At 37.0% G+C, this 72,089-nt stretch overlaps 1 protein-coding gene across 1 annotated transcript; it reads right to left on the bottom strand.

Annotated features, from left to right (window-relative positions):
* Window positions 1-26,505: 26,505 nt before the first annotated feature.
* PTH2R (parathyroid hormone 2 receptor) lies at window positions 26,506-70,387 on the bottom strand. The gene is made up of 11 exons (XM_057503920.1): window positions 70,157-70,387; window positions 67,342-67,444; window positions 59,557-59,667; window positions 59,306-59,427; window positions 57,938-58,025; window positions 52,571-52,631; window positions 45,978-46,044; window positions 37,809-37,903; window positions 30,430-30,568; window positions 28,898-28,939; window positions 26,506-27,684 (listed from the first exon to the last, which is right to left on the bottom strand). Exons 1-11 carry the CDS (start codon window positions 70,385-70,387, stop codon window positions 27,289-27,291), a joined length of 1,455 nt encoding a protein of 484 aa, XP_057359903.1. The 3' UTR covers window positions 26,506-27,288.
* Between the last annotated feature and the right edge of the window lie 1,702 nt (window positions 70,388-72,089).

The following is a 72,089-nucleotide window of genomic DNA, read 5'->3' as shown; positions in this document are numbered from 1 at the left end:
ATTCTGTATAGGTTATATCCACTGTTGAGTTGGTTTTAAGTGTTAAACTTTTAAGTTTAAAACTTCTAATGAACAGTTATTCTTTTGGAAGATACTTCTGAAAGGAAAAAAAATCTGCTTTTCTTAAACCAATTTTCCCCTTGAGACGACTCTTAAATGAGGGTGATTGTATAGCAGTCTAGACTTGGCTAAGTCTATCAACATCTTAAGCAAAGAATAGTTTTCCTAAAACTCCTTGATTAACTGAGTCATCCAACTCTTTGGTATCATAATAATCTTATTTACATAATAAATATTTTTTACAAAATATTTTTTTACAAAAAATTTACAAAATAAATATTTCACAGAAACATTTTGTAATTTTACTTTGTCTTGAGAGAGAACACAGTAAGCAAAATACACACACATACACACACATACATACATGTACACACATACAATTTGAAATGGTAATGCTTGATTTGGGGGAAATAATAAAAAACTTAGTTCTGAAAAGACAAATTTCCATTAAGTATAGAAAATAAGAGGACTATAGAAACAATCTAGTCACCTAAATTTTACCTTTGTTGATGCAACTTCCCCAGAAGAAAATAATTAGTTTATGAAATTTAATGCTAATTACACCAAACAAGTTTTATATCACCTGCCAGTTCATTTAGTGCCCATGTGTTTTGCACCTACTACGCATCACCCTATTTTGTGTTTTAGGAACAAAGTTGAGCACAACTCTTTCTACAGGGTATTTGTAATCCTTTGAGGGAATGAATCCAGATGAGCATGCAATAAATAAAAGGAAGATAACTTGATTTAAAAAAGAATTTGGAAGCCTAAATGCAATAAAGATATAACAACAACTGCAAATGAAGAATAGAAGACGGTGTGCAAATGGAAGCTTGTCAGAAGGCATTTTGAGCCATAACCTTGAATACCTGTGACATTTCACTATGCAATTCACATAACTCCAAGGAAATTATTTGGAAATATTATTGTTAATTTGGCTTATAGAGTTGATCCTTGAACAATGTGGGAGTTAGGGGTGCTGACCCACTGTGTAATCAAGAACCTGCATATAACTTTTGACTCTCCACGAACTTAACTACTAACAGCCAACTGTTGACTGGAAGCCTTACCAAAAAATATAAACAGCTGATTAACACATATTTTGCATATCTTTTATATACTGTATTCTTACAGTAAAGTTAGAAAGAAGAAAAGTGTTTTTCAAATTGTCACATATCTCCAAAAATATTTTCCAAAATATTTCTTTTTAAAAATCTGCCTAGACACATGCAGTTAAAACCCATGTTGTTTAAGCGTCAGCTGTACAGAAATTCAGGCTGTCCAACAGGAGAAAAAATAAACACCTTGGGTTCAAACTATTTTCATTTGTTGACTTTGAACAATGATATTCTCAGATCTTCATACTACTCAGTGCCATGGAAACTCCCTAAAATATGTGCTTAACACAATAAACCTAGAATTTATATTTACTCAGATATTTATTTTAAGGAGAAAAATTTTTTCCTTCTGCTTTAATGATAAAAGGCATACTCAAAGCTTCAGTTCTCACACTTTTTGGATTCAGAATCCCTTTACACACTTAAAAATGGAGAATCCAAAGGAGTTTTTATGTCACTTAGAGCCATCAATGTTTACCATGTTAGAAATTAATGCTGTGGCATTTTAAAATGTTCATAAAGTCATTGTAAAATAAAAATATTATGTATGTTATACATAATATGCATAACAGTAAACATTTCTATGAAAAATGACTATATTTTCTCATTCAGATGACTACATATTTTCAGTAAAAAATAATGAGAATAGCATTTTATCTCTAATTTTTGTAAAATCTCATGTTTCATTTAAAGGAAAACATAGGTTTTCATGCTTGCTTTTGCATCCAATTTATGATGTGCTGTTTTAGGTTGAAATATATGAGGAAAATCCAGCTGTGTGGTTGGGAAAAGAAGAACCTCATGGGCCCTGAGAAAATGTTTTGGGGATGCGCGGGTGGTGCTCCTGGGAACACATCTTGAACACAGCTGCTCGAAAGCAGGCCGGCTGCAAGGGAGGAGTTACCCCAATTACACAAAATAAGGGAGTGTTTTCTGAACCTGTAGTTCTGACTAACCATTTAATTTAAATTCTTGCTTGAAGGGCATATTACTGCAAAATTAGAAGATCCTGTATTTGCCATGTTACAGTGTTAGTTGGGAGCAAATTTTTTTGCATTATTCTTATCATTTTAAAGTAAAATGTCTGCTGAAAGAATGGATAACTAACCAAAACATGCACTCTGCAGTTTCATTAACTTTTACAGGAATGGGAAGCAATGTTGTTGCACCTGTAGGAAGAGAAATTGGAGAGTAGAAAAGTGTGCAGAAACAAAACAACCCACAGAAAAGGAAAATGTAATCTATCATTGGAGTTATTGGGCGATTTTACTTGTTAGGGAAAGTGCATTTAGGAGCATGATATAATATCATATGTAGTAGGTGTATGCTGAAACATAGGTAGCTATTTCCAGTTGTCATAACTGTCATAACATCACAATTTCCTCTTTGCAATGCAATTCCTGCTGAGAGTGATAAAATGAACACCACCATCCTTAAGAGCTCTTTAGCTGATTCATAGTAAGAAAAAATTAAAGTATTGACATTTGCTTAGAAAAATGAGCATTAAATGCCTACGTTCACATGACCTAATTTCATGAGAGGCTTTCCATTTTCCCTTACACTTTAAAATCACTCTTCCTTGATTTAACAAACATTTAAAATATCTATTTCATTTGAAAATGTTAGGCTTTTAAAAGATGGAGAACACATTTAGTCTTCCTTCATTTTCATATACAGATGGCTTTATTTATAATAGAGAACATGTATAATAATGCACACATGTAACTTGGTCTTTTAATCCTTCCACACAATAAAGTGCTGATTTGGGGTATTATTCAAATTGACAACAAAGATAAGAGAAACCAAGCTTATCTTCACCACCTTGCACCTAATATTAAACATGACCACTTTGCTTCAAAATGGAATCCTGGTGGCCCCATATTCTAGGAAATGGTGTCACAAGTGTTGTCTGTGAGTTTTCCAAAGGGAATAATTTTTCTACACATGGTTTCAAAAGAATAGATTCACTGCTTCAACAGAAAATATATCAATTATATGTACTAATAATACCACATTTGTACCTTAAAAATTATTGATCTTTTTATTAAGAAATGTTCTAATTAAATTTGTATTTTATTAATTCTGATTTCAGGCAACCAACCATTTCTCATCAAATGTTTAATTATTACTCGTCTACGGAGTACTGGGATAATCTAAAAACTAGAAAAATGACTACATGGGAGCAAACCAAATATTTGAAACCTCTTTTGGGATAACCCACTGCCTGGAAGAGCCCAGGTGCCCTTGTGTGCTCCCCAGGGGTGCACCAGCCTGTGCTTCATGGGGAGTCTTGCTCTGAGCTCCTGGGGGACCCTCACTCCACCCAGTAGTCCCCCCTTAGGTAACAGGGAGTTAAAGTAAAGGGACAAGGAATGGAAGCAGTCACCCACAAGTCATGACATACATGATAATAAAGCTTACTTTAAAAATACACTGCGAAGTTTAACATTTTCTTAAACTTTTTTCCAAACAGATAAGTATTCTCCAGAGACAATATTTTTAGACATGAATATTTCACATAGAATGTTTGAATATTGGCCTACCTGTTTTAAAATAGAATACTTTACAAGCTTATGGGGGTTACATGGCTGGCTTGGTGCAAGGCTGAATTAGAATAAGTCCTGTGCAAACTAATAAAGGGAAATTTCACTTAAATGGAATGGGAGGCTAGAAGGGGAGCCATACCTCTCCACATTAACTACAGGAAGAACTGTAATTACAAATCCAACAGAAGAACTGTCAACAGGAAAGAATGATCAATTATAGCCCCCTCACCACCACCCACCACACACACACACAGGGAAAGATGTACACGGCATCTCCCACAAGAAATCAGCTACTCCTGCAACTCAGCCAATGAGAAACCATCTTCATCCTGACCTCTTGCTTTTCTCCAATGAACTTTCATTCAAAACAAACCCTCCCAACTTCCTCCTTCTCCATAAAAATAACACTCCTTTCTTAACTGATAATGAAATCATCCTTTAGTTTTAATGCATGATGTACCTACTCTAATATAAATTATATATTGTTTGCACATGTATTATATATCCATGTTCATCCTCAAATTCTGAATGCATCAGTATGAAGTTCAATTCTTCAGTGTAGCTCAGAACACCTTCTAACTTACTACTAATCAATTACTCTGACAGTATATTTGAAGAAAAAAGGAAAACATGTCTTACCTTGCCCACTTCGTTCAGATGAACCAGTTATGTTATATTTTCTTGAGTTACAATTCCGTGCCTCACTACATTCAAGTCCTCTCTTCAACTAATTTTCATTTAGATGTTTTTAAAGGGATATTTTATTGGTTACATAGCTATTTTTGCTACTTTCTTTTCAGGAAAATTGTACTTTTAAAACGGTTACCATGGTGTCACATAAATCAGCAGCCATACTTTTTAAAAATTTACTATAAATAAAATAACAGTGGGACTGAAATTTACAGAGTGGATGGATCTTTACATCTTAGAATTTTCAGGAAATGAATGTTTCTGTACAAAATGGTTATAACTGCTTACTGCTTTATTCCTATTCTACAATGACTATCTTAAGTCCTACTTCTTTCAGAAAGTTCTTCCCAATTTCTAGAAACCTAACATACCTCTCCCTGGACCCCTCTTTGAAATTTTTTCTGTCCATAACTTATTAAAATATGAGACACTGAACTATCTTCTTAAGAAGCATCTGGAATGATTGCTAAGAATGCCAATTCCTAGATTTCACCATAAGCCTTATCAGACAGAATCTCTGCTGTGGAATATGGTAATCAAAATATTTAACAAACATCCAGAAAATTAATGTGCACACTATGGTTTAAAAAAACATATCGGGTGTGTGGGAAGATGGCGGCGTGAGTAGAGCAGCGGAAATCTCCTCCCAAAACAACATATATCTATGAAAATATAACAAAGACAACCCTTCCTAGAATAAAGACCAGAGGACACAGGACAATATCCAGACCACATCCGCAACTGAGAGAACCCAGGAACTCGCAAAGGGGGTAAGATACAAGCCCCGGCCCCGCGGGAGCCGAGCGCCCCTCCCCCCAACTCCCGGCCGGAGAAGAATAGTCAGAGCGGGAGGGAGACGGAGCGCAGGAAGCCGAACACCCAGACCCAGCCATCCGGGCCAGAGTGCAGGGCCCTCGATACTAGGAAAACAGGGCAGCAAGAACAGTGAGCGGACACCAGAGGCCGGGTGTCGGAGGACATAAGAAAAGCGTGCGACCATTTTCTTTTTTTTTGCTTTTTTGCTGTTTTGATTTGGCGAGCGCTTATTGGAAGTCTTAAAGGGATAGGGACCCCAATACTAGGCAAACAGGGCAACAAGACCGGTGAGCACAGGCCCAAGGCTGGCACTGGAGAATAAAGAAAAACGAGTGATCACCTTTTTTTTTTTTTAATTAAAAAAAAAAATATTTTTTTTTAATTTAAAAATTTTTTTCTTTTTTTTTTTTTTGGTGTTCGTTGTTTTGTTTTGGCGGGTGCTTTTTGGAAGTCTTAAAGGGGCAGGGCGGGACACTTAATCCAGAGGTAGGGAATCCGGGATCTCTGGGCACCCTAATCCCCTGGGCTGCAGGGAGCAGGGAGGCCCCTTACGGAGATAAATAGCCTCCCAGCCGCTCCTGCTCCAACGCGACTCCACCATTTTGGAGTAGCTGCCCGAGCCAGGCCACGCCCACAGCAACAGCGGAGATTAACTCCATAGCAGCTGGGCAGGAAGCACAAAACCTGTCTGCATGCAGCTGCGCAGCACAAGCCACTAGAGGTCGCTGTTCTCCCAGGAGAGGAGGGCCACAAACCAACAAGAAAGGAAGTCCTTCCAGCCGTCACTCGTCCCAGCTCTGCAAACTATTCCTATCACCATGAAAAGGCAAAGCTACAGGCAGACAAAGATCACAGAGACAACACCAGAGAAGGAGACAGACCTAACCAGTCTTCCTGAAAAAGAATTCAAAATAAGAATCATAAACATGCTGACAGAGATGCAGAGAAATACGCAAGAGAAATGGGATGGAGTCCGGAGGGAGATCACAGATGCCAGAAAGGAGATCGCAGAAATGAAACAAACTCTGGAAGGGTTTATAAGCAGAATGGATAGAAGGCAAGAGGCCATTGATGGAATTGAAATCAGAGAACAGGAACGCATAGAAGCTGACATAGAGAGAGACAAAAGGAATTCCAGGAATCAAACAATATTAAGAGAACTGTGTGACCAATCCAAAAGGAACAATATCCGTATTATAGGGGTCCCAGAAGAAGAAGAGAGAGGAAAAGAGATGGAAAGTATCTTAGAAGAAATAATTGCTGAAAACTTCCCCAAACTGGGGGAGGAAATAATCGAACAGACCACGGAAATACACAGAAACCCCAACAGAAAGGATCCAAGAAGGACAACACCAAGACACATAATAATTAAAATGGCAAAGATCAAGGACAAGGAAAGAGTGTTAAAGGCAGCTAGAGAGAAAAAGGTCACCTATAAGGGGAAACCCAACAGGCTAACATCAGATTTCTCAACAGAAACCCTACAGGCAAGAAGAGAATGGCATGATATATTTAATACAATGAAACGGAAGGGCCGTGAACCAAGGAAACTGTATCTAGCACGACTATCATTCAAATATGACGGTGAGATTAAACAATTCCCAGACAAACAAAAGCTGAGGGAATTTGCTTTCCACAAACCACCTCTACAGAACATCTTACAGGGACTGCTCTAGATGGGAGCACTCCTAGAAAGAGCACAGCACAAAACACCCAACATATGAAGAATCGAGGAGGAGGAACAAGAAGGGAGAGAAGAAAAGAATCTCCAGACAGTGTATATAACAGCTCAATAAGCTAGCTAAGTTAGGCAGTAAGATACTAAAGAGGCTAACCTTGAACCTTTGGTAACCACGAATTTAAAGCCTGCAATGGCAATAAGTACATATCTTTCAATAGTCACCCTAAATGTTAATGGGTTGAATGCACCAATCAAAAGACACAGAGTAACAGAATGGATTAAAAAGCAAGACCCATCTATATGCTGCTTACAAGAAACTCACCTCAAACCCAAAGACATGTACAGACTAAAAGTCAAGGGATGGAAAAACATATTTCAAGCAAACAACAGTGAGAAGAAAGCAGGTGTTGCAGTACTAATATCAGACAAAATAGACTTCAAAACAAAGAAAGTAACAAGAGATAGAGAAGGACACTACATAATGATAAAGGGCTCAGTCAAACAAGAGGATATAACCATTCTAAATATATATGCACCCAACACAGGAGCACCAGCATATGTGAAACAAATACTAACAGAACAAAGGGGGATATAGACTGCAATGCATTCATTCTAGGAGACTTCAACACACCACTCACCCCAAAGGATAGATCCACCGGGCAGAAAATAAGTAAGGACACGGAAGCACTGAACAACACAGTAGAGCAGATGGACCTAATAGACATCTATAGAACTCTACATCCAAAAGCAACAGGATATACATTCTTCTCAAGTGCACATGGAACATTCTCCAGAATAGACCACATACTAGGCCACAAAAAGAGCCTCAGAAAATTCCAAAAGATTGAAATCCTACCAACCAACTTTTCAGACCACAAAGGCATAAAACTAGAAATAAACTGTACAAAGGAAGCAAAGAGGCTCACAAACACATGGAGGCTTAACAACACGCTCCTAAATAATCAATGGATCAATGACCAAATCAAAATGGAGATCCAGCAATATATGGAAACAAATGACAACAACAACACTAAGCCCCAACTTCTGTGGGACACAGCAAAAGCAGTCTTAAGAGGAAAGTATATAGCAATCCAAGCATATTTAAAAAAGGAAGAACAATCCCAAATGAATGGTCTAATGTCACAATTATCGAAATTGGAAAAAGAAGAACAAATGAGGCCTAAGGTCAGCAGAAGGAGGGACATAATAAAGATCAGAGAAGAAATAAATAAAATTGAGAAGAATAAAACGATAGCAAAAATCAATGAAACCAAGAGCTGGTTCTTCGAGAAAATAAACAAAATACATAAGCCTCTAGCCAGACTTATTAAGAAGAAAAGAGAGTCAACACAAATCAACAGTATCAGAAATGAAAAAGGAAAAATCACGATGGACCCCACAAAAATACAAAGAATTATTAGAGAATACTATGAAAACCTATATGCTAACAAGCTGGGAAACCTAGGAGAAATGGACAACTTCCTAGAAAAATACAACCTTCCAAGACTGAACCAGAAAGAAACAGAAAATCTAAACAGACCAATTACCAGCAATGAAATTGAAGCGATAATAAAAAAACTACCAAAGAACAAAACCCCCGGGCCAGATGGATTTACCTCAGAATTTTATCAGACATACAGGGAAGACATAATACCCAATCTCCTTAAAGTTTTCCAAAAAATAGAGTAGGAGGGGATACTCCCAAACTCATTCTATGAAGCTAACATCACCCTAATAGCAAAACCAGGCAAAGACCCCACCAAAAAAGAAAACTACAGACCAATATCCCTGATGAACGTAGACGCAAAAATACTCAACAAAATTTTAGCAAATCGAATTCAAAAATACATCAAAAGGATCATACACCATGACCAAGTGGGATTCATCCCAGGGATGCAAGGATGGCACAACATTCGAAAGTCCATCAATATCATCCACCAAATCAACAAAAAGAAAGACAAAAACCACATGATCATCTCCATAGATGCTGAAAAAGCATTTGACAAAATTCAACATCCATTCATGATAAAAACTCTCAGCAAAATGGGAATAGAGGGCAAGTACCTCAACATAATAAAGGCCATCTATGATAAACCCACAGCCAACATTATATTGAACAGCGAGAAGCTGAAAGCATTTCCTCTGAGATCGGGAACTAGACAGGGATGCCCACTCTCTCCACTGTTATTTAACATAGTACTGGAGGTCCTAGCCACGGCAATCAGACAAAACAAAGAAATACAAGGAATCCAGATTGGTAAAGAAGAAGTTAAACTGTCACTATTTGCAGATGACATGACACTGTACATAAAAAACCCTAAAGACTCCACCCCAAAACTACTAGAACTGATATCGGAATACAGCAAAGTTGCAGGATACAAAATCAACACACAGAAATCTGTGGCTTTCCTATATACTAACAATGAACCAACAGAAAGAGAAATCAGGAAAACAACTCCATTCACAATTGCATCAAAAAAAATAAAATACCTAGGAATAAACCTAACCAAGGAAGTGAAAGACTTATACTCTGAAAACTACAAGTCACTCTTAAGATAAATTAAAGGGGACACTAACAGATGGAAACTCATCCCATGCTCGTGGCTAGGAAGAATTAATATCGTCAAAATGGCCATCCTGCCCAAAGCAATATACAGATTTGATGCAATCCCTATGAAACTACCAGCAACATTCTTCAATGAACTGGAACAATTAATTCAAAAATTCATATGGAAACACCAAAGACCCCGAATAGCCAAAGCAATCCTGAGAAAGAAGAATAAAGTAGGGGGCATCTCACTCCCCAACTTCAAGCTCTACTATAAAGCCATAGTAATCAAGACAATTTGTTACTGGCACAAGAACAGAGCCACAGACCAATGGAACAGACTAGACAATCCAGACATTAATCCAGACATATATGGTCAATTAATATTGGACAAAGGAGCCATAGACATACAATGGCGAAATGACAGTCTCTTCAAAAGGTGGTGCTGGCAAAACTGGACAGCTACATGTAGGAGAATGAAACTGGACCATTGTCTAACCCCATATACAAAAGTAAACTCAAAATGGATCAAAGACCTGAATGTAAGTCATGAAACCATTAAACTCTTGGAAGAAAACATAGGCAAAAACCTCTTAGACATAAACGTGAGTGACCGCTTCTTGAACATATCTCCCCGGGTAAGGAAAACAACAGCAAAAATGAGTAAGTGGGAATATATTGAGCTGAAAAGCTTCTGTACAGCAAAAGACACCATCAATAGAACAAAAAGGATCCCTACAGTATGGGAGAATATATTTGAAAATGACACATCCGATAAAGGCTTGACATCCAGAATATATAAAGAGCTCACACACCTCAACAAACAAAAAACAAATAGCCCAATTAAAAAATGGGCAGAGGAACTGAAGAGACAGTTCTCCAAAAGAAATACAGATGGCCAACAGACACATGAAAAGATTCTCCACATCGCTAATTATCAGAGAAATGCAAATTAAAACTACAATGAGGTATCACCTCACACCAGTAAGGATGGCTGCCATCCAAAAGACAAACAACAACAAATGTTGGCGAGGCTGTGGAGAAAGGGGAACCCTCCTACACTGCTGGTGGGAATGTAAGTTAGTTCAACCATTGTGGAAAGCAGTATGGAAGTACATCAAAATGCTCAAAACAGACTTACCATTTGACCCAGGAATTGCACTCCTAGGAATTTACCCTAAGAATGCAGCAATCAAGTATGAGAAAGATCAGTGCACCCCTATGTTTATTGCAGCACTATTTACAATAGCCAAGAATTGGAAGCAACCTAAATGTCCATCGATAGATGAATGGATAAAGAAGAAGTGGTACATATACACAATGGAATACTACTCAGCCATAAGAAAAGGGCAAATCCAATCATTTGCAGCAACATGGATGGAGCTGGAGGGTATTATGCTCAGTGAAACAAGCCAAGCGGAGAAAGAGAAATACCAAATGATTTCACTTATCTGTGGAATATAAGAACAAAGGAAAAACTGAAGGAACAAAACAGCACCAGAATCACAGAACTCAAGAATGGACTAACAGGTACCAAAGGGAAAGGGACTGGGGAGGATGGGTGGGTAGGGAGGGATAAGGGGGGGAGAAGTAGGGGGGTATTAAGATTAACATGCTTGGGGGGGTAGGAGAAATGGGAGGGCTGTACAACACAGAGAAGGCAAGTAGTGATTCTACAACATTTTGCTATGCTGATGGACAGTGACTGTAAAGTGGTTTATAGGGGAGACCTGGTATAGGGGAGAGCCTAGTAAACATAATATTCGTCATGTAAGTGTAGATTAGTGATACCAAAAACAAAACAAAACAAAACAAAAAAAAGGGCAGTTCCTGTGTGGTAACCTCCAATGAGTTCTACACAAGGGTATAAAGGGCATATAAAAGTGTAGGCAAAGGGTCTGTTTGCGTTTATACAGAAGATCAAAGCCTAATTCGGCTACCCAGAAAATGAACTAAGATACGATATGAAAAAGAACTTCCAACATCAGCACTCTCTGGAAGACTCATGCCAGAAGATGATCATCAAAAAACCCCAGTAAAGATCCACGCACTGCTACAGCTGTAGATGCACTCATCCCACCAGCTCCTGGACTTGCCATGGGAATGAAGGAGATATCTAAGCTGGCCTGTGCATACAGTAAAACAACAAATTTGACTGGATCTATACTGTTGGAACTCAACCAAGAATTAGGAGAAGTGCAAATTGTAGCGCTCCAAAATCTTACAACTACAGACTATTTACTGTTAAAAGAACATAAGGGATGTGAACATTCCCCAGGAATGGGTTGTTTTAATTTGTCTGATTTCTCTCAGACTGTTCAAGTTCAGTTGGACAATATCCACCATATCATAGATAAGTTTTCACAAATGCCTAAGGTGCCTTAATGGTTTTCTTGGTTTCACTGGAGATGGCTGGTAATTACAGATATGCTTTGGTTATGTAACTATACTCCTATTATGTTAATGTGTGTGCACAATTTAAGTAGTAGCTTAAAACCTATACATGCTGAAGTTACTCTACAAGAAGATAGGTCAAAGAAATAATCAATCTTCCCATGTTTTCTTCCGCCTGCTACTTCTATAGCTTTTCTTCTTCCTTCCTAATTACAACCCTTAAATAGAATTCGTGCCTCATATCAAATTTACCGAGTATCATAATTCTTCCAAGTGGTAAAGATACCTCAAGAGAAATGCTGGGCATAGAAGCTACAGGGCATAAATATGCAAAGAAATAAAAAGCTAACAATTTCAAACAATAAGGCTTCTCTCTCACTTACCAACTTTACATTTCCCTGTATGGCCCCGGAAGATGACTGGTTAGCCAGAGACGGGTAAGATTCCTCAAGGGAGGATCAACCTAAGACAGGCACAGTCGCAGGGGGGCCATCAGGTGAGAAATTGGGGATCAACAGAGGTGAGGCTTAGAACCTCACCCCCCCGTTCTGAGAGAAATCTTCTGCATATGTGGATGTTTTATTGCCCTTGTCTAGCTTGGATTAACACATAGTCTACAGGCACACACCTGATCATCTACATTTGCTCTCTTACAACACTAAACTATGTTTCCTACCTTTATCTTGTATCTACCTACCACTTCAGCATTTTATTAAAAATAATAATAATAAAGAGAGAAATGTGGTATCCACATATAAATCAAGTATAAAAAACAAATGAGTATTCATATTTGAACTGACTGTTTATAGTTCATAATGCATGAGCAAAACCGAAAGTTTCTGTGATGACTGCCCTTGTACTGTTCACTATGTAACTTATTCATTATGTAAGAATTTGTTCTTCATGTAAGAACTTGTTTGTTATGCCTCAGAAGATTGGAGACTGACGAAAATTAGGCTTGGGGTGGATTAATGATTGTGCATTGAGCATTGACTCCCCTATACAGAATTTTATTGTCGTTAACAACCATTTGATCAATAAATATGAGAGATGCCCTCACAAAAAAAAAAAGAAAAAAGAAAAAAAGGACAGACTTCCAATGGTAAAATAAATAAGTAACCGGGATGTAATGTATAGCATAAGGAATATAGTCAAGATATTGTAACAGCTTGGTAGGGTGATAGCTGGAACCTAGAATTATGTATATAAATGTTTTATCACTGCGTTGTACACTTAAAACTAATGTAATGCGATACTGTGCGTCAACTACCCTTCAATAAAAAATAATTATCTAAAGAAATATATATATATCATTTTTGTAGTTATTTTCTGAAGTAAAATTATACAAATATAATAAATCTAACAATATATTATTTTTTTCTTTCAACAGCCGAGTATGTTTTAAAGAAATTTCATATGAACAATGTTAACAAATATACACACCTGTGTAAACTTTACCCTTGTCATGAACTAAAACATTTCCACTTTCTCAGAAAATTCCCTCATATCTATTCGCTGTCAATCTCTCCTCCCCGAGAACACTGGTCTGGTTCTGGCTTTTTAAAAACACATTTTATGTTGTTTATATTGTTGTATATGCCACTTGAAATTGTTTCTCTTCTTGATGTATAAGATAAAGGCCATTCTCACAATTTTCAAGTATATGGCTCCAGCTTTTCCATGGCTGGTAGGAAATACTGTTCTAAGTTGAAATAAAAATTTAAGTGAGGACTAAATCATTTGTAGCAGCTGTAGTAGGTACGGGTTTAAATTGAGTGTGACTGTACTGTGCCTCAAAAATCTACCACACCTGTTTCCTTAATGATTTCCAGATGAAAATCTCATGGACTATATTAGTTAAGGGAATGGTGTGCCCTAAGGTTAAACACACTTCCTGTGAGATCCCCAAACCCCCTATCAAGGGTGTTAAAAATGTGTGCCTCAATGACTAATATTACAATATTCTATGACTAACCATACACATGTTGATGTAATAACTCTACATTAACTATAATGAAGTATTTAACAATAGCAGAATAACTCTTTTCAAGTGTTAATGTGAAAATTAGCAAAATAATTTTCACAAAATAACAAAATAAGCCATATAATGTTCCATAAAATAAGTTAATAAATTTAAAAGGATAGAAGTAGTTCTGCATATGTTCACTGATCACAATGCAATTAAATCAGAAAATAATAACAAATACATCCAAAAAATCCATCAAATATTTGGAAATCAAACAGCACCCTTCTAAGTAATCCATTTGTCAAAGGAGAAATCACAAGAGAAAATGGAAAATACGTTGAGAATAATAAACTCATTCTCTGAGGCCAGCAACACTTTAAAGCTGAAACTAGACAAAGGCATTATTAAAAACAAAACAAAACAAGACAAAACTATAGGGCATTATGTCTTATGAATATAAATGCAAAAATCCTCAACAAAATATTAGCAAATTGAATCCGACAATGTGTAAAGTAATTACATATCATGACCAAGTGGGATTTATCTCAGGTATTCAAGGCCAGTTCAACATACCAAAATTGATTTATGTATCCATCACATCCACACGCTAAAGAAAAAAAACTCACATGATCATATCAATCAATGCAGAAAAAACATTTGACAAAATCCAACACTTATTCATGAAAAAATTCTCAATAAACTAGGAATAGAGGGGAACTTCCCCATCTTATAAACAATATCTATGAAAAAAAACTAAAACTAATAGCATCATCAATGGTGAGAAACTAGAAGCTTTTCCATTAAGATGAGGGAAAGACAATGATGCCCCTGTGTTGTCACTCCATTTCAACGTCATTTTGGAAATCCCAGCTAAGCCTTGTCCCTCCATTTCAATGTCATTTTGGAAATCCCAGCTAATACCATAAAATAATTGATTGGGAAGGAAAACATAAAACTGTCTTTGTTCACATATGACATGATTATCTATATAGAAAACCTAAAAGAATGGACAAAAAACACTCCCTGAACTAAAAAGCAATTCAACAAGGTTGTAGGATATAGGGTTAATATACAAAAGTCAACTAGAAGGCAAGCCATAGGCTGGGAGTAAATATTTGCCAAAGATGTATTTGGTAAAAGACTGTTCTCCAAAGTATACAAAGAACTCTTAAACACAAAAATAAGAAAACAAACAATCTAATTTTTAAAATGGGCCAAAAACCTTAGCAGACACCTCACCAAAGATACACAGATTGCAAACAAGCATATCAGAAGATGCTCCACATTTGTCATCAGTACAACACAAATTAAAACAAGATACCACTATACACCTATTAGAATGGCCAAAACCCTCACCCCATACACAAACGTGAACTCAAAATGGAACATAATTCTCACCATAAATCCTAACGCTATCAGAAAAAAAAGCAAAGGGGAAAATCCTTGTGACTTTGGAGTGGAGTTCTTAGGCCACAAAAACCATGAATCATCAAAAAAAAAAAACCTGACAAATTGTACTTCATCAAAACTGAAAACTCCTGCTCTTCAAAAGACAACACTTAGAAAATAAAAAGGCAAGCACAGACTAACAGAAAATACTTCCAAAACCACAAAGCTTATATCTAAAAATGAGTTGTATACAATTCATTTTATACAGAATACTTTAAGAACACTTACAACAATTAAAAGACAAATAACTAATAAAATGATAAATAATAGATGAACAGCTACTTCATAAGATGTACGAATAGCCAGTAAATATAAGAAAATGTACTCAATATCACTGGTTTTCATGGAAATTTTAATTAAAACTACATTGAGATATTACCATATATCCATTAGAATTAAAATTTTTCACATATGGCCAGTGTGAATGCAAAATAATACAACCAAATGTGGAACACAGTTTAGTAGTTTCTTATAAAGTTAAACATTTAATACAACACCTAGAATTCTGCAAGCTTTTACCTGAGAGAAATAGCACATGTTCACCCAAAGACTTATTTACATATGTTAATAGCAGCTTTATTCATAACAGTCAAGAACAGGAAACAACCCATGTCCATCAATAGGTGAACTAATTTTTAAAAGTTTTGTGTATCTATGTAATGGAATACTACTCAACAATAAATGAAACAAACTACTGATACCTCAGCAACATGGATGAATCTCAAAAAGCATTATGCTGAATAAAAGAAATCAGCATGGTATATGATTATGTTTATATGAAAAACTAGAAAGGCAAATCTAATCTATAGTGACAGAAAGGAGATCAGTGCTTTTCTGGTTCCAGGAGTGATGGAGGATTGGCTGGCAAGGGCCACAAGTAATTCTTGAAGTGATGAAAATCTTTGTGAGTGGGGTAATAGTACAGAGGTACATACTCACTGCACAGTACACTTAAAATAGCTACATTTTATTTAACACAAAAAACAGGGTTTTTTTGAGGAAATGGAGTCACTGGGAAACAGCATGAAATGTGAATTTTCATGTTTCTTCTGTAAGAGTATCTGCTTTTGTTTACAGTAGTATGGAGACAGACGCTTTTAAAAAAATGTAGTTCTAATCATAGTGGTATCATTTGGTGAAAATAATAATTTGATCACAAAGTAAATAGACTGTGGTGGCCCATGAGTAGTGTGTGTATTGATGGGGGAGAGGCTCAGATCACACATTTCTTCCCTCATCCCCTTAGCATCTCTCTCCATCCCACTACCAACTGAGTCAAGGCACAGAAGATGAGGCGGTAGAAGCATGTGACTGTACAGGCACAGCCACATATGTGAGGCAGTATTACTGATAGGTCATGCCAAGAGATGGCGCATCTTTGTCTTCATTTTTTTCTTTCAATCGTGACACCCATTTCTGATGTTTACACAAACTCAGTATCATCAAACTTTTGCTTATGTTTCACCATTTACATAATTTTCAATTTATATGCTTTATTTCATGCTTAATCGCCTTTTGGAGAGTTACATGTTGTTTATTTCTTTTGAACATCACCATTTTTCATTGTGATGTGCCTGTAAGTGATGTGCGCCTCAGTTTTTCATGCCTGAGAGGAGGTGGCATTTAAATAAAAGAACGATTCATTAAAGACATTTATCTACATACACATGAAATTCATAGTTATATGTCTATATGCATACTGCTGCTTGATGACATTTTCTTAGAAATCTGAGGTAAATTAAATAATAGATGAGGAAAAGTGATGCAAATTTAATTAAACTTATATTCATTTTCCCAGTTGGACAATGGCTAGGAGTGGTGTGAAATACTTTTCTCAGCATTCCAAATGACATAAATGAAGAAATTTGGTATGTATAAGCCTTCAAACTTTTTCAGTATTTGGATCTGTCTCATGATTTCTCATTATTTTGCCTTTAAATATTATTTTCATAATTATGAAATTATGCTTGTTGGATAGTCCAGTGTCAATCTTACTTCAGTGCTTTGCATAAAATAACTATTGATAAGTATTTGCCACTGAAAATGATTTTGTTTGCCTTTATCATGGCTTTTTTAGTATTCTCTGTGATAATATATGAAACATCTTCCAGCAGACTGATAATTTAAGGCTACTTCTTCTGGGTCTCCTAATTTCGATGGCAGCTTTATGTGTGTGAACAAATTCTTCTAATTATTTTTTATAATCTATTTGCCAGTCTGACCTTCAGTTTCATAAGAAAATTTGTAGAAAAATCTCATAAACATATAATCTTCATTAACATCATTAGAATAGTCTTAGATTCTATACAGAATTCCTGGATTTGTTACAAATGAGGCAACCTTTAAAAGATATACATATAAAAAATTATATTAACAAGCACACATGTGCCAAGACCACCAGAAATTATGACAAATTATATGCTGTATTTTATGATATTTGTGCTATTTGATACCACATAAAGGTTTGCATTAGAAAATGCTTACAACCTGGAAAGTGGGAAGCTCAACTGTAAGGAAAGAGTTTGAGGTCTGAGAAAGGCCCATGAGACATGTGATGGGGGGTGCGGAGCAGGAATGACAGCAGTAGGTCGAACTGGTGAGGAACATGAGGACGCAGACTTCAAGCTTAGAACACTGAGGTGCCATACAAAACCGGGGAGGTGCACGAGATTCTAGAGTTTGTGGGTGAAAAGAACACAAAGACTGAGATCCTCTGGAATAGGAATCCTGCGTTAGTCATCCTTTATTTGCTATATCTCTCTAGAGCCTGGCACATAAAAGGCCTAAGTATTAGTTATGAATAATATGGGGATCAAGTGGAAATCCATCTGGATTAAAACAGAGAGTAGGATTTGTCCATGGGAGAGGTACACCAAGCTCACCTTTCCAGTCATCTCTCTCTCTCTCTCTTGCTCACTACTTTCAAACAATACTATTTCCGTTATGATTTTAGAATACTCAGACTCTTCTCTTGCTGAAGAATTTTGCCCTGGCTGTGCCATCTGCCCCAAACATAATAGCAGGCTTTTTTGTCTCAACTCCGAGGACATAGCCTCCGGAAAAGGCCTTCCCTGACCTACTGTATCCTAAGCAGCTCCCCCATTACCATCACATCACCTGTGATTCTCTTCACAGCAGTTAACTCAGTCTGAAATGATCTCAGCAATACAAGACTTTGTTTACTGTCTGGGCTATATTTTCCCAAAGAATAAAATCATCTCGAGAATAAGAAGTCTATTTTGTTCACTGCTTTAACCCCAGCTGCTTGAACACAACTTGGCACATACTAAATATTTGTTGAATGAAGAAAATAAACTTCTAAATAAAATGTGACTTTTTTGTGACAAAATACTTTGGGTTGAAAATGGCAGACAAACCTCAACTGGCAGAAAATAAGTAATTTATGGGTTTCATCACTTAAGAGTTTATATTTAAGGTAAAGAGATTCCTACCTCAGACTATGACACCAGGATGCCAGCATCGACTTTGCCTCATCAGGACGGGCTTCATTGTCATGCGGACGGATTCAAACTGGCATCTTAACAATCAGCCCAGCAGGGGCGAAAGCCGCTTTTCCCCAGGAGCCCAATCTATTTCTCCTCAACCCAACACCCAGCCAGAAGGAAGAAGTAGGCTGCTTGCTTTACTGAAGCCTAGCAGATCCCAGCTGGGAGTTACAAGTGGAGTCAGTCCCGCCCAAATCAAATCTCGCCTGAGAATGGGGGTCCGGTGTATTCCCAAAGGAATTTTTGGAGCATTATTACCAGAAGGAAAGAAAACATACACTGGGCAGCAACACCAATAGTCCTCTACAGGTCTTTCTTCTAATCCTTGAATTGCCATCATACTTAACTTGATTTAAACCTATGCTTTTGTTTGAATGTTATTTAGCCTTACAGAGTTCTACTATTTCTGACCGGAATAAGGAAAACAGAAATGAGTGTAGAGGCTTTTATTTAATACTTCTTTAATTGTTCATGAATATCTCTACAGCTCCTAAGAGCCAGTTGCTCCTCTGCCCCAAAATGCCTCCAAAGGGAGGGGGATCACCACCCCCATCAAGGCTCATTCCTTCTTTAGCAGTCTTATATTATTACACTGTGACTCTTTTTGAGCTGAAACCTGATAGATAATTCTCAGGAAAGTCTCAGTGGTATAGCCAGCTGAGCTCTGGAGGAATGGCTGTTCAGCCATCGTGGAGGTAGACTACTGCCGTCATGGGGGTATAGCCGTAACAGAGTCATTTCTTTGCTGTAGAGGTGATTTCCTGTCTTTCCTTCTGCTCCCAACTTCAAGTTACCTTGATTTAAAGAACTCTCGAATTAAGCATGCCCGACACAGGAATCACCAGCCTCGCTCATCAGTACTTCTGCCTGCCTTCTCCCTTCTGTTCACATTTCCACCGGCCCTTGTCATAGTTTAGGTTCATGCTGTATCTCCCCTATGTCATTTCAAATACCTCCTAACTGCTTTCTTTGCACCTTTTTAAACTTTTCTAGTTGGTTCTCCCCCAATTTAAGAGTTATTTTAAAACTACACACCTACTCCTCTCCTGCTTGCTTCTGTCAGGAATTCCTGACTCCCTTTTGAGATAAAAGCCCTTCCCGGGGTTTTTCCTGCCTCTCTCTCCAGCCACATCTCTTAACATCTCCTCCTTCCCAGCTCACACTTTATGGTGAAACCCTGGGAGTTCCCCACCAAGACCCTCATTCTCCCACACTTTGGTATCTTTCCAGCTACAGTTCAACTGCCTGGAACACCTTCCCTTCTCTGCGGGCTCACTTCTCCTTTTCTTTAGAGATTCTGCTTACGTCCGCTGGGAAGCCTTCTTTTTACTCCGTGTCCCAACTAAGTGCCTCCCCTTTGTGCTCCCATAACTATCTTCTCTCGTAACAGTCTTTATATCCAACTGTAAGTTTCTTGAGAATAGGGATAGAGTGCATTGAATCTGTATCTTAAACTTACAGTTTTTAATCAGGGTTCAATAGATATAGGTTCAACAAAGGAATGGAAATATCACTATGGCTCAGTGGGAAACTTCCAAGATTGTAAGGGCACAGCGTAAAACTCTACAAAGAAGAAACTCTACACATTATTCAACTCCAAATGTAATCAATGAATGTATATATGTGTATGAAAATTATGATAAAAGGAAAACAATGGAATTATTCTTACAATTTCATTACAAAAATGTAATCTACATTACATTACAGAAACTGGTACCTTTACAGAAGGGAAACTGTCAAATAGGAAACATGCAAAAGAGTACACGTGTACGCTTGATGACATTACCTCAGGATTCGAGCTCCAGAGCTGATCTTTTTCCAACTCTCTTCGGTGTATCATAAATTCAACTAGAATAAAAAAAGCATTCAAAAGATGGGAGGAGGCCTTACCAGAGAGGTGACGAAACAGTAACAAAATAACAACTGTAAAAGCTAAGGCCTCTAGATGACACTTTCAGCATTTACTTTTTTGTTGTCCCAAGGGTCTCAGAATCCTGAAGTTTAAATTACAACTAGAAATTTGTATTGTAATTACTAAATGTGAAAGAAGTAGAAGGTTTGCTATGGGAATAGGTAAAAATGAATATTTAGCGTTTTCAGATAAATGCATTTAGTAATTACTAATTATTCTCAAAAGTGGGATTAATAGATATAACTACAAGCCAAAGGATCCTGGTGTGTGGTATTTGTTTTATGTCAATTCAATCATATAAAATATTTGACATGGAAAAACTCAGGTGGAGTTAGATTATAATATCCATACTGATGTCCTAAATTTTTCCTAATTTGTTAAAATGAGATTTTGAGACTTTATTTAGGAAAACTTTTATATTTAGTACTTTTATATTATTATATAGTTGCAAAAAATATTATACATTATATTTTTATTATGTATATTTTATATTTATGTATACTTTGTTTATGTATATGATATGCTACATATATACATATATATGATATAAATATATGTACATAATAATGTAGTTGCAAGAAAACTTGCAAAGATAGTACAAAAGACCCATACACCCCTCACCTAACAACGGATTTCCCCTTTGTTAGTGTTCTATGTTACAACTACACATTTGTCAAGCCTCAGAAACTAACACTGGCACATTTAGTATTACCTAAACTATAAACTTTACTTACCAGTTTTTATACTAATCTCCTCTTTCTGTTCCATAATCCCATTCAGGGTGACACACTGACACACTGCATTTAGTTGTCATGCGTCTCCAGTCTGCTCTGATGGTAACAGTTTCTCAAGCTATCCTTTTTTCATGACCTTGACAGTATTAAGGTGCACTGGCCAAGTGTAAAATGTCCCCAGTGTAGGTGTCTCTGTTGTTTTTCTCATGATTAAACTGAGAAAAAATGAGATTCTTCAGCAAAATAGCACTTGCTTAAGTAGTCCTATTTCATGAGTCACTTCCTTTGTGTGCAAAAAAAAGCCTATGAAAACCTTCTTGGTTTATTCTGCCCATTATCAGACCCCAAAGCAAGAGCCGGCAAGATTAAATCATTCATTGCTACTTTTGATGAATAAGCAGATTTTAAAGGGTTCTTATGAGTTACTGAGGCATTCTTTCCAAGTTACAGTAACTTTTAAAATGTTAGCTGCTCTGTTAGCCACTGGAATGGAATTGGGAAGGAGTGCCTCCAGGTGACCCTCAAATTAGGCTGAATTGGGAATACCTGCCTTTTGCCTGATCAGGTTGGCATTTTTCTGAGGCATAGATCTCTGTTGACGTGTTCCAGGAAGGTCAAGGGGGACAGACTTTGAAAATGTCTTTGGTTAGTAAGGATCTGCTGTACGTCCTAAAAATGTGAAAAAAATGTTACAGAAACTCACAGCTTCATATGCTAAATTTGTTTTCCTATTTAGCCATTTAAATCATTAATCAAATGAGCCACATAAGCTTCCAAAGTGAAATGTGGTTTTGGAAGAGATTGGGGTCTAAGTAGGAGTTGAACTTAAATGCTAATAGCATTAAACTAAGAGTCAGTAAGGAAAAGGACGTTTACCATTTTGCCTGGCTTCTGTTCCATTTATAGATACTTCCATTGCTCTGAGTGGAGTGGTTTTTATAATAGTGAATAAGTGGAAACCTACATAAAAGCTATCTTTAAATGTCATAAAGATGAGTAATCTAAAGATGAAGTTGTTCAAAGTCATTTTCGTAACAATGCACAGGAAAACTTTGAATCATGAGGCAGCTTAAGAACAGGATTTAGATCTTTGTATCTTGTAGGTGGATATTTAGGGTGAAAGAAGAGCTTAGATTCAAAAGCTATTTTTTATTCAAATTGTCATGAATACCAGGAGATAAAAATACTTTTACAGAACTAAAGTCATGTTACTATTATTTTTCACATTCCCATATTATTTACCAGTAATTCTACTATCCAAATAGTTAAACAAATTCTTATTTATTCCCTCACTGACTTGGCATACTATTAGGTTCTTGGTAAAGAAAGTAAAAAGGGCCATAGAGTGAGAGAACAATCAAGGCCCTTGGAGTCCAGCTACACTGGGTTCAAATCCTGACCAGCCACTTTGATCTGGAGCTGATCATCTAACTTCGGATTATCTCTACCTTTTTGAAAAGGTTGTAACTTCAAAGCATGTTAAGATTATATGATAAAATTTACAGAAAAGACTGAGCCCAGTTCCCAAACCAACACTAATTGTTTAATTATTCCTAAACAGCCCACAGGCAGCCACCTTCCAACCTAGAACATCCTGGAAGAGCAGGCAAGAGCCTTCCTGAGCAAGAGTCCCTGTGTGTCCCAGGGAGAGGGCCCCGGAGTGGAGTCTGTAGGCTGAGCAGGCCTCAAGAGAGAGAGAAAGACTGAACTCCAACTCATGTAACAAGGTACTTAAGAACTCTTTAGAAAAGATGAGAATGTCCTCCACAAATACTTGCATTCCTAAAATGAAACAATTACTGGTGAGAGGTTGAGTTACAGTTAAATGGCAAACTAGACAACACTCCTCCCTGTAAGTGAAGCACATAAAAACCATAAAACTGGAAAAACTGATCTCCGTGAAGCAGCCAAAGAGCAATTATACAGATAAATTCTAATCAACCATCACAACCCTTCCACCCTGGCAATCTATGTAAATCTCTGCAATAGGGTCTATGGGGGCCACAGCAAATCATGGTGGCTTAGAACAACACGAACTCACTGCTTCACAGTTCCAGTGGTGGCAAGTCCAGATGGGCTAAAATCAAGGTATCAGCAGGGCTGTATTGCTTCTGGAGGCTCTAGGGGAGAATTTGTTTCTGTGCCTTTTCCAGCTTCTGGAAGCTGCTCACGTTCCTTTGCCCATGGCCTCCTTCATCCTTCTTTAAGAAGCAATCCTTACCTCGCATCACTCTGACTCCTTCTTCTACCCCCCTCTTCCTTCTTAGGGACCTGTGTGACTTCTTTGGGCCCAGATAACCCAGGATAATCTCCCTATTTGAAAGTCAATTTATTAGCAATCCTTAATTCTATCTACAATTTTAATTCCTCTTTTCCAAGTAACTTAACATAGTCACAAATTCTGACGATTAGTATACAGATATTTGGGGGTGGAGGGCAGGATTCTGTCTACCATGATCTCCAAGGGAGAGCACTCCTGAATTATATAATATTAACTTCTGGGTATAAATAATATACTACAACTTACACATACCTTATTCATTTTCTTCCAATGACTCAAAAAACATTGGAGGTTTTTTGATAGCTTTAACAAAGGCATTTCCATCTTATTTAACAGAAAGAGACAATGCTATGACATAGGAGTTATCTAACCAAAATCATTCCTGTCAACACTAGGCAGTAAAAATTGGTTATCACTGATGTCAGGCTTTCTTTGACTACATGAAATATAGGGATCTCAAAATTTAATCATGTCAACAGCCATATAAGGCTGTCTTCACACATCCCTATAACCTATCATACCATTTAATCATCTTGCATCTAGAATTTGCTCTACTTCCAAAGGGAAAAATATCCACTGTGTTAGTAATAAGTAAATTAGCATGATGACTTAGAAAGTGAAGCTATGGATAGTGTGGTTGGGATCTGAAATCACAGCAATTATGGGATGCATTTTTCTCTTAATAGCTCATTTAAACAGAATAATTGTTATTATTTCAAGCTTAAATTAAATGCCAATACACATAAAAATACTTGATTGCTTAACTTCATGAGAAAAATTAAAACTGTATCAGATATCACTCCCCAAGAACATTTTTTAAAACTATTTAAAAAATTCTATTACGTGACTTGTCTATACCAGGAGATGTAGATTAAATGTGTCTGGAATGCAGACAGATAGCAGAAATAATTGAATGGGCACCAGGACTACAGGAGCCCTTGTTCCATCTGAAGAGACCCACTACTACTCAGCTCTAGCAGCTAATTGTTAGTTCATAAGATACTCATGTTTTCATAATTCAGAAAGTAAATATTTATGTGGAATCACTCAACTTTTCAATATTTGCAACTAAACAATACACAGCAACCCCTGACAGAACAATAAACACAGCTATGGACCAAATTTAGCTCATCACCAATCAGCCAGCAATTTACACCTTCAGATCTAGATCAGCCAATCTCTGATAACTGTATAATATCTTACTTTATAAAATCAATAGGCTACTAAAACTTATAGTTTGACTGGATGCAAACATTAGCAAAGCTTAGAATAAAAATGTGTGTACCCAAATGAGATAAAGAGCCCAGCATCTAAGGGGTTCTTTATTTCTTGAGGGAATAGATTATGCTTTAATTTTTGTTCTGGCCCCAGCACACAGCATAGTATCTGTCATATAATAGGCTCTTAGTAAGTATTTGTTCAGTTAAACTAACGAATGACTAAACTTTAAGGAAAACCTTGGTTAACTCTATTCATACTTGTTAATGTAAAGAAACAGATATCTAGCCTTAGAATTTGGGATTGACTTAGAGAGTAAGAACCCTTTATATTTTCTATATTATCAAAATATATACATTCTACCAATTATTATTATTGCAATAACCAAGGAGGCCTTTTATAATATAATGGAGCAAAGTGAGATTTAACTTAAGACAATAATATAACAATAACCTAAACCAAGTATCTGCATGGTATCTTTATGTTACAAAGTGCTTTCAATATGTTTTCTCTTATCAGAACATTTCCCTAAGGTGGGCAGATATTATATTCATTTTAAAGATGGAGAACTTGAACTACAGAGGAAGTTAAGTGATTTTATAAAGTCTTGCAGAAAATTAGCAATGGAACTGAACTTAATCTCTGACTTAGGTCATGGTGGTTCTCTCCTAACACGGAGGAAGCCTGGGGATGTGACAATATAACATTGAATCAGATTAATTAAATATACACAATGGTACTTTCATAACCAGGATAAGAAGGAAGTGGCCTCTGTATAATACAGAGGAGAAAATGAAATAATGAGCATGGAAGGAAAGTATGTTATTTTTCAAGAGGGTGTGTGGATATCAGAGTGCCTTATTCATCATAATACTATTTGCACATTGGTTAAATCATTCAGCAGAATGAAACAGATCAGCTTGACATGTGTTGTTTCACCTGAAAACACATTGATCTGTGATGTTTTCTTTCATTTCATTTATTTGTCCCCCCACCGGACTTGAAACTTCATGAAGGCCAGAAGCTAAAACATACTACAATAAGAATTCCTAAAGCACTCTCAACCCAATTTGCTACTCTCTATTCAATCAAGGAATTCACTGAATTTCTCAACTGGTTATAGGATGACATATATAGGTGACAGTAAGTATAATGATTAAGAACAAGCATTTGAAGTCAGTAGATCTACTTTTGACAACACACTCTGTCCATGAGTAGCTATGCAACTTCAGGCAAGTTACTTCATTGTTACCTGTAGAAAGGTAACAGTGGATGAGAAGGGTGTAGAAAGGGTGACAGTGACGAGACTTACTCCATAAATTTATAGTGAGGATTAAATAAGTTAGTGCTTATAAAAACCTAGCAGGATGCTGGGTACCTGACATGCACTGAATAATGCTTCACTGCTGCAACATACTGAAATTTCAAGTTCAGTAAAGTACTGGAGCTACATACTGATCTCTGCCGATTTACAGAAAGAAAATTGAGTTGGCTCTTAAAAACAAACTTAGATGTTGAGAGAAAATTTTTTTTAATGACCCAAAATGCATTTTTAAAATAAACTTTTAATTTATCCCCAAGGCCATTTGGAAAGTAGTAATAGAAGAAGAAAAAGGCATAGATACAGTGGGTTTTACTATTGATAAAAATGATTACAAACAAAATCAGTTTGCAGGCACAAGTGTATGACTGAGAAAATCTTGTGACATGGCAAGCTTTACAAAGGAGTAAAGACCTGAGATTTGGCTGGTCACAGAAGGGACATTTGAAAGGATGAATATGTACAATATTCTTTCTTGAGTAACTTTCCTTGTGTCTAGAAAGAAACAAGTTTGCCACAAATTTATTATTTCATCAAAAGTCCAGCCAACGTATTTTCCAGTGTGTGCTTGTTCTTAGATTAACCTTTCAACATGTATTTTCAACCCATAAGTGCTCCTATGCACAGGCAAAACATACACAACAATAGAAGTACCATACATTTAAAAAAGAAAGAGAAAAGGAGAACACCAATCTCTGAAAGGGGAAATGACACATGCTAAATGGTCTCCAGCATACTTAGAGTAATATCTATGGGGGAAAACCAGAACCAAGCAATTGAAAGTTTTTCCACCCAAAAGCGCAGAAAAATGAACAATCACAAAGTATCACAGATCAATTTAGAAGAGCATTTGATGCCAAAATAAGGTAATAAATTATTCCATTGACATGTCTCTTTTTTCATAGAACCAGTTTATGGAGTCTGGAAACTTCTGGGAAGTCACACTTGAACCCTGAATTTTCAGCTCAGGGGCTCAAGCCCAGGAACACCAGCTAAGCTTCTCTCACACAACCCAAAGGACCAGCTCTTTAGAGCTAAAGGTGTTCATTCAGAGAACATCCTCGGTTTCTCTTTTGCTTCCTTCAGGGTCTGGGTTAAATTCCAACGGTCTGGAAGACTCCTCCAAGGGAATCTCATCTCCCTGGCTCCCGTTACCTTCCTTGGTCTCCTCATGGATCAAGTGTGGCAGGCGGTCCTGCTCCGAATTATTCCAGACATAACCAGGTAAAGTCACATGGCTGTCAGGCTGCCGACTGGCCATCTTGGTCGCTTTGCTGGAGATGAGCACCAGGCGAGTGCTGGCTGCCACCTGCGACTGGCTGCTGGTGCTGTGGGTCAGGGTGGTGAGCACCGAGCCGTACCTGTGGCCGCTGCACGGAGGCGTCCTTTTCCAGTTGACAGAGAGGTTCCACCGGCTCCACATCTTCTTCACTTCTGACTGAACCTAAATCGCAAGAACCACATTATGCACCAGAAACCATGAAGGAGACCCTGAAGCCTTGTTTGATGGATGCCTGCCTTTCAGTGATAGTAATAATTGAGCTTCTGTGTACTAGGGATTTGACATACATATTCTCTGTCAACCTCAAAAAACCTTCCAGAGGGGTATTGTCCCTGGAGATGAACAACATGTTTAGAGAGAAATATAAGTATTTTGAAAGAAGTTGTAATGCTGCCAGTAGAAACATCTAACCTGTGGGAGAGGAAAAAGAGGACTCGGGTGGAGGAGAGAGAGAGAGGGAGTGCCAGCTGTGGCTGAGGAATGGTATGGACGTTTCTGGGCTAGAAATGTAACTGCATAGGCAGGCATACTGATGGAGGAAGAATGGGGAAGGCGAAAGTCAGGCCCTGCAAGTGCATTCTCAGGAGGTTGGCGGTCTCATTTCCATCCCTGTGGCTGAAGATCCAGTTCTACCGCTATCGCCTCTTTCCCGGTAGGAGCCTATCTGGAAGTGCCACGGGAAGCCGTGCAAACCCAGGAACCTGATGTCACTGAAAAGAGCAGTACAGTGCTTCTCTCCAGCTAACTCCTAAAAGAACTGAAATTGTCCCATCATCGTCTTGTAGTTAAAAAAAAATACGAACATTTCTAATGTATTTGACCCAGGGAAACTTATTTTTGAGTTCCTTACAGAACTTGAAATTGAATATAAGTTGAAGCATTCACTGGAATATGTGTCATATTGATACTCCTCTTCCAAGTATTGACTTGCATTCCAACAAGTTTTTTGACATCAAAGTCTGCAACTAATTGACATTTAGAAGTGCTGGGAGGGGAAGACCTTATCATATTTACATTAATTCTTGCTTTCTATAAATAATTTTTGGTTAAAATATCTCCCTTCTCATAAGTAATGAGTCTATAACATCTTACTATGCTGATGGACAGTGACTGTAATCAGGTATGTGGGGGGGACTTGATAATATGGGTGGATGTAGTAAACACAATGTTGCTCATGTGAAACCTTCATAGGATTGTATATCAATAATACCTTAACAAATATATATATACATATCTGTGCATAATATATATATATTGCCCATTCTGCCCTGTAACTGCTGGGGATCCTAAAGAGATTCAGCTCACATTGTGATGGCCTTTAACAAGCTTACGCAGAGCTAGGCCTGTGGGATGTTTGGGGCTCCTTCAAACCTACCTCTCCATTGCAGTAGCAGTAGATGATGGACACAAAGAAACCCTGGAGAAGGAAAAAGAATGTGAGCATGCTGACAGTTCATGAGGATCACAGTACCAAAGTGTCTTGTGTCAAAATGTAGAAATAGAAAAACTGGGTATTTTTTTATGATTCCCTCAGAAAATTATATAAACTATTTTCTCCGATTTCTAAATTCTCAAGTTTTCATTAAATTTGTCTGAGATCTTTCTTTGGTTGTCAGCTGAACCAAAAAAGTAACTCAGTAAAATAAAATTCTCCAAGATAATACAAAAACTGATTTCTATTATATTAGTTTCCTTTTATGTTGCCACTCAAAGATCAAGGAATAGCCCCTGGTTGTTAAGAGACGTTTATACACTGTCAATGCTGTAAAATACAGACATGTGGTATTATGTGCTAAAAAGCGAAAGAAACTTTTCTCTTTCATTCAAAAATATTTATTGAGCTTATACAGTACAAATGGCTCAGAGTGCCAAGGCTAAACAATTTAATCAAGACAGACAAGATCCCTGTTCTCTTAGCATGTACGTTCTAGAAGGAAACACAGATGTATAAAATACAAACAAACAGCCACAGGAGAAAAAGGGCTATGCAGACAGATGATAAGGGCAATGCAGGCAGAACAAGTTGTTTTGAAAGAGAAGAACAGAGAAGATATATCACATGGAGAACTCAATGAAGACTTCTCAGAGGAGGTGATGTTTAAGCTGGTTTGAGTGACAAGAAGAAGCCAGGCCTCGTGAATATTAGGGAGAAGGGTGTTCCAGGCAAAGGAAACACAAAAAAATGAACTCCTGAGGCAGGAATGAGCTTGAGGAACAGGAAGTGTAGAAGCACTGGTGTGACCCAAACCGTGGGTGACAGGAAGCATGATGTGACACGAAGTCACAGGCAGGCAGGATCCCTGTCACGTAGGGCTGTGCACACCAGGGAATCGACTTTGGATTGTATTCTGAGTGCAATGGGAAGCTCAGGATTCTTTTAATAGATAAGTGACATGATCAAATTTATTTTTAAGATTCTTCAGACTATTGTATGGAGATTAGATTTAAGGCATCAGGAGGTGGTAGCAAATGAGCGCACAGAAAGGAGGTAGGAGGCGTCTACGCAATCCAGGTAAGGGATGACAGTAACTCAAAATGAAATGGTAGAAGCTACTCTTGCTCTTTTTTGTCCTCTCTCCCTTTTCCTTCCCCTCGGTCCCTGCCTTCTCCCTCTTTGGCTTTCATTTCTTCTCCATACTCATGCGCAGAGGCCCCTGCTCTGCGGGTGTTACATATTTTACACCAGGATGCTTGCTTGTCTCACTACCCAGGCTCCTTTGTGAGGTACAGCTCCTGCTGCGGCCGCTAACCCAGCCTCTGCGGGACGGAAAAGCCCAGACGCCAGAGCCGCACCTTTTCATGGCCCCTGGGAGACAAGTTCATGAACGCCAGAGGCGCAGAGCAAGAGGTTCAAAGGGGAACACAAAAGCGAAACACAGAACCAGGTTGCCAGATGGCACTCTCTACCTGAAAGGAGTTGAAGAACAGCTCACAGTGCATCCGGACCTCCCAGCCGAGCCCCCGGAAGGAGTGGGGCAGGCACACGAACACGATGTAATGCACTCCAAAGACCAGCACCAGGACCAGGGTTGATTTGGCCAGTTTCCTTGAAGGAGAATGCCAGCCTTTTTAGTAGAGGACTTCGACTGCCTTTCTGGAAAAAAATAAGCTTGACAGAGCTAACCGGGGCTGATTTTTCCCCATCTCTTTGGATCTCACAAGTTCTGTCCCCTTCCTACTTGCTACCACGTTTATGCTGAACTGAGTCATTTCTTCTCACTTCCCATGATTATTATCCTCTAAGTCTTTCCAATCTCTTTCCATTCTTGCTTAAAGGACACCCCATCTCTATAAAGCTGTGAAATGCCTTTTTTTCTGTCCTAAGTTTTAATTTCTCTGGTCAAGTCTTAAAAGAGTAGTAACTGCTAACTCCATCCACGTTAACTGTCTACTTTCAGAGGCAGCATTTCGGCTTGTTTTGCTCATTTTAAAATCAACTACTCCCTGATTTCCTCTTACACTTGGATCTCCATTTATCATTTCATATATTCTTATGAGCAACTTGTGGTCAATACCTCTTTCTTTCTCTAAATATGCTCTGTCATATATTCTATCTCAAACTATCTATACTTCTAGGTTTTGTGCCTTTTATTTCTGGCAAACTAAGCAATTTGACTTTATTTCCCTTAAGAGCTTCTTCATATACATTTTCTTGTGTATTTGGAGAAATCCCAGGTTTTCCAATGTGATGGGTTGAGTCTAAAATGGCCCCCAAGGATCTCCACCTCCTAGTGTTTGTATCCTTGTTAATCCTCTCCCCTTGAGTGCGGGCAAGCCCTGGGATTTGCTTCTAACTGATAGATTACAGCCAAGATGAGATGTCACTTCTGTGATTATGTCTCATACGACTGTAACTTCTATCTTACTAGCAGACTGTCTCTCTTGTATGGTTTGATGAAGCAAGTTATCATTTGTGAACTGCTGTACTGAGAGGCCATGTGGCAAAAAGAGGGGGCATCAGGCTAATAGCCAGCAAGAAATTGAATCCTGTCAACAACCACATGCACTTAGAAATGGATTCTTCTCCAGCCCAGCCTTAAGATAAGACTGCAGCCCTGACTGACACCTCACTTGCAGCCTTGTAAAAGGCCCTGAAGCAGAGGACCCAGCTAGCCATGCCCAGATTCCTGACTGACAGAAACTATCAAATAGCAGATGTGTTATTTCAGACCACTGAGCTTGTGGTAATCATTTGCACAGTAGATACCTAGTACACCCAAACACATCATTTCCTGGTGGGGCTTTTGTTTTGCAACTTTTTATCCAAGAAACTGCCAGTTCTGGCTGCTTCTTTCTTATTTCTCAAATATTTCTTTCTCTAAGAATTATTTATGTCCCAGTAACCTCAAATGACTGCAATCTTCTTCCTTTCTCACTATTCTTCCCTCCAGCTACATTACTTACTTACTTGCTTATTTTTCTTCTTGGAAATAAACACTGTGAGTGAGTAGAGATCACTCTAGTCTAAGATTGGAGAGAACTGCATTCAGTTTCTAGATTTCCTATTAACCACCTGAGCAACTACAACCCAGTCTTCTTATCTCTAAAGTGAAGCAATGGGGCCCACAAGTTCATCAGAGCACTAATGTTTTAGTGCTTTACTAGGTATCATCTTCCAGACGCATCCACTTTCCTATCATAACCACCTTTTCAGTTCTTGCATGAGCTGCAGAGTCCCACAGAATCATGCTGAAATCCCTGTTGTAGACATCTGGAGTTGCATTGGCTCCATCTCATTCTCCTCTGCCTCACTTACCTCTTACGAGTGTCTGGACCCTCTTTTCCTCTAGGTTCAGGGCCATCTGCTCTGCCTCACATCCAGTTTCCTTGATGACCTATGGGCTTTCTCCTATGCTGCCCTTAGTCCTCATGCCAGAGACCCACTTAATTTGAAAATCTACCTTACATCCATTTAGCTCAAGGCAGCATCCCTGATAAGTCAATGGGATTCTCTGACCTAACTAATCCTTTCAACTTTCAGAGGCTCCTTGGGATGTGCCTGTCCTCCTCCTGAATCCTGACCAGCCAGTACCTTCTTCACATCACGGTTTATACAGGCAGAACATTTTGACTACCTTCATGTCTGTGTCATTCAGTCTGACCAGATAAAGTGGAACAGCATTAACTTTCAGAACCTTGGAAGTCTTGCCAACAAACATCACTGGAAAAGAAAATTGTATTTCCTCCTGTACAGCGAATGGATAAATCCCCCTGGTCTCAAAATGAAGCTAACTTTGATTATTCCTACTGTGTGTGTCTAGGAGCCAAAGCCTAAGTTAAAATAAAAACTAATGTAGAGCAACATATTGTGAAGTGATCACAAATGTAAAAGTCTGGTTACAGTTTGATTCAGTGCAGAGTAAAGAAAAGTTGCCAAAGACTAAAATCTAGGGGTACCCTACTCGCTCAACTAGCTGGGTTTTCTCTTTCTTTGTCTATGCCTAGGCTCTTTTACAATTCTATAAAGATAAAAGTTAATTTGAAGAAAACAGATTATAATTGAATTCATTTCCTGTTGCTATGTTACAAATTACTACAAATGCAGTGGCTTGAACCAGGAACTATCTCCCAGTTTCTATATGCCACAAGTCCAGGCACAGTATAGACAGGCCCTCTGCTCAGAGTATCACAAGGCTGAAATCAAGGTGTCAGCCAGGACTGCACTCTCATCTGCACCTCAGGGTTCTCCTCCAAGTTCGTTCAGATTGCTACCAGATCTCACTTCCTTGCAGTTGTAGAATGGGTGGCTGGCTGTCGGCCAGGGGTCACTTTAATTCCTAAAGGCTGCCCTCAAGCTATCCTCAGGTCCTAGCCAAAGCCCCTCATAACATGTCAGATTATTTCTTTAAAACTAGCAGAGGAACCTCTCTCCAGGCAGGGGTAATCTTGGGGGCCATCTCAGAAATCTACCTAATACAGCAGTGCAAAAAATTCCTATCCATAGAAATGCAAACTGTGTCCAATGGAATGTTACTAATTATAGCCCTAAAAATATTGACAAATTTTGCTAATTTGCATCCATTCATAAATTGGTTTCAGCATTCATTATTCTCTTTCAAGGTTGTGTAATGCCTTACCAGTTCCTTCATTAATGAGTTAAATAAAATCTTTAAAGTGTTTTCATTTATATAAGAATGATGATTACATCCTCTTTTAAACCTATCCTTCGGTGACAGGAAATGAGTTGTAGTGTCACATGCAGGGCCAATGTACACATGGGTGATCTGTTTATTCACTTATAAAGATGCACTTTTTAAATCACATCCAATCTCTCAGCAATCCTGGGCACTAATTTGTCTCAGCGCCCATCTGGTCACTCACGCACACTGTGTATCTTTGCAGCCTGGCTCTCTGAAAAGGCATAGCTGTCTAATGAGATGACTCAGGGATGCAACAACCGTAAGTGGCCTTCTGGCCTGCTGGAAACATGGTGGCGGCTCTGTATCTAAGGGCAAAGCCATGAGAGGAATACAATGGAGTCAAATGGGTCATTGGACTTGCTGTCTTATTTAGAAAATAGATAGCCAATTCTTGTAGTAATAATTCTCTCAGGTGAAAAGTTCTGGAAAATCTCTTCTTTTAAGAATCAACTTAATTATTTTTTATTTTTTATTTTTTATTGAAGGGTAGTTGACACACAGTATTACATTAGTTTCAGGTGTACAACACAGTGATTCAACATTTATATACATGATAATTCTAGGTACCAGCTATCACTATACCAAGTTGTTACAATATTTTGACTATATTCCTTATGCTATACATTACATCCTGGTTACTTATTTTATTTTACGATTGGAAGTATATATATATATTTGTGTGTGTGTGTGTGTGTGTGTGTGTGTGTGTGTGTGTGTGTGTGTGAGGGCATCTCTCATATTTATTGATCAAATGGTTGTTAACAACAATAAAATTTTGTATAGGGGGGCCAATGCTCAATGCACAATCATTAATCCACCCCAAGCCTAATTTTCATCAGTCTCCAATCTTCTGAAGCATAACGAACAAGTTCTTACATGGAGAACAAATTCTTACATAATGAATAAGTTACACGGTGAACATTGGTGAACATTACAAGGGCAGTCATCACAGAAGCTTTCGGTTTTGGTCATGCATTATGAACTATAAACAGTCAGTTCAAATATGAATACTCATTTGATTTTTATACTTGATTTATATGTGGACACCACATTTCTCTCTTTATTATTATTATTTTTAATAAAATGTTGAAGTGGTAGGTAGATACAAGATAAAGGTAGGAAACATAGTTTAGTGTTGTAAGAGAGCAAATGTAGATGATCAGGTGTGTGCCTGTAGATTGTGTGTTAATCCAAGCTAGACCAGGGCCATAAAACATCCACGTATGCAGAAGATTTCTCTCAGAACGGGGAGAGGGGAGGTTCTAAGCCTCACCTCTGTTGATCCCTAATTTCTCACCTGATGGCCCCCCTGCGACTGTGCCTGTCTTAGGTTGTTCCTCCCTTGAGGAATCTTACCCGTCTCTGGCTAACCAGTCATCTTCTGGGGCCATACAGGGAAATGTTAAGTAAGAATCAACTTAATTTTTAAAAATATTATTTCTCTTAAGTCTTTTTCAGTACTTCTTGGCCTTGAATTAATCTTTCCTTATTTTCCACACACATAACATTTTGTAAGTGCATCTCCACTTGTATTTTTCTCACTTTGTTTAATTAAATCTCTCTCTCCTTCCCTCCTCCCCCTCTTTCTCTCAATTGTGGGTTTTTTGCAGACAGAAACCATGTCTTCTTTAATTTTGCACCTCTTGTGTGGCACAAGGAGGGCAGTCAGCGAATGAAGCTGTTGGTTATCAAGCGCCTGTTCACATCCTCCTGTTACATCCTGTACCCACTGCCTCCTTTTATTCTGACTACAACATGTGAGAGAGCTGTTATTATCCCATGTCCAGGTGAGGATAGAGGCTCAGAAAGGGAAAATATTCAACCAAAGTTTACACAGTAGTGGATTCAGCCTTAAAAATCTGTTTTCTTTATGATCATACTGCATAATAAATATTGGTTAGATTTATTCCCCAAATAATAAATATTAAATATGATTTTTGTCTAATATTGAATAGAAAGTCAAATTGGCCAAAACATTTAAGTGTTCCATTCCATCGAATCTTGCATTTTTCACATCTCTCATGTCCTTCCAGTACTGGCAATCTTTTCTTAGTTTGCAAAGGAATTGAGTTGTTAATTTAAAAGAGAAAAAATATATTAGTCATATCTGATAAATTATTTAATTTTCTTCATATCAATTAGGCTTTATAATAACTGTAACCTACAGTTTTGCAGGATGTCACCATTGGGGGAAACTGGGTAAAGGGTATATGGGATCTCTCTGTATTATTTTTATAACTGCATGTTATTCTACAATTATCTCAAAAAGTTTTGTTTAAGTTGATTATGTCAATTTATTTCAGTTTTAAGTCACTATATCAATGAAGGGATATCATATAGTTTTTAGAAGTCTTTCTCTGTGTGTGTGCACACATTCCCCTAAAAAGACTATCTCAGCTCTGTGATACATATTCAGTCTGTCAGTCTTTCAAGAGTAATATGCATGGAAAGGTATTTAAAAATTGTTTAAGACACCACCATCTGGAATATATGTATTCATACATTACATATATTCATTGCTTTGTTTTAGCAAGAATATTTGACCATTTGCTAATAAACAAATGAAAAAGAAGTTTAAAGGGACAAAAATGAGTGGGTGTAAATTTAAGTATTCAAGTAAGCCTAATCGAAGGAATGTCTCAGGGATGGAGGCACAGATTACATTTTCCTAAATCAGTTTATTTAAAAAGTGAGAGGCTACTTAAACTTGACAGTCTAAGGCCCCAGAACCTGAATACTGAATTGAATTCCCAAATTACTGCCATATAAGCTCCCACATTTTTCTCTCCAAAAGAAAGAGTCATGTCTTACTACATTTTTATCTATAGCTTAACTTTGGACATTATAAAGAATACTAAATATGTTTCAGCTATGAAAAAAAATGTATTGGCTAAAAAATACTTTCTCTGACTACTATTAGTCTAGACCCCATTCTAATTAATCACTTAAAACTTGAAGAAATTTTGAGCACCAGGTTATTTAAAATGTATTTTGAATTCTGAGTACATGATTTCAACCCTTAATAAATTATTCTCTTAAAATATTTTGAAAAATAATCCCCCATGAATGAGATCAAAATATTGTCTATTATACCTGCTGCTTAAGATCGTCACCTTTTGTTCTCTCCAAAGTTTCCCAAATCTCTTGGGCAACTTTTACTGAAAGTATAAGTTCACATCACTCAGAACAATAGAAATAAGTTGTATTATTCAGAACTAGAGAAATGACCAGCTTTCCAATACCATTCCACTTTATCATTTTGTAAAGAAGAATGAAAGGCTATTTACATTTTCCATTTTTATATCATCTTTTGGCCTTTGTTTTCACCAATGGGATATGACATGAGACCATCTATATTAGTAGAGCCAAGGCCCTTCACTATAAACCCTTATGCACCATTTCTATTATAATACAATGAATTCAACAAAGGACTCAGAGAATGTTGTTAGTTAAAAATGCTGACTATGATTTTTCATTTCTGTTTCTGAGATAACATTTCATAACAATCCAAGGCAGATGGAAATAGTTACCTGTCTAGGAAATATAAATTCAATCCACATCCAGCTGACTACTGGATACTTGTGTCCATTTGGGTAGAGGCCCCTCTTATCCAGAACTTCCAAAATGATCATTGAGAGAAGTGGACACACCTTTTTGATAATGATTGTGAACACTCAATTTGCCCTTTTCCTCATGAAAGACTGAATACTGAACCTTGCTCAATCAGTAATATGAAAGTTCTTAAAAATTTATATTTGGTAGTTGCCAATTTGATGGCAAGATTGGAAACCACTTTCTAGATTTTTTTTCAGTAATGACATTATTTTAAAACCACAGATTAAATTGTCTGCGAAGATCATTAACAAGAGATTTTCTGGGTGGACACATAGTTTACGAGAAAAATCCCAGTCTGCTAAGAATAGATTTAAAAAATATACTTAGAACTTAAGTACATTGGGAAGGTTTGGGGTTACTTGTATTTTCCTAAAATATATAGACTTTTCTGATAAAGAGCACTATTGAATCAAATTAAAATACATATTCATAAATTTATCTCTTAGAGACATTTCAGATCAATCACTATTTGTTCTTTACTCAACAGAGAAACCAAAATATTTCCTCTGATGGATGCCTGTCCTGAATTACCTGTATTGCTTTCTCGTGTCATGTCCAACTGCATTGGTCTCCCAAATTTTGGTAGCCAGAACTCTAACTGTATTCAGAAACAGAATGAAATTCAGCTGAAAGAGAAGATGATATTACAAAGAATTATTAAGTTATTCTTCAAGATGTTTATAAAAATGTATGTAAATTGAACTTTATATTCAAAGACTGAAAATTACCCATTCCATAAATGTGAATGAGGGAGTCTGAGATAAGATGTTGGAAAGCTGGTGAGTCTTGATTTGCCCTCATGAAAAAGATAAAAAGTTTCAACAGCACTGAACACTAGAAATACCAGAGAATGATCTGCTAGAATCCACAGGGCATTTGCCAACCAAAGTTCATATGAAGCCCTGCGGCAAACTGGCAGGATACAGGATGATCGTAGTTATAAATGGAACCAACTGCCCTTGTGAAATGGATGACCAAATTCTGTCTGTAATTGAGAGAGAGGAATAATAGAGTTGTTTTGGGGATGCTGTCACTCTAATGTGTGAAAAGTATTGGGTGAAATACATAAGGATTTTTATTAAAAGGCAAGTAAGATGCTGTATAAGGAAAGGCCCCCAGTGTAGACAAATAAACTGAATTTGAAATGCTACCATTGTAGGTACCACCAGAGACAATCAAGTTGTAGCTTTAAAAAAGGTGGGAAGGTATTGGTAGTTCAAGCCAATCATATGTCCAAGGACCAAGGATCAGTGACCAAATCCAAAATGAAGAGATTTTTTTTTAAAGTCTCCAGGTCTTGGATCATAAGGAAGTGGAAACTGAAGCCCTTGAGTTCCATCATTCAGGGAGATGTCTGCAGCCCAGACACGCTAGTACTTAGGAGGGATGGAAATGGAAATGTAGATCGCCAAGTGTGGTTTGTGCCCTTGCCAGAGCAATGGCCAGAGAAGAGGACCCGCCACGTTCTGCATTTCTGGGAATGACATGGTTTGCTGAGTCTTCAATCATTTCTGGAATTTGGAGAATTTGGTTATTGGGTGATTCAAGTGCCCCACTCCACAATCCAGTTGATCATCTGTATCAGCCCTTCACCTCCAGCCATTTTCTTTGCCATCCTCCCACTGACTACCCTGCGGCACCTCTCACCTCTCACCAGTTTCACAGATTTCTATAAGAACAAGGGCTGGACTTAAGCACCACACCTGCAAGGAGGACAGAGGGGTGCTGTGAGCCAGGGGAAGAAAAAAGATGTTTTCAGGCCAGTCAGAGCCGCCATTTACTGAACACACTCTAGTTTAAATGTTCACATGGATATGGGACAGGATTTTTATTATGTCCATTTATTAAGGATCTAGAAACTCCAGTTCAAATAGATTAGCTGATTTGACCTAAGCTACCCAGCTATCAGCTGGATTTGAACCAGTTCTCTGTGAGTCTGTATTGTAAATTCTTAACTAATATGTTCAGGAGGATAAAAAGATGCAAGAGTTGAGGGTCCCATTCATCCTCCTCACCTGCTAACAACACCTAGCTCCCTGACACAATCTTTTTCAATAAGAAAGTGAAAAGCTGCTTGTCTATCGTATGAGTGCTGTTTTCTGAATGGCCAAACTTACTTCATGTCCCATTAATTCCTCCCTATCTGACTACAGTTCCCAGCAGTACAGTGACGCTGGGAGTGAAAATAGTGGGAAGTGATGCTATATAACTGTTGTGTGAAGGACAAAGCCAGTGGTAGGAGCTGAAGCTGGCAGAGCTGTAGATGCAATGCCAGCTGAGCACTGGCATTTGTCACTCCCCATTCCTGGATAAGGAAGAATTATAAATGGTTTCAGATGGGCCAAGCTTAAGCTCCATCTATATTAAAATGTCCTTGACCAGAGACTCTCTCCTTAGGCCAGTAGATAACACTAAATAAATACCTGAAGCTCCCAGAAACTTCACTAAAGACGATACACACCACCAGTACATTGGTTTAATAACTAAGGGGATACATTTAAGGACAATGAAGTGAATCATGGAAAGAATTAATAAAAACTAAGATTGAGTAGCCCTTACTGCCTCAAAAGAGAGTTAAACAAAATATATGCATGCACACACATATTGATACATGAGACAACAGTTAGGTGAAACTCCAAATAATTATTCTGAATACTTTAGAAAATATACAATAAAGGGTAGTTAGAAACTAAGTTATTGATTCCTTACTACTCTAGGGTTCCTTGATGAATTGACCAGTTTTCACATAAGACAGGCATATTATTGTCTCCATTTTACAGATGGGGAATCAGCCACAGCTTACACAAATGACACGTGGTCACACAGCTAGCAAGTGGCAGAGCCCGAACGAGGCCTGTGCAGATGAGATGCACAGTGTAGACTCTTAATCACTGTATCATACTGCCCATTAAATAGAGTTAACAGCAAATTGAGATGAAAACAGAAGTTTTTTAGAGGGCAGGATAGATTAAGAAAAGATTGTAAAGGATCTAAAATATAACCAAGTTTTAAAACCAATGTTAGAAACAGCAAACAGTAGATCTGACTAAATGGGAACACAGATTGAGCGATTCAGAACACCCTTAAAGAAATCTTCACAAATGGAGGGATAAAGAACAAAGACTTATATGACATGAGGGATAAGATGCTGATATGTAAGGCATGGAGTTGAGAGTCATCATGCAGATGATTTCCCTTTCTGAAGAAAAGATAATGATAAATAGAGTGAATCAGTAAAGGCATAAGAGGAGAAAGTCCCTGCACTAAAGAGAGACCTTCTGTATCAGCCCTTAATCCCCTGCAGATGGGAAAATGACATTGTATACTGGGCAAATAGACTGAAAAAGAACAAGACTAAAGGAATCTTCTTGTGAGATTTTTGCATTTTATTTTAAAGGAGGAAAGAATAATTCTAAAATAAAATCACTTAGAGAGTCCTCGTACATCTCATGTAACCTCCTTGGAAAATTTTGCTTAAAGATGTCAGGCAAACTATAGATAAAACAAAGAAACAAAAAACAGAGAAAGTGAATAAAAGGACCATTTGTAAGCATTAAAGCCACTCACACATACCAAAAGTGGTTTTAAAATAATGCAAATATAAACATTTGATTCTTTCTCAATTAAAAATTTAAAGAGTTACTCCACGGGAACCACAAATGAATTGAATCAAAGAACTTGCCATTTCAGCCACGAAGCCTCTGGCTCCTCAGGCTCTCACTGAGGCTTTGCACCTAGAGTCCCCTCTGCCTGGATCATCCTCCCCACTGCCTCTGCTCTCCCATCCTTACTCGGTCAGCTCATTCTCAGGATTAAAGCTGAATGTCAGTTTTTCTCAGAAGCAGCAGAGAAGCCATATATTTAAAAGTTTGCCTCACCAATGACGCTTAAGCTTAATGAGAAATTTGTGTCTGACCCCTCACCATGTCTTTCCAATTATCTCACATGCAATGTCCTTGGTGTTTATTCAAGATCTGTTAAGTGAGTGAGTGAGTGATGAATGGGACTCGCCAAACCTTATGTGTATTTGAGTACATTAGAATATCCCCTTTCCATCTAGAATTTTTTACTTCTAGGTATCTATCCTAAAAGACATAATCAAAGAAAGAAGTCAGAATTTATGTATAGGAAAATCCACCATTATAAAACATGAATAAAACATCTATTTGCCATTGCCTAGTTGATCTATGCCTTTGGATACATGAATAAGGAGATGCGCTTTCTCTCAATTTTTAAATTTTCCTCCCAGGGAGGCGTCTCAATAGATCTGCGCTTGGGAAGTTTTGATGAGCAAATGTGGGGAGAAGACTGAGTCTGCTTAACTCAGCCCCTCCTTCCTGAACTTGGGAGCTTGCAGAGTAGACTTTCTCCATGGCATTTCGGCTGGGAGCCTGTCCTTCCGCATCTTGTGTCTAGGTGGGTAGATCCTGCCTAATTATGAGGTTCTTCACCAGGCCTGCATGGCTAACAGACCTAAAATCACGCCTTCCAGCCGCAGCTCCCACAGCTATGAGGGTTTCGCTTTGGTTCTCTCTCTATGTCCTTTGTTTCATATCTCAACTTTTTAGAATGTGAACTGCAAAGAGGGATGCTATGCATTTGTTTCCCTCAGAGACTCTCTGAATACATCCATCTCATCCCATATTTTGCCTTATTTTTCAATATCATGGACACAAGAAAAGTGTTTGCTTTGTTTTATATGTATACTGATGCTACATGATGAACATTTAAGTAATAGATAATAAACTCCTTAATCTATCTCAATTTATATTGAATATGAATATAATTTCAATAACTGATAACAGCTATGAAGATATAATATATAATTCATTTCTTATCAGTTAGAGATTCAATTTACAACTTAGCAACAGCATCTATGGTAAATGGTAGTACTTCAATTTTATTTGAAGTTCTATATCTGACTCACTGAGAAGGGGGAAGGAATTCTGGAGTGCAGATTTTCCTTTGGGGAAAAATCAACTTGGTATTTGCAATTCTATCACCCTGATTTCCAATTTCAGTCTCTTTAATAAAAGCTTTGAGTAGCTTTAAAATTGAGTTTTACCCAGCAATTACACTTCTAGGAATTTTCCTGAAGAAACATCACTAATTCAAAAAGATAAATGCACCTGTATGTTTATCACCACATTATTTATAATAGCCAAGACATGGAAGCAACCAAAGCATCCATTAAAGATGCATGAACAAAGAAGATGTGTTACATATACAGAATGGAATATTATTCAAACATAAAAAAGAGTGAAATAATTTTCATTTGCAACAACATGGATGAACCTAGAGGATATTGCATTAAGTGAAATAAGTCAGAGAAACACAAATACCATATGATTACACTTACATGTAGAATCTAGAAAACAAAACAAATAAACAAAAAAGAGACTGGTAAACACAAACAACAGACTGCTGGTTACTCTGTGGGGGAGAGGTATGGAGGGATGGATGAAGTAGATGAAGGGTATAAAAAAGGTACAAACTTCAATTAGAAAATGAATTAGCCACAGGAATGGAAGTACAGTATAGTGAATATAGCCAAAAATATTGTACTATCTTGATAAAGTGGCAGATGATAATAGCACTTATGGTAGTAAGCATTTAGTAGTGTATATAATTGTCAAATCACTATGTTGTACATCTGAAACCAATATAATATTGTATTGGTTTCCAATACAATAGAAAACTTAAAGAAAATGACTGAGTCTTGGACCTTTGTATTTGATCACTCTCGTTGGATAAACATTGCTGAAATGTATGTACTATAAGAAAATGGCTCTGGAAGAAATTTCTGTCTTTCAAGTATCAAAGATGCATCACTAAGTTAGTTATACATTTACAGTTTTGATGACAACAATAATTATCTTAGTTTTCCTTATTGCACATTCACATTTTAATTCAGCTAAGATGAAGCAACACACTGTTCAGGGAAATATTTTGAGGCTCTATGGCATCTCCAAAGGGATGGATTCATACAAATGGTGAATGTGGGACTGACACACCGAAAGAAGAAAAGGCATGGATTGCTGTCCCACTGTCCATGGGCAGCAGCTGCTGCTGCACTGAATGTCCCTTTGCTGCTTTTCCTAACAGCTTACAATTGTCCCAACTTTAATGCAACTCTTTAATTCCTGTATCTTTCTTTGGAAGCCTACATCAAGAGGATGGTCTCCCATGCGAAAATCTGAAGACTCTCAAAATATCATGGTTGAAGTCAGAGTCAAGCAGATAGGACTATGTGCTTTAAAGTGATTAATTAATATCATTCTAACAGTCGCACCTCCAAACTAGTTCATCTAATCCATAACCTTAATGCATCAAGAATTTTCTTATCAAAACCCCAATCTAGTCAGATTACTACCCTGCTTAAAATTTTTAAATGTCTCACCATGATTTCAAGGAAAATTCCAATGTCCTTTAGCAGAGAATATGAGTCTAATCATGATGCAAATCTCATCCAACCTTCCACTCTGATCTCTTGCATTTTCTGCAGATGCATTCTTCCTTCCAGCCACAGAACATGTGTGGCTGTCCATTCACACATTAGCATGCACTGATCTGCCTGTTAGGGGATTTCTCCTTTTCCTTCATACTTTCAGTTCCAATCTCACCTACTTGGTGTCTCCTTATAACTAAGCCTTCTGGACAGACTTTCTTGCTATCTCCTCCTCATTCGTGACTCCCTGATGGCCACAGAAAGACTTAGACAGCCTGTGTTCCCACTGCATGCACCACCATTTCCGTTGACTACCACTTCTATTCCCATGCCACACTACTGGCCACTGTTCACTGAGTGTTTTTCATAGTTAAACAACTTAATTGTCTCATCTAGTCCTTATAATAACCTTACAAAATCGGCATTGGAATCTCAAATTTCCTTTTTAGAAAGTGCAGCTTGGAGGGGCTGAATTATAGTAAAGTCGGCAACTTGAAAGAGCGCCAGGATTCAATGGAAAATGCACTATGATTTACTTTTCTCCACTGTCCTTTGCTTCAAGTCCTAATAATTTTTGGGTTTCAATAGGCCCTTCTTTTGCAAACTCAAATGCAAACTCAAATATTATATAAAAGTATTGGCAAGTTTAAGAACATTAATTTATCAATTCCAAAAAAAAGTAGTAAGACGTGGGTTATCCCCTTAAAAAGATGATCGTAAGTGACGGAGAAGCAAACACAATAGAAGAGGAACAAGGATGAAGGAAATAGAAAGATTGGTAGCATAGAAAAGGATAGGGTATCAAAGGATAAAAGGAAACTCAGAGTAGTAAACACCTTATTTTATAAAGTTATACCTTTAATTTCATTGATGTTCTCTCAGGAATATAGTTTATCACTAGATGGTTTGATGGAGTGGTTTATCACTAGAGTAATATAGGAGCATTTCATTAAAATTTAAATGATTGGAGTTTGTAAATGCAGTCACTCTCATTCATTAATCTACGATCCATTTTAAACTTCTCCTACGAGACAGAATCAGGTCCAATTTGATGACAGGCTGTTTTAGCAGGAATATGAATTGGCTTCACTAGAAGTGTTCTGTATTTTATTTGTCCCTCTAAATATTTATATCAGTGGGCTTCTGAAGTGAAGATTCCTTTTTGATCTCTTCTATATTTCCTTCTGAATTTTTCCTATGAAACAACTAAGCTTTCATCTGACTCTTAGATCTTACAAAACTTCAGCCACATTAATAGCTACCCTTCTGTACCCAATGTCAATGTGCTGACAAACTGGGTAACATTGTCCAGAAGAAAACAAAATGAGAAAAGTAACTGAAAAACAAAGAAAGACCAAAAAAAAAAAAAAAACTACAGTTAAAGGATTAGACTGCTAACTTTCAAATGATTTAACATTTAATATTGAAACATCAGTCCTTTTTTTAAGGACTTATATTCTTATAAGTTTATGTTTATATTCTTATATTTCAAACATGAGAAACAGGAAAACACAGCTAATATCCTTTCTTCATCAAACCACAGAGAAGCTAATGCAATAAAGTCTTCAAGACAGGTCAAGAGCAAACATTTTGGTGAGCTTTCTTAGATACAAAGAAGTGTTAGACTTTGCTTTCTTTTGCAACAGAGATGTAATATACAGTTGAACGATTACAGGCAGAAAGGTATAATACAATAAACATTGCTAAGTCTAGTCATTTTCCCTATCACCTATTCGACAAGATTCTGTAGGACATGTCTTGGTCTGGAATCCTCTGACTTCTTGGGGAAATAATGCCAAATAAAAGCTTTAGGCAATGTTTTGTAATGGATCATACTATCATTTTCTCTCAGTAATTCCTCTATTTTCCTGCTATTTGCCTCCTACTCTGGACCTACCAGAGTAGGTGATCAGAATACTAAAGAAGATATATAAAATAATGGATGAAAAGGGGAAAGAGTTGTAGGACCTTCCAACTGCCTGAACATGTAAATGTTCATGGATATTCTGAGGCCCTGGAATTGTCCCCACATGCTAGCTGATTAAAGGAAGGGCACGTGATTTCCTCAGGGGCTCAGTGCCAGCCATGAATATGGGTCTGTTCCCCAAACCGGACTCTCCCAACAGCTTCTGCTATAAAGTGAGAGTTTCCTAAACCTTTGTAGAACAAAGTGATAGACAAACTCTGTTGGGTTTTAGCAGCAGTTAAATTATGTGTCTTTTTTTTTTAACTATACAGGCTTTAAAACTTACCCCAATAGCTGCTAAAATTGGGGCTTGATAAATCCATCTGATGTTGCCAGCACTAAGCTCCCAGCATCTGAGACATGAAAAAGAACCTTTATGAATAAACTGGCAAAGCAAATAAGCAGTGAGAATTAAGTAGCATTTTAAGTTTTACCAAAACTCCAGCCCCAAGCTTTTATGAGACAAATAGACACACACACACACACAAATCTTTTCATAAAACACCCAAACCAGTGTGGAAAAAAATGTGAAATGAGTCCTAATGTCTATACTATTAGCTACAGAGTATTATATATATTGGTGAATTGTTTTCATAGTAACAAGAATCAAAATCATGTTTCCAGAACCACAAAAAAGTGGTAGTCCTCTAGTCCTCTATAATGTGGTGCAACTGATACTTCATTTTCACTACCACTGGATTGATGAAGTCCTCTCATTTTCAGAAGTTAAAGCAATGCTATTTTATAAAACCCTAAGATGTAGAACACTGACAATAACTAAAATAATTCTTATCTATAGAAATGCAACAGGGAACTAACAGTAATGAAAATTATTCTTGTTAATAGGAGCGTAATAGAAAAACAATGTAAATGATTTTCGTACCTAGAAATGAAAATTATGTGTGGTGGAACATAACTGATGAGTACCCTGTGAATATTGATCAGGTTTTGCCCTTCTTTTCTGACTTTATTTCAGTGTTCATTTTACTAAATATAAGCACGTGATTATTTTATTTCCCCTTTGAACAAGTTATAACATTTTACTGGTTCCCTCATTAATCAATGCGTTAAAAAAAATCTTTGACAGGTGCTCATTTTATATTTGCATGACATCCATGATTTTATCTTTTATTTTAAAAAGTTAGTTTTTAGCAGTACTTAAAAAAACATTATATAACTTACCAATTTGTTATAATTAACTTCTGCTTCCCTCCCACGCCAACTAGCATTTAAGTTATACATGAGCAGTAATCATTGTTCTTATTTTCTGATGTATTGTACGTGTCTAGAACAATACATCACATGTAGGTAGTCACTAAATATTTGTGGGCTTAAATTGAATTCAGATGAAGTTTGACCTTGAATTACAATCAATGTAAGCTTGCCTCTACGTCACTCATCCTGGTTTGTGGTAGAGGGAGGACACGGTAATAAACGGAACAGCACTGAGGAAAACTAGTTCCACTTAAAACTTCAATGAAGCACTTTAAACAATATTTTTAAGTTAAAGATACACAAATAAAAGCCTTCAGTTTCCTCCTCCTTAGACAAAACCTAGCATTGACTGCAGCAACAGTAAATGAAATCTTAAAAAGAAATTCTAGGGATATAATGATCATTTTTGAATCCTAGGGAATAAATTTATCAAGAAGTTACTTTTAAATTAAGGAGCACTTATGGATAATAAAGCTATTTCAAATAATAGTACTTATTTTTTAAATTTAGTTTTTTAAATAGACAAGACACTCTCATTTCAAAAATCACACTATATAAAAAAGGCAGACATTGAGACATCTCAGTCCTCTCCATGTTCCTGTCTACCTCGACCCCACCCTTCTCCATGAAACCGGAAAAAGGAAACTCATTTAAAATGGAGCTGGGAGGCCAGAAGGGGGAGCTCCCACACCTACCACGGGTCATCAATTGCAGGCCCCAAGAGAAGAGACCTTGCATTCTCAACAGGAAGACACCTACTGTACTATTCCAGCAGAGGAAGGAAGAATTTCTCCTCGCCAAGCAACAAGTATGGCCAATAGGAAAATACCACATCTCACCTAATTGGAAACTATCTCCACCTCCAACTCTTGCTTTCCTCCCATGGACTTTCATACAAAGCAGCCCCTCCCAATTTCATCCTTTCCTTTATAAAGTAACATTCCTCTCCTTTAATATCTAAACTTGCCTATGATTTGCCATAGCTTGCATGTCCCGAATTGCAATTCCTCCACTATTCCCAAATAAACCCATTTTGCTGGTAAAATAACTGCCTGTTTTACTTTTAAGGTTGATGCCTTGTAGGCAACATCTTTTATTATTTTATTGAACATATTTCCATTGTTTCCTTATGCACATACAAATACAAATATTATAATCTTATTTCCCCATCTTACAAAAATTGTAATGTATACTGTTTTGCAGCTTGTTCTTTCCTTTTAACAGGATTCTTTTTTAAATTTCCATATCAGTATCAAGAAAATTCAGTTGCAAAGCATTCTATTGGGAGGATGTAACACAGTTAAACCAACCAGATCCCTAGAACAAAGTGTAAATCTCATGTAGCCACACTGAAATCTGGAAAATCAAAAGACCTGAAGTCTGAATAACATAGAAATCAAAGACAGAGAAATTTTATACTTGTACATTAGTGAACATCTCCTAGCATTATTGCATGCATCTATTTCCATGTGATTCAACCAGACAAGAAGGTTAAAAAATAGTGTTATTGACTTCTGCAGAACACCTATCACATTACCCTAAAAAGGCTTTCTACTATAAGGAAAGTGGTATACACAGTATGAATATAAATTGAATATTGATTCACTAGCTGTAAGACTCTTGGATTCCATAAGTTTTCTTTTCAGTTTTGATATTTGCTAACATCTTCACAATCTCCTTTCTTTGCCTCAGTGACATGGCATGACAGTGTCTCCTGACACCCTGGAATTCAATCATGCAATTCCAGCTCTACAAAATACTTGTATTTGAAAGTAGGTAAAAACCAGCTGCCTCTAAAAACAGGAAAAACTTGACTTTGATGATTTTCAATGCCAAAAAGTCAAACGTGCCCTTTGATGTGAGAGGTAACTGAGAATTCAGATTTCTTTTTTTTAAAGAAAATGCTATTAATCCTTGCTTTTAATTAATTCTTCAGTGTTGTAGCTCACACTGTGATTGTTAACATGTCCCCCAAACTACCCTCTGTTCAGATTCTTTAAAATAAATTCTAACACCCTAGGAAATGCATGAATGAATGTCAGTAAAAGTGCGGTTCTGAAAAGTGGCGTATATGGTACAGGGGTCTGACTAGAAATGAGAACTCCCTACAGCCAGGATTGAAAACAGGAGATACACTATTCTGCTAAGGGATCTAGGGAATTGTATTGATGGAATATTGAATTATCTTCGTAATCTGATAAGAGTAGAGGAAATGAAAAAACCCTGAGAAAGATGCAGATTTCCTAAGAAAAACAGAGGGTATCTTTCCTTGGTCCTTTCCCTTGCAGGCCTGACTTTTCCTGCTGACATCTCTTATCTCCTCTGAGTGAGCAGGGAGAAGGTAACAAGGTATCTTGGAAAATATTTTTGCTTTTGTAAAGAAAAAGAAAAAGAAACAAAAATATATCTTGAGTTCATTTGTCCTATCTATTCAATTACCTTACCCTACATTGATCAAATAACAATTCTGATAGAATCAAATGTAAGAGACCTGAGCACAGACCCCCATCCATCCTTCGGAGATGCTCTAAGTCTGCTCTCCCACCTGAATTTTGTGACATGACACCATACATAGGTCAGTTTATGCTCAAGAAAACCCCTAAGAACTTTCTATCTATAGGTAAGCTGAATTTCATCAAAAGTTAAATCAGACAATTCTGAAATCATGCCATGTATGTAGTAATATAGTTTTATTTTATTTGCAAAATAAATGTAAAATGACCCTTTAACCCAATTATTGCCCTCAGATCAGGGCACTATAGAATTCAAGATTTTATTCTGAGTAAGGTAGGAATAAATCATTTGTACAGAGGAGTAACATGATCCAACTTATATTTAATTTTTTTACATTAATTCAACTGCTTTAGGGCAATATTTAGTATCAGTTGTATTTTTCAAAATATGTATCTAAAGGATTCTTTGCTTCAAGAATAATAAACTTGTATTTTTTATTTTTTTCAGTGTAAAGACTTATTATTAATGGATTATGACTTAGTTTATGATTTTTAAGAAAGAATCCAAAATAACTAAGAAAATTAATCTAATTCAAAATAAACTGTACTGTGAATATATTTGTTTTCTTTCCATGCTCAATGCCTGGAAATTTCTTAAATGGTTGGAAGAGTCGAAACTGCTCCAAGCTGGCTGCAGGCTTTGAATATGTAAACTGATATCCCTAGGTCTCATTTCATTTATCTGTCAAATGAGAGGGGTGGGCCCCCAAATGTCAAGTGGTCCTTCTACTTGCTTGTATCATATCCTAAGTATATTAACTTAGCCATCTCTTTGCCCTTACTTCTCACAATAACTTCAATGGAAACATCTAGTCTGCCTATAGTGTTAATTGGGTGCCTCTGGAGCCCGACTGTGCAGCCAAATTCCTTCTCTACCACTTGTGGCTGAATGACTTTGGGCACAACTTCTCTAGCCTTGGTCTCAATAGGTTGCTACGAGGGTCAATTATATTAATATTCGCAAAGGTCTCAGAAAGTGCCTGGAATGTGATCACCACTCAAAAACATTAGCTACCACCTTTATTACTACTTCCCTACAATTTTTACTCCATGGGCTGATAACAATCTTTATAAATGCAAATTTGCTGTTATTATCACTTAAAAAATAAACTCAGCCATCCTGATATAGCCTATAAAGTTCTGGAAAGCCTGGCTCCCATCTCTTCTCCAGCTTCATTTTTAAGCTCTAACTTTAGCAGAATCAAAGGCTCCTATGACTTGGTAAGATAAAAATCAAAATATCATAAGCTAGGATTAATGAAAGGGTGAGTTCTCATTTCCAATGAAATAATAATAAACAAAGACATTTTTAATCAGACATTACATGTAGGTATAATTAATGAAATCATTAAAGGAATAATACTAAGTATTTAGCATTTACCATCCCAAGCCCTGTATTGTTTTACATACATTAGTTCATTTAATTGTACAACCACCCTGTGAGAATAACATTAATTTTCTCTGCATTTGGTAGATGAGAATACTGAGGCTCAGCGGTCAGGTAACATACCTGTAGCCGCAGGACCAAGCAGCAGCACAACAGGCCTGCCCCTCAAGTTCCTCCTCCTCAGGTTCCCACTTAGTGCCTCCTATCTGTCCTGCAACCTGCTAAGTGTTTTGTATGTATTAAGGTCATTTATACATTTTTATCCCTGTTTTATAAATAAGAAATTGATACACAAAGAGGTCATGTGTCTTTCCCATGGTTCCAAAACTAGAGCAGCTAAATCAAAATTTGAACTCAGGTCTGCCTAATCTAATGAAGGGTTCTTTGCCATCACCCAGCATCATTGTCCTGTACTCTAAAATACTGCATTAACTTAACCTCAAGCTACTTAGAATATCCTACTGATTCACGAGGATGGATTCCACTTCGAGTGTGCATGTTTTATTGTTTAAAAAGATTTAATTATGCTACAGAAGACAAATATGATGGATGAAACCCATAGGTTGCATTAAATATAGGCAAGTATTAAGTGTAGCACATGAGTGTTAGACACAGTGCAGATCTGGGGAGAAGGGGGTCCCCTTCCCGGAGCAAAGTTCCCTATAAAGCCAAGTAAGGCAAGGGGAAGGGCAGGTTGGGAGAAACCCTCTATTGCTCACGAGGAGGAACGGCTGTCTGTCTGTCTCCTCTGGCCGCGTGCTCTCTCAGTCCTCCCGGGTTTTCACTTGCAAAGCCCACTTCGTGCTCTCCGTCCTTGCAGCTAGGGCGCAGGCGCTCACTTCCCTGCCCGCCCCTTCCAGAAGCTCTGTGGGCGGGTCCTTGGTGACTGGCGGACGCCAGACCGAGTACGTACCAGAAACGGAGGGGAGGAGAGAGTGGCTATTTTCTCTCCCTGCCTTGCTGTGGATTCTCAGATCCTCAGAGGCTGCAGTGGTAAACACCTATTGATGTGTAAATGTTAAGGCCAGGCGGGAGATTCTGGAAATTCTGTGATTTTACCCCACACATAGGTATTAAATACATACGAGGCATGGGGCACAAAATATCCCTGATACACAAGAAGTGCTCAATATTCTTGACATCTTAATTCAGGCACTGATCGGTGAAACCCATACACACATATCCTTTGCCCAAGGAACACAAATAAAACTTAGAGCTGCTCAGGAGGCTGACTGGCAAGCTACAGGTGTGCTTGCCCCTACGTCTCTCTAAGACAGTCTAAGTCATTGTATGTCATTGGCCCAAACAAACTTCTGTCTGTGGTCCCGCTTGCTGCAGCCTCATCTCTGGACCTCGTAACCACACCACCAGGAGGGAAGACTGATGTGGGGGAAAGAGAGGAAATATCAATATTGCCTATCCCAGACTCAGTGGGGTCCTTCCACTTGCTTGCACCATATCCTGTGTGTTAATTTACCCATATCTTTCCTTTTCTTACAGCATGTTTTAAATTGATTTCATAAACCAGGGAGTTCGAGCATCCTGATCTGGTGTGTGAGTCTTTCTGTTCCATGACTCTGGGACGAATGGCTTGCTGGTAATGTATCAGAGGCTACCATTACACCAAGGTAATTTCCCACATGACATCCCTAAAGGGCAATGTGGTGAAGAACAGTGTGAATTCAAGTGTCAATTCCAAGCAGGAGGGCTGGGTATTGAGAAAATCTGAAGCTCTTTCTTTACCTCCTCCTCTTTGTCACTCACCTTGCATCAGCCAGAGTGGCTCGTGTCACAGCCCAGGCTGCAACAAATGCTGCTGGAAACCCTGAAATAAGAAAAGGAGTCAGAGACCATATTTCTTTTAAAATTAAGGTATTTTTTTCTCTCATAGGCATTAATCGTAAGAATACATTATTAAAAGTTGAGAGAGAAAAATGGACATGAAAAATGTTGCTATGTGTACAAGAAAAGTCCACTTATTGTTCATCTTGTCCACTTGAGAAATGAACCAGGTATATTGCTGTTAATTGTTCTTAAAAGTCTGAAGATGAAGTTGGCCCCAGATTTCATTCCATACTCTGAGGGCATTGAAGCTCCTGGAGCGAGAAGCATGCAATGGTTGGTGCATTTGACTTTGACTCTTGCCACACCGACAGCCACATGCTTTCAGAGAGGAGTGAAGCAACAAGAGGGGCTCAAAGGAGCTGTAGGAAGGTGGCTGTTTTAAAAAACTAGAACTTCTTCATTCTCAAAGTGGAAGGCAAAGAGAAGCTATACTGCAAGTTATAAAATTGGGAAGTTTTGACCAGTTTAGCCTCTTCTTTTCATTGGTTCATAGTGGCTCAAAGCAGAAGGATTTGCATGAACTAATAGCTTAGCAAAGGGTGGCCACTATGTTAGTTTGATTATAGCATCGTAAGATACTTGCCATTCATAAATGATAAACACCGTGTGAGCCTACAACATCAAATCTGTCATCTAGTATGGTTGTCATTCCTAGGCCAAAATTTTCGTGGGCAAATTAATAAACATTGTAAAGGAAGGTAAGAAATTCATACTTGCATAGAAGCTCACTGGACTATTTTTTGTTCTCTTTTTCACAGAAAAATCTGAAAACTAGTTTCCTGGATTTCATGAGACAAATTCCTGACTTTCAGGAGGGACAGACTGCAAGATATACCCCAAGTAAGAGTTGCTGGGGGAGGTAAATACAAAACCAATAAATAAATAGAGCAAAAGAATTTATTACAAGTGTGATCAGTGGCATAAAAATAAAAATAAAATAAAATGTAACCCAGACGAATGTCTACATTCATTTCACGTGTCCTTTGCCCCCACTTAGTTTGACCATCAGTTCATGCTATAGTTGATTAGACTCTGAAATCACACACACACAAAAAAATCACAGGAATAACTCTTGCAGAACATTGTAATAGAGAATCAAAGGATTTAATGGATAACTTCTCATTACATGGCCTTTATGAAAGAGATTGTAAAAAAGAGACACCATAGTGAAAACAGTACAGAACCTAGGAAGCACCTTACAAAATGAGAGAAAAGGTTTAACCTAAGTTTGAATATTTTTATTAAACATAATATTAAATTCTTTACTTTTTACAAACATATTTGTAATTTTTCAGGTGTTCTTTATTTGCAAAAAAGTGAACAAATAGATTCAGATGAAGAAAAATTTCATCAAAAAATGAAAATTAGATGATGCCCTAAATGTTATTTCTTTGGTCCTCTCAATGATTGTCTAATTGAATTTAACATCAACCTGCCTGTGTGGCAATTTCATTTTATAATTCTGCATTCCAATTTTATTCATTGTGTCTATATAACTCTTTTTTTAATAATCTGCTTGAATTCTATGTTCTAGGAAATTATTTATGTCAAAATGGATCTACCCAATTCTAATTATTAAGTTCATCTTGCATATTCTTTCTATCCATCCACCTACCTATCCATACATCCAGTAACCATCTATTTTTGTGTCAAGGATTATTCTAGTCTCAGAAGATAAAACAATGAACAGATAAATTATATACTTATTTTCCTGAAACTTATATTCCAGTCGTGGAGGCAAAATTAATGACACAACTTCAGTTATCAGTTACAGCTATGAAGAAAAACCATGCATGATGTTCTTCAAAGACTGGTTCAGAAAGGCCTGGCACGGACCCCTTTGCTGTTCTGCTGCCTTGGCTGTGTTTAAAAAGTGTCTGCCTGCCTTTGATTAAGCTTTTCACATTGTTTCATTTGCAGGCCTTTAATCTTCTGTTCTTTTACAATCTCCTGATCAGGCAATTTCTGGAATGATATTCTACACCCATTGATTACTGGTGTTTCAGTTGGAATTATGTTTTAGATGAAAATTATAAGTATTTTAGGCATCATGTCTTAGTGAAATTGCTTTTCTCATCCTCTTGTTAGATCCTTATTCAGAAGACTAGCATAGAGACAATCAAAGAATAATAAAAAAATAAAACAGTAATTATCTGGGGGCTCTTCAAGGATGTTTGATCACCTAAAGTTAAAATGATTGGGTCCAAATGAGTAACAAAGGAATCCAAGCAAGTTCTCTTCTCTAGTGAAGCCAGTAAATCACATCATTGGAAGAAAGTATGAAACTGGGGTTCACTATGAATTTTTCTAGCAAAGGATCCTGCAAAGCAGTTATAATGTTTTTGACCATTATTTTTCTTATAGGAATTTTGAAAAATGATCAGAAATTAAAATGGTATTTTAAAATCGGAATCTGTGTTAAGATAAAAGAAAAAAATTGTTTATTAATCAGACTTGAATATTTACTTCATTAAATGGTAGCTGTGCTTTAGTAGCAGAGAGATATTGTTAAAAGAATATTACTACTTTTTTATACATACTTTAGTACATTTTTTTTAAGTATAGAGTTGCAAAGAGAGGGAGAGGGTCAGAAGATAGACCAACTATAGAAATAGCTCTATAAAAATTGGTTATTAGTGTTCTAGATTTTGCTTAATTGAGCATATTTCATGTAAAATGGCTTTTCAAAGTAAGCCTCCATGTAAATCCTACTTGCTTTCATGAATGTTTTCAAACCATTTGATAAAATGAATATTTCAAGTAATGATGTTTTTCTACTAGAGTTGTCATTCCTAGGCCAAATTTTCATGGACAAATTAATAAACAGTGTAAAGGAAGGTAAGAAATTCATGCCTGCATAGAAGCTCCCTGGACTATTTTTTTATTCTCTTTTTCATAGAAAGATTTGAAAACTAATTTCCTGGATTTCATGGGACAAACTCCTGACTTTCAGGAGGGACAGACTGAGAGATATACCCCCAAATAAGAGTTGATGGGAGAGTTAGCTAACAAACCAATAAGTAAATAGAGAAAAAGAAGTTACAAGTGTGACCAGAGGTGTGAAAAATCCAAAAAAATACATTGTAACGAGGACAAATGTCTATATTCATTCTTTAAATTTGTATCGACACCTGTATCAACTTCTAGTAATTATGTAGGTACACGGATATTATTTTGATATAAAGGTAAACTACCAAAAACTGTCGAGGAAATTTCCAAAGTACCCTAAAAAAATTAAATATACCTTTTTATTTTTAGTAACTGCTAATCAAAGATAAGGAAGAGCCTTAAAACAGACAAGCTGCCTCAGAAATAAAACTTTATTCATGACAATCACTATTTCATAAGAAATGAAATATTACAGTGACTTGACCCTCTCTCTTCTTAAAGGTTATTAATTAACTAACAGGTAATGCAGTGTTCCTTATTTCACATTTTCAATTTTAAAATGATAGTAAGGCAAAACAGGTAAAGGAATACTCTTATTGTGGAGGGAAAAAAACTTTCAAATTTAACCTTAAGCCACTTAGTTCATTCTTTTCCTAATTACCTCATAATTTGGATATTAAAATGGCAATTGAGATCTGCAATTGTTAATCTCATGACTTCTTAATTTTAAACATATATGAGTTGTCATTTCTCTTAAATTTTGACAAACAAACATCCTTTTCTCCACATCATGTTGAGTTAGTGCCTAGTCCAGTAGTCCCTCTAGTACTGATAAGGCATTTTTGGAACATGAGCTGAATATCCCTTTTTTTTACTTACTTGAGCCAAAAATAATTTGGATTATTCTCTTTAATGACATGGTAAGCCTACATAATTTTGTAATTTATTTTGTTAAATGTAGTTAAGATGGTTTTTAAATTCCTTTCTGGCATTTTCATATGATCTAGAAATACAAATGAAAAATGCATCATTACAGTTCAGAAATTCAAAAATCAAATATTAAGGGCGAAATTACTGCTAAAGCAGGGCACCAACCTAAGACATGAGCAGTTCTAAATGTGTATGGCTAACAATGCATTTTTCTCTTACACCAAAGAGTCTTCTCAAGAATCTGGCTTAAAAACACTAACCATAATGGTGAAAAGCTTGTTACCTCTGAGAGGATTATAGACTAGATCTTAATAATTTTCCACAGTCAATAACAAAAGAGAAAGAAGAAGGGGTAAAGATAAAACGGGGAGGGATTATGGCAGGAAAAAGGCTGAAAGAATGCCCTCAAATCCATAATCCATCTTAAAAGAAAAGGAAACATAAATCCCTTACCCCAGCCTACCAAGGTGAAGCTCCACAGGTATTTGGTGTCAGGAAAGAATGCCACGAAGACTAGACTATGCAGGTAGAGACCTTCCACCAAGATCCAATAGTAGTTTGTAGCCAAGAAGTAAATAAACATTACAACAGCAATCTTGCACCCAATTTGTTACAAATAAACCAGAATTGTATCATGTTAGAACTACTGATTGTACTAGATGCCAACATTAGACCACCAAAAAGTGATTCTTTAGTTTCCTTTTTATAATCAAATCTCCTGTACATAAGTAGGTCAAAACTGTTGAAAGAGACCAAAAAAGTTGTTTTAATGTTGCATTTTTAAGACTATGGGTTTGATTCTATTTTTAAAATAAGGTATTTTTTTTTCCTTGAGAAGTTATAAAACATCACTTTTTCTTAATTTTTCCTGTTTATGAAAACAATACATGTTCCTCAAAGAAAAGTATAAAAAACTATAAAGAAGAAAATATCATCCATCATTCTACCACAGACTTATTCTATTCTAGGCCTTTTTAATACCCCCAAAGGCAATGGTTTGAAACAATAACCATTTAATATCTTATGAATCTACGAGTTGGCTAGGTGATTCTGCTGAGCTGGGCCCGTCTCAGCTAACCTTGTCTAGGCTCACTTATAAAGGCTTACTCTCAACTGACACATCATCATTCCCACTTCATTCTATTGGGTAAAATAAGTCACAAAGCCAGCCCAGCATCAGAATCAGCAGGGACTACAAAGGGCGAAGGGCAAGGATACAGAAAGGGTATTAATTTGCATGATCAAAGCAACTAATCTACTCTACTAAATTTTCAGATATATTGCTTCAATAACCTAATTAACTGATAACTGGGTGATTCTGTTTACTAAATAACATGAGGACATTTAAGAAGAGATTCAGGTACCATGGAATTTTATTTTAAACAAGTCTTTGGGTCTACGATAAAGGAACTAAATATCATGTGTTTTTAAATCCCATGCTTCTGGTTTTGCCACTAGGCTTTTTACTTTTGAAATTGGTGAGCCATGATAGCTGCTGTGGATCACATATCAAATGCCAATCATGTGCTTTCTCAAGTTCCCATTCCAAAATGTTCTGGAGGAAAGTACACAAGCACTTTTAATAATCCAAGATGATGAGTGATTAGGCATGAGATTTGAGGGCAGAATTGAAGTAGTAAACGTCATTATACAAACTGGTCATTATTTCAGTTAATTCAGAGATAAGCCAAAACAAGTTAACACATATTTAGGTCTTTCAGAAATGTACTGAAGAGCTCATTAAGGTGGCAGTGCTTTGTGTTAGAAAAAAGGAATGTTAAAAAAGGAAGTTCTGACTATTAATGCAAAGCAAATAGAGAAATCTTCCATGTACCACTTCACCTACTGCTCTGCATTCTGTGCTGAAAAAAAGATCATAATGCATAAAGAAAAATGTGTAATTTGAGGAGAGCGTATGTATGATTTATTGTTCTCAGGGTCCTTGTAAAAACTACTTATACATCAATTTATCACATTCACTCCTAGCGTCATATACAGATAGCATCATGCATCTTACAAGGTCTCAGTAATATGAATTTAAGCATGACTTTTAAGCCACCACATACGACTTAAAAGTAACTATCTAGACGGGTTTTTAAAAATCTGTGTGTGATTACTATACTAAAAACAGCACTGAAGAGGAATTTGGAGATGAGGGCTCTGCTTCAGGCCCTGACAACCGTGGGCTGGGTCACTTTGAACAACACTTAATCTCTAGTTCCGTTCTGGGTTGACTCATGTGTAAAATTAAGGTATCATGCTGGAACACCTATAATATACCCCTTGCTCCTCTTTAATTCTACAACTCTAATACACACACACACACACACACACATACACACACTGTATATACTAATGAAATCATCTACTGGCAAATCTTATGATGCAAAATACATCTCTAAAATACACAGTTCCTCCAGGAATATAGAGTGAGATGAGATGTAGCCATTCATAAGTAACCAAGGAGAAATCATGAATCATGTTACTAACTACTTATATGGATTTTTATACATAATATAGCATAATACAATATATGCTTTTATATATATACATATATATATATATATATATATATATATAAGCATATATATACTTATAAGTACGTAAGTATATCTCAGCCAGGTAACTCTAACCTAAACAAAATATCAGAATGTTTCAAGTCCTAGACCTTTCCTTAACCAAATACCTGAAAAGATTCCAAACTTGCTTTTATCTTTTATGCTCTTATGTCATAGAATAAAAGAGTTGTTAAGTATAGTGGTTGACAATGAAGAATTACATAAAAACATTATTCTGCTTTCTCTTAGGGGTTCACAAATACAAAACTACCATTACCTTTCCTGTGCTGAGATCTGGCTGCAGAAAGCGAAGGCAATCTGAATAATTAACCCATGTTTTATTTGAACTGTACATAAAATCCCATGTTCCATTGTGGTTACAATGTCGGAAAGCAACTCCTATAAAGACATAAAGAAAAACCCTGAGATTGTTCAGTTCCCTTAGAGAGCCCACTACCCCCCCCCCAAAAAAGTAAATTTATATTCCAAATTAATCAATTTCAGAAAAAGTTCAAAAGAATTCAATACCTTTATGATTAAAATCATAAATATAAGGAGGGCATGGGACAGCTAATGTTTTCCCTGCTCTTCCTCTGGGCCAACAGATGAGCCCATCCCATTCTGGCAAACAATTTCCTTCTGATGAGAAAAAAATTAAGAATCAAATAAACAAAAATGCAGTTAGAACCAGAGAGTAAATACATTCAAAATACAAAATTTCAAGTTCCTGCCTGTAGCAAAATGTAATGCAAACTGGTAGTTTTGGAAACAGTATGGGGTAGATACGACATAAATGTTCCAAAATTCATCCATCTTGTGTCATCAAACACCCATTAATAAAAATATTTGATCTACATAAATTAAAAATGTTTCAGTGATTCAACATAGATGAGTTATAGCAATTAATATATAAAAAACCATTGGAATTCATCGTGAACAACTTCTGCAGTGAAATTCTATCATCATTGTGACTACATTTTTTAATCCTCAATTTTTTAAAATTGCTGTTAAAAAGTATAACACATGAAACAGATTGAACTTCATAGGAAAACTCAAAGACTCGGGTTTGCCTTTTTACCAGAAATGTCTTTGAGTCTAACACTCATCTCAAATGAAAATCTCCTAAGCTCTCCAGATCTCCTCAAGATGCACCCAGAGCCCTATCGATCACTTCTCATAACCCCCACTGCCAACACCCACAGTCCAAGCTGTATCTCCAGCGTGAATTACTGCGAGAGCCTCCAAGGGGTCTTCCTATTTGCAGGAATAGCCCCAGATCCTCCAAAGGCTTCCCGTCTCACTCTGCACAAAGGCCAAGTCTTCACAGTGTCTGAAGACCCTCCAGGACCTGCTCTCCCTGCAGCTTCTCTGTTTGACCTTGGCTCCTGCTAAGGTCCCTAAGGTCCTCTTTGCTCTCCCTTGAATAAGTGCCTTTCCCCTGATAGCCTTAAGGCTTAGCCCCTGATTTCCTACAGATTTTTATTCAAATGTCAACTTCTGAGTAAAATTATCCATTTAAAATTACATCCCCAAACACTCCTATCCCTTTTCCTGATGCATTTTTCACCTGAGCTCTTATCACTTTCCAAACACTAAGTGTTATTTTATTAGTTTTCTTAAATCACAGGGTTTAAGGACCCTGAGGGCAGGGAATTTTGCCTGTTCTATTTCCTCTGTTGGCCACCCAGCACTGGTCGGAGCTTAACAAGTCCTCAGTCAGTGTCGACACTGTGTTCTTTAGGACCCCTCCCAGTTAGCTGTGTGTTGAACTTTCAAGAAGAGCATATCCACCATGCCATACCCCAGCTTCCCCAGACACACTACTTTTAAGGAGTTCTGTATTCACTTTTCTATTGCTACCATAATAGATTACCACAAACAAAGCAGCTTCAAATATCCCAAATTTATTATCTCACTTGTTTCTGTAAGTCAGAAGTCCAGTGAGCCTAGCGGGATCTCTGCTTTCAAACTCACAAGGCCAAAATAAAGGGCTGGGCAGGGCTGCATCCCCTTCTGGAGGCTCTGGGAGAGAATCCACTTCCATACGCATTCCAGTTGTTGGCAGAATTCAGTTCCTTGCAGCTGTAGGACTGAGATCCCTGTTTCCCTCTGGCCACCAGCTGAGGGATGTTCCCAACTTCTAGAAGCCACTTGCATTCTTTGGTTCATGGCACCCTTCCTCCATCTTCAAAGACAGTAAGGCAGGTCGAGTCCTTCTCCCATGTCAAGGTTCTCTTCCACTCTCCTTTTCTCTGACTGACTCCTACACCTTTCTTTTCCACCTTTAAGGGCCCATGTGATGACACTGGGCCCATCCAGATAATCCAGGATAATCTTCCTATTTTAAGGCCTGTAACCGTAACTCCATCTGTAGTGCCCCTTTGCCACATAACACAACATACGCAGGCACAACACGGTGGACATCTTTGGAGAGCCACTGCTCTGCTACCACTACTATCCAGTATAGCTTTCTCAAGTTTTTATTTACCAAATACACTAATCATAGATGAAAATTTTTATTCTAGCTAATATTCATGATGTCAAGTTGTTTTTCAGTTTTGAGTCATCAGCATAATAGAACCTCATGCAAACACCGATCTCTACAGAAAAGAATTCAGCATAAACCTGAAATTAATTTCAGTGTCCACCATATCACGTGGAAACAAATATTTGATTTGCTTTGTGGATTTGTTGACACATAAGAAAAAGAAAATGTCTTCTGTCACCCACAGTTGTTCTTACAAAAGAGGACACTTTCTTGGAAACAGTCTCACTTTGCTCACATATTAAAAGCCTGAACTTTACCAGGCATGCCATGAACTCATCAGGTTGGCTCCTGCTTTTGATGCACAGTTTCACCTGCTTCTTTCCACCATTACCTGCTTTTTGTTTGTCCTCCTTGTTTGAACTGAATACAATGAATCAATCTCTCCCATTAATCTTGCCCTAGACACTTTTCTGCATCTTAGAGCATTCCATATGGTTTTCCATCCATTAACTCCATCATTATTAAGGCATGCTTCCTTATTTATTTAGACTGTCCAATCCTTTACCAGAAATATACTTTGCAATCTAATAAGTTGGACCTGGACATGCATTCCTGTCTTCTTGTATATAACTGCCCCTTGAAAATGTATGTTGCAATGTCATATTAGATTTCCTGGCCAGTTAGTCACATAATGGAATAAGGTCTTCACACAAGTCAAAACCCAATGACCAGTTTCTTGTATAACTATGCAGTTTTTAAACTGCTGTGGGAAACAATCTGCTATTTCCTCACACTCTAAAGGGCACAGTTTTCTAGCTCCCTACGAGACACCACCTCACACACATGCACACCACAGACACACCCCAAATTTGAGAAAACCAATATCCAAAATGTCTCTTTATATCATGTTCATCTCTCTAGTGCCTCTTTGACTTAGGCAGTGGTTAATATTCACAAAAACTTGAAAAGACTGGGGAAGCCATGACCTCACACAGACAATAAACAGATCTTAATTAACATCTACACTTTGATCATCATTTCACATCACATGTGAGCAAATACTTTCATTATTTAGCAAGAAACTAATTAATTGCTTTCATTAGTCAAACCATGGTATTTACACAGAACAATGTAAAATTTGAAGAATCTTTGTCTCTTTTCAGATCTACAGTTACCCATAACACAATGCGACCATACATTTGTGAAGTAGAACTGGGAACAATAATATTTTGGTTTTTGTTTTTAAATACTTGAATAGTTCTATAACTTGGCATTTGCATTTATACTGACTTTTCTTTCTTTCATAGACTGGAGGAAATTTTTTATTTTCTTTTTATTATAAATTATTTTTCATAAATAAAACAGAGGCTATGATATATCAGTCATCTAGAATTGACACTAGTTAATATTTCATTATATTTTACTAGTTAATATTTATTTCATCTGGTTTACTTTTTGCTGTGTTATTTTAATGTAATTTGCAGACAACATAAGAGCTTACTCCTAAATATCTTAATTTTAGGAGAAGTTTAAAAATGAAAAATTTTAAATTAGCTAGTGAATTTGAAATGTCATTCTAGTTTTTGACACATAAAGTGAAGAACTCTGAGTCAGTTTATATATTATTAGGCATTTTTACTGAAAGGTAAACCAAAGTTTGACCAGATTTAATTCTATCCTATTTGTATGGAGAAAGATCTCAAAGAAAGTATCTTTCCTCTTCTAATATTTGTTCATCTACATGTTTCACATGATTCATACCTCCTCAGATTTGGATGCTACCTAAGTTTCCACCCAGATCTTTTACTCTTTTTATGTATAACTCGTGTGGCACATGACTAATTCAGACTTCCTTGCCTTTGCCCATCCTATTCCCTCTCCCAGGAGTGTCTTTTTACTTCCTCTTGTACACATCTAATTACTGCTCCTTTATTTTAAGATGTAATGATTTTTCTTCCAGAAAGCCTCCTCTAATCCCTCCCTGATGAATTAAGATGCTCTTGCAATGGTTCGATAGTTGTGATACCTCTGCTGCTGAACTGACACACATACTGACAGGTGCGCACCTCCCATACCAGGTCATCTCCTGGAGCAAAGATGGAACCTGATTCATTTTCTCCAGTGCTTACTATAGAAGCAACCCACGGTGGGCATATAATATATTTTTGAACTGTTAAAACAATGCTGAAGATGATCATGTTAGCCTAGGTAACCTCTAAGATATCTTCCACCTCAAAATGGTGATGTTATTCCTTATTAGGAGACCTGCGTGCTTGAAATTTCAAGTCAGTGTTCTACAGAGGTAGCATGAATGGTTCCCTTTTCTTACACTATTAATCTAGCCATTTAGAGAAGTCCTTCCTAATACACAATGTCTACAAAGGCTGGATTAATATAAAAACCTTCTTTCTTAAAGCATGGCTTAGCTGTCTATAAACCAAAGGACTGGAAATTATTCCAGAGGGCCAGTGGACACTGCATTTGGGGTATACCCTGGAGGCCTCTATTCACCTGCTGGCTTGGAGTTTGGATTTTGACTGTGTTCAGGTGACAAAAGATGAGTGTCTCCTGATAAAGTTTTAAAATTGGACTGAAAACTCCTGTAAAAGGTCAGAATGCCCCCTAAAAAAGACTCCCTTAGTGAGTGAACAAGAAACAAAACTATGATTGGCTCATTTCACTATTGGCTCCATTTACAGTTGTAATAGGAAACAATGGAGAAAAAAATTCTTCTCTGATATTCTAACCACAAGCCCACATTTATGTGATCTCTAAACTCAGTTTAAAGTGGACTTAGGTCAATAGTTCCTCTAGGTACCTTGTAGAAGCAAAAAGAATTTTTTTCTGGAGGAAGGCAATTCAAACGAATACCTCATGAGTTCTTTGCCATGAATCATTACACATAGAAGGAAATAAGCCACCGTGTGCAGTAGTCAGCACTGACAAGCAAAGTCTGTGGATATTATAATTATCAAATGCAGAATATAAAATATGTTTAGGAAAAAAAGAGAAGAGATTAAAACCATATTGAAGATACAAAAGACTATCAAAATTAAATATAAAGATTCCAAAGTGAAAATAATATAATAAGACTATCAGAATTAACTGAGTGGATGGATTAAACTGCCATTAGACAAAGCTGAACAAAAAGGTGTCAAATGGGAAAATATATTTGAAGAAATTAAAAAAACAGCAGTCGATACAGAAAGAAAAGGAAAATATATGACATGAAGATACAAAGTATAGAGAGAAAATTTGCCTACTTTATTAAAGTTCCAGAAGGACAGAATAAAAGAATGGGAGAGAGAAAATATTCAAAAATAAAACAGCGAATCATTATCAGACTCTAGAGATCAAATGAATCCATACATGGATACAGAATGAAACTGCAGAATGTCAAAGTCAAAGAAAAGCTCTTAAAAGGAGCCAGAGGAGAAAAAAACTAATCATCAACAAACACTGAGAACTGATTTGTCAAAAATAATATAAGCTAGAGAGAAAAGATGAAATAATATTCAGGAGCTAAAAGTAAGTAATTATCAACCAAGGACCATATATCCAAAAGAGTGTCTTGGGAGATTGGGACTGAAATAAATACCTTTCCAGATAAACAAAAATTGATTGTTCACTATAAGCAGATTCTAACATAAAGAATTTCTAAAACAGGCATATTTCAAGAAGAATAAAAACTATAATAACATATTAAAACTGTATAAAAGTAAAATTCTATGACAATAACAAAATTTGGAAGTAATTAAATATTTTGAATTTCTTGTATTACTTGGGAGGGGGAAGTCATTAACTTTAACCTTTATTAAATTAAATTATATGAAAATAATTTCTAGGTAAATCACTAAATTCAATATATATCTTCTAAAATAGTAGGGGAAGAGACAATGAAATAAGGAAAGAAGTCCCAATCAATCCAAAAGAAGCCAAAAGAAGGTGCAGGTGGGAAGTGGAAGGGACACATAGGAAGAGCTAGTGAAATGAAAAGCCCAAATAAGATGGTAGAATTAAATTCAAGTACTGTATGTTAAAAATTAAAATCAACATAAATGGCTAAACTCTTCAGTTAAGAGACAAAGACTATCAGAATAGATAACAAGAAAAAAGTCCACCTGTGTCTTGTTTTACAAAAGACACTCCCAAAACAAAAGTATACAGAAAAGTTTAATAAACAAATGGGAAAAGAGAGAGAGTTGCTGTTGAATGGATTTGGAGGGTCAATTTTGTATGATGAAAAATTTCTGGTGATTGGTTGCACAACAATGTGAATACACTTAATGCTACTGAAGTGTACACTTAAAAATGTTTAAGAATGGTAAATTTTATGTTATGTTTTATGTATTTTGTTATGTGTATTTTACCACAACTAAAATTCTTAAAGGATTAGAAAAGATGCAAGGCAAATACCAAGAAAGAAACCAGTTTATTAAATATTGTTATTTTTAATATAATAATTTTATATTGTATATTATTTACTATTTAAAGCAATGTAAACTAGAGGTATGGAGGGCTGCTTCATATGAATAAAAGGTTTAATTTACCAGGAAATAGAACTTTTCTAAACTTGTATATCCCAATAGCATATTTTTAAAATACATGAACCAAAAAATCCACCATCGTACTTAGAGATTTTAAAATATATATCTCAGTAAATAATAGGTCAAGCGCAGATGAAAAATCTTTATGAATACAGAATACATGAACCATATTACCAATAAGCTCAACCCAGTAGACACTATAATACACTCTACTCAGAAACTGGAGAACACATATTCCTTTGAAGACTACATGGAACATTTATCAAAACTGTACACAATATAAGACATTAAGTCTCAACATACTTTTAAAAATCAGTATCATGCAGACAACATTCTCTGATCATACCAATTGAGAAATTAATCATAATTTTTTTAATATTTGAAGACTAGAATGAAGCAGATATCAAACTACATTTTTGGTTATGAAGAACAGCTTTTAAGGACCTTATCTGTCCATTCAGTTTGTTGGGATCTTAGGGGGCTTGGTAAATAGCACCTCCCTTTTAAAATAAATTTTCCTTGAATATATTCAACTATCAAAGCGAAGCATTTTCCCATATAAAACACTATAACTTTCCCACTACTCTAAAGCAGTCCAATAAATATCTTCACCCAAAGACCCCAATGAGAACTCTGAGCGACCACCAGGTCCCAGGGAGCACAAGCCACAGGTCCCCGAGCAGCTGCAACGGTAGAGGCACCCGCACCCACAAGCACCAACACTGCCACAAGCTCACCTGGAGTTTTGTGGTTTCATTTTTGTAGTTTCTTACTTGAATCTGGAACTAATTGGAAAGTTACATAAGGAGTGGAGCAGACAGAGATAAAATGATCATTTTATTAAGAAGGAAGTTTTTTGGAGAACAGTAGGTGCATGTAAATTGGCTTGTCTGCTCTCCTGATTTTATATACTACCCCAAACAGCAGCCAGTAGCCACAGGTGCAGAGCTTGCCCCTCCAAGCTCACTGCAGTCAAGGGCAAACCAGCATGCACGCTCTCTGCAGGCAGACAGATCCCAGGGAGGCGCCTGAGGAAGAGGCTGATGTGCACACGCCCAGCTGCTAGTCCCAAACAAATCAGACAAATCACTCCTTCCATAGAGAGGGAAGAGCTTTTCGGCTAAAGAGATGAAAAGAGCGCTACTCTGCTCTTTATTATTCCCTCCACATGGAAACATGGAATGACTGAAGAGGAACTCCCTAACGCTAACTAAGGAGGGTAATTGGCAATCTCTGTGAAGACTCAGGTGGGCGCACAGGAGACATTAGCAACTTTACCTCCTTCCTGGAGCTGAGCTGTGATGTTGAGTTCACACTGTACTTTAGCTTCCAGCACAAGGACAATCTGCTCCTCTACAGTAATGGTACCATCAGAATCCAGCTGTAGAGGTGAACAAAATACAAAGAGAGAAAAACATATTCATCACCTTTTTTTTAAGCCACGGTACAATCTTTCATTATTTTACCTTCTAATATAATTGAAAATTAAAGTTTTGATATCAAGCTATATGTAGTAGTCCTTTACCTGAGTCAAAATTCAAAGTCCATCAATGTATAAGATTTAGAATAATCATACTTTTACTTTATTAGCCTAAAGTAAAAAAAAAAAACCATACCGAAAATTATAATATAGTTAGGTAATTATATTATTATATTTTAGTTAGAAAAAATAATAAGCAGATTGAAAATTTCCTGGAATGTTATGAAGACCCAATATTTTATTAATTCTCTTGCATTATGTTAGTTATGGCACATAAGAGGAGAAATGGACTAGATACTGTCGCCTAGAGACTTGAGTGGGACTAAAGGATCCACTTCCAAGATGACCCACTCAATGGCTGTCTGCAGGCGGCCTTCAGCTCCGCAGTGACTGATGAGAGAAAGCCTCAGTTCAGTTCTGCACTACATGGTTCTCTTCATGTGGGTGCTTGAATGTCTTTACAACATGACAACTGGATTCCCAGACTGAGTGATTCCGGAGAGAAAGCAAGGAGAAAGCCACAATGTCTTTTTTTTTTTTTTTTTGCCACAATGTCTTTTACAATCTAGTCTCTGCTGCCACTCATGTTCAGCCTCATCATACTGTATTTGTTAAAAGCAAGTCACCAAATCTCACTCAAGCAGAGAGGAATTAATCTCTACCACTTAAAGCAAGGTATCACAAATTTTAAAAATATATTTTTAAACCATCACAATTTTCTGCAGGTGGTAATCCCTTTTCTAGAAAGAAAATATTAAGTATTGTTTAGGTGCAAAGCTTTACATTTCTGCTTTCTGTTAGGGACTCAGAGGTTCTTAAATCAAATGAGATGATATAACCTGTCGATTACCTAAGTGACAAACTCCCAATGATACAACCTTTTGCAAATCCCAAGTCTTTAATTTCAGTCTACAGATAAATTTATTCTCTAGAATCACTAAGGAAAATAGGAAAACCTTTTTATGTTGTGCAATAAGATATTATGGACTGTAGAAATAGAAAAATGTTTATGTTATTGGCCAAAGAAGTACGCCTAGAGATTACTGACAATTGTGATTTTAAATGGTACATGAAATGACAGAATGGCAGAATAAACTGAAATGGACACTATGAAAGAATATCTATCATAAAAACTAATTTTAGCACCAAAAAGTTATCTAATTTCTGAAAATTAGCAGTTTTTATTTTCCAATATATTTATAAATACAAGGGGTAGCTCAGAGAATAGTCAGGTGTATATATATCCAGAGATTTCTGGATAATATTCATAGTTCAGTGCCCACATTTTCTTCAATGATTTCTATGAAAGGACATAGTAATCAAAATCTAATTTTTTGGATTGGAATACACCTCACAATTTAGCTATCAGATTAACACAATGCGGATTCTGAGTTAAAAGCAGCTGCACTAAAAGTGAGCCATAAAATCTCACTTACCTGAAAGGGAGAATGAGATGGAAACAGATGAGTCATCAGCAGGAAAATAGGCTTCTTCCCACTCACTCTCCAGAACCAGTCAGTCACCATTCGAGTTTTGTGTTTTGTTTTGTCTGACTTTTTTTCAGTTCATTAGTTACTTTCTTTTATTTCACTCCTAGAAAACACTGGGTAAATTGTGACCAAGTTTCAGAACTATAAATTTGATTCAGAGAAACCTGACTTCAATTATCCAATATGAACTCTCCAATCACCCCTTACATCACTTACACTTGAACATATTCTTTTTTTTGTTTTCTTTTTGGCAGATGTAGCCTTTTAATTGGAATAAACTTTTCAGAAGCATAAGCAGCATATAAACTCCAGTTTCTATCGATATTTTGCTCTAAAAAATGTGGCCAGTTTAAGTAGGAGCAAGTGTGATTAGAATGTGTTAAATCATGCTCTTTTACATTGATCTATAGTCATTTTAAGTGAGAATAACTTAAAATATTTAATGTCTTTTATTTTGCTTTTTTCTTCCTTCTTTGTCACAGGTACAAGTGTTCTTTACCACAGAGGGACATTAAAATCATAGTGTACTTAAAACAGAAGATCCATTTTCATATGCAATGTCTATTACCCCAAAAGAAACAATCACATCCAAAACAAAGTGGTACATTTAGAAAAAAAAATGTTAGTAACTTTTCTTGGGCAAGTGATCATTTACAATTTGAAATAAAATGTTGAATTTCAATCACATATCTGAGGACTAAAGAAGCCCTAGTTTGATAACGTGTATTTTACCGAAAGTAGAGGCATATGTCAGCAATATGATGGGTTCAGTTCCAGACCATCACAATAAAGTGAATATTACAATAAAGTGAGTTTTTGGTTTCCCAGTGCATATAAAAGTTATGTTTGCACTATGCTGTAGTCTGTGAAGTGTGCAATAGCATTATGCCTGAAAAAACAATGTACATACTTTAATTAAGAAATGTTGCTAAAAAATGCTAATCATCATCTGAGCTTTCAACAAGTTATAGTCTTTTTGCTGGTGGAGGGTCTTGCCTCAATGCTGACTGATGGCTGCTGACCAGAGAGTAGTAGTTGCTGAAGATTACGGTGACTGTGGTAATTTCTTAAAATAAAACGGTACTGAAGTTTACCACACCAACTGACTCTTCCTTTCACAAACCATTTCTTTGTAGCATGTGATGCTGGTTAATAGCATTTTAGCCACAGTAGAATTTCTTTCAAAATTGGAGTCAACCCTCTCAAACTCTCCCACTGCTTCATCAACTAAGTTTATGTAATATTCTAAGTCCTTTGTCGTCATTTCAACAACCTTCACACCATCTTCACCAGCAGATTCCATCTCAAGAAACCACTTTGTTTGCTCGTCCGTAAGAAGTAACTTCCCATCCATTCAGGTTTGATCATGAGGTTGTAGCAATTCAGTCACACCTTCAGGCTCCACCTCTAATTCTAGTCTTCTTGCTATTTCCACCTCATCTAGTTACTTCCTCCAATGAAGACCCGAGCCCCTCAAAGATATCCATTAGAGCTGGAGTCAGCCTCTTCCAAACTCCTGTGAATTTTTATATTTTAACCTTTCCCATTAATCATGAATGTTCTTAATGGCATCTAGACTGGTGAATTCTTTCTAGAAAGTTTTAATTTACTTTTCCCAGATCCATGAGAGGGATCACTATTTATGTGAGCTTTATCCTTTAAAAATGTACATTTCAAAAATTAGACTTGAAGATTGAAATTACTCCTTGACCCATGGGCTACAGAATGGTTGTGTTGGCAGGCATGAAAACAACATTAACCTCATTGTACATCCTCACTGGAGCTCTTGAGTGACCACATGCATTATCATTGAGCAGTAATATTTTGAAAGGGATCTTTTTTCTGACCAATAGGCCTCAACAGTGGGTTTAAAATATTGAGTAAACCATGCTGTAAACAGATATGCTGTCATTCAGGCTCTGTTTGTCCATTTATAGGGCATAGGAAAAATAGAGTTAGCATGATTCAGAAGAGCCCTGGGATTTTCAGAATGGTAAATGAGCATTGGCTTCAACTTAAGTTACCAGCTGCATTAACCACTAACAAAAGAATCAGCCTGTCCTTTGAAGCATTGAAGGCAGGCATTAACTTTTTCTATGAAAGTCTTAGATGGACCACCTTGTTCCAATAGAAGGCTGTTTCAGCTACACTGAAATTCTGTTATTTAGCATAGTCCCCTACATTAGTTATATTAGCTAGATCTTCTGCATAACTTGTGCAGCTTCATCATCAATATTTGCTACTTCACCTTGTGCTTTTATTTGGGGATGGTTTCTTTCTGTAAACTTCATCAACTAACCTCCTCTGCTAGCTTCCAAATTCTCTTCTGCAGGTCCGTCACCTCTCTCAGCCTTCATAGAATTGAAGAGAGTTTGAGCCTTGCTCTGGATAGGCTTTGGTTTAAGGGAATGTTGTCATTGGTTTGATCATCTATCCAGACCACTAAAACTTTCTACATATCAGCAATAAGGCTGTTTCACATCCTTATCATTCATGTGTTCACTGGAGTCACACTTTTAATTTTCTTCGAGCACTTGTTTTTTACATTTACAACTTCACTAACTGTTGGGCACAAGAAGCCAAGCTTCCAGTCTATCTCAGCTTTTGATATGACTCCCTCACTAAGCTCAATCATTTCTAGCTTTTGATTTAAAGAGAGAGAAATGTGACTCTTCCTTTCAACTGAACAATTGTAGGCCATTATAGGGTTATTCACTGATCTAATTCCAATATTACACCTTCACCTGGAAGTAACAAGGTGCCCCTCCATCTCCCTCTCTGGGATAGTATCAGAGAAGACATAGTGGAGAGTCAGCCTAGTAACAGTGAGGCCACCCCATTGTGGTGTCAGTAAATTCACACACCCCCACACATCAATAAAAGGAGCTCCCCACCTTGGTGTCCACAGCAGCTGGCTGGGAAACTTAAACTCCTACTTCTACTAAACAGTAACAAGGAAACACTCCCATTTCCCCAGCTATATTAGTACCAGACAAAGTAGACTTCAGAGAAAAAAAACAAAATCCGAAGAGATCAAGAGGGCCATTATATAAGGA

This window comes from Manis pentadactyla, chromosome 6 (genome assembly GCF_030020395.1).
Source record: "Manis pentadactyla isolate mManPen7 chromosome 6, mManPen7.hap1, whole genome shotgun sequence".
Classification (NCBI taxonomy): domain Eukaryota; kingdom Metazoa; phylum Chordata; class Mammalia; order Pholidota; family Manidae; genus Manis; species Manis pentadactyla.
This window is presented reverse-complemented; position numbering and strand designations above follow the sequence as displayed.

Excerpts from the sequence above, each read along its gene's own strand:
- PTH2R (XM_057503920.1), bottom strand. The coding sequence starts at position 70,387 with ATGGATGGGAAGTTACTTCTTACGGACGAGCAAACAAAGTGGTTTCTT. Across the intron at positions 58,026-59,305 it reads CAGATCTCAGCACAGGAAAG|AACATTTTGGAATGGGAACT; the intron begins GTAATGGTAGTT and ends ACTTTCCTCCAG. Across the intron at positions 28,940-30,429 it reads TGTTCTTCAACTCCTTTCAG|GGTTTCTTTGTGTCCATCAT; the intron begins GTAGAGAGTGCC and ends TTCCTTCTCCAG.